The 60,699-nt window shown below is 43.6% G+C and overlaps 3 protein-coding genes across 9 annotated transcripts; 1 reads left to right on the top strand and 2 right to left on the bottom strand.

The window, feature by feature from the left end:
* The first annotated feature begins 3,035 nt into the window (after positions 1-3,035).
* Positions 3,036-31,848, top strand: KATNAL2 (katanin catalytic subunit A1 like 2). Of its 7 annotated transcripts, none has more exons than XM_064736854.1 (16): positions 3,036-3,164; positions 9,464-9,534; positions 9,927-10,093; positions 12,140-12,179; positions 12,603-12,726; positions 13,723-13,818; positions 14,345-14,443; positions 15,205-15,282; positions 18,353-18,451; positions 19,008-19,071; positions 20,280-20,398; positions 22,454-22,545; positions 24,094-24,204; positions 29,661-29,823; positions 31,029-31,131; positions 31,461-31,848. In XM_064736854.1, exons 1-16 carry the CDS (start codon positions 3,114-3,116, stop codon positions 31,598-31,600), a joined length of 1,617 nt encoding a protein of 538 aa, XP_064592924.1. In that variant the 5' UTR covers positions 3,036-3,113; the 3' UTR covers positions 31,601-31,848. The 7 variants fall into 7 exon arrangements, with proteins under 7 accessions (XP_064592924.1, XP_064592923.1, XP_064592919.1 ...); XM_064736853.1 differs by having other exon boundaries at positions 12,137-12,179; positions 31,461-31,724; XM_064736849.1 differs by lacking the exons at positions 31,029-31,131; positions 31,461-31,848 and having other exon boundaries at positions 29,661-30,551.
* Positions 31,849-33,675: 1,827 nt separating this feature from the next.
* HDHD2 (haloacid dehalogenase like hydrolase domain containing 2) lies at positions 33,676-46,449 on the bottom strand. The gene is made up of 8 exons (XM_064736856.1): positions 46,401-46,449; positions 46,008-46,076; positions 44,180-44,322; positions 41,962-42,170; positions 39,669-39,753; positions 36,308-36,524; positions 35,507-35,570; positions 33,676-34,794 (listed from the first exon to the last, which is right to left on the bottom strand). Exons 3-8 carry the CDS (start codon positions 44,278-44,280, stop codon positions 34,691-34,693), a joined length of 780 nt encoding a protein of 259 aa, XP_064592926.1. The 5' UTR covers positions 44,281-44,322; positions 46,008-46,076; positions 46,401-46,449; the 3' UTR covers positions 33,676-34,690.
* A 2,408-nt stretch (positions 46,450-48,857) lies between these two features.
* Positions 48,858-52,458, bottom strand: IER3IP1 (immediate early response 3 interacting protein 1). Its single transcript, XM_064736857.1, has 3 exons — positions 52,223-52,458; positions 50,599-50,700; positions 48,858-49,745 (listed from the first exon to the last, which is right to left on the bottom strand). Exons 1-3 carry the CDS (start codon positions 52,311-52,313, stop codon positions 49,690-49,692), a joined length of 249 nt encoding a protein of 82 aa, XP_064592927.1. The 5' UTR covers positions 52,314-52,458; the 3' UTR covers positions 48,858-49,689.
* Between the last annotated feature and the right edge of the window lie 8,241 nt (positions 52,459-60,699).

The raw sequence follows: 60,699 nt of genomic DNA, 5'->3' as shown, positions 1-60,699 counted from the left end.
ATGTGTCTGCATTGTATCTGCCTTTTCTATGCAGCTGTTTGACAAAACAGAGTTTGGATGGGACATAATCTTCTGTCAAGGTCATGCTGTTTGGGTTTTGCCTTTTTTTCTTTTATATGTTGTCTGCATTCTTCACACACCTATTTGTAACTCTGTCATTTATTGTACTAGTAGCTAGTTTCCCCAGTAGGTTTCCATGGCCCTTCCCTAAGCAGAAGGACAAAACAAATTCCAGAGCTCCAAGCCCCGGGAGGCACAAGGCTCGCTGCTATCTTGGCTTTTCCTGGGAGCCAAGGCTGAGAACAGCCTTCAAGACACATTTTCATGGGCAAAGTACAGCTAGTGCTGAAGGGGGGACTGCAGAGAAGGGGCTTGGCCTGGGGAGGAACTGCATCACCACTTGTCCTCCTAACTGGTGCTTTTCATCAATTATGCTAATTTCCTAAAACCTATAAAAATGCACTCACCCCTGCGGGGCAGTGGGCTTTTGTGGACATCTTTCCATAACTGCCCTTGAAGGCCTTCATTAAAGATCCTTTTTTATATTACCTACCTCCTTCCTAATATTACCCCAAGTTTCAATTCCAGTTTGGGACAAAGGCAACAAAGTGACATGATGAATATAGTTATATATAACTTCATTGACAATAGATATATTAAAGTTTAGAAAATTAGAAACTTAATATATTCATATATTCATATATATATTCATATATATATATATTCTAATCAGTTTTGATTAGAATATAATATATATAAATATATATATTATATATAATATATATAATATATATATAATTTATTATATATATATATAATTTATATATATAAATTAATTTTGCCTGCCCATCCTAACATACCACAGTAATACACCTATATTTTGGTAATAGGACTAACAGCAAAATGTTTTAATTTTGTTTTGAAGTTGCTTACTTGATCATTATTATTTTTATTAAATAATGTCTATTGACATAGGCCTGGATTTCAGTCTTAAACACAGCCTCCCTGACTGTGGGTGAGCACTTGCATCTATGGACAGTTTTTCTGAAAACTGCCTTCAACTTTTGTTCAAAGGATTTGAAGAGTTCTCTTTATCCATCAAAACTATAGGAAGCCACATATTAAGGTAGCATTACTCCTTTAGCAGTAATGGTGGAGAACTCTCCAGTCAAGCACAGCCCTGAACCCAGGCTATTCTCCCAACAGTGACGAACCTGGAATGGTTTGAGTTCTGACTTCAATTGCAGGAATTTCTCTTTCAGAGCCATAAAAAAGAAGTCCATGGCAATGGAAAAACAAATGCATTACCACTCTACTACCACATTAAGGCCACAAAACTAAGCACACATTCTAATAGGAGGGGACCTAAGTTAGCTAGTAAAACATTAATCTGATCCACTTTGAAAAAACTTATGGGACAAGTGTAATTAAAAAAGTGTATTAAATTGCATCCTTGACAGCATGAATGTATATACATTTACAGCACAGCTACTGAGCTGTAAACACACATTGCAGCCTGTGTTGGCATGTACCAGATTGGGAATGTTTTAGAAAAGGGCTGGGGAAACATTCCAGAGTGGGAACAGAGTGACACCAAAAGGACAAAGCCATAATGGAGTATTGACAGTTATACTGAGGAGTATTTCTGGAAGATCTGGATGTCTGGAAAAAACATATTTGTGAGGATTTGATGCTAAGCAAGTGTGGCAGCAGCTCTCTGACCACAGAAAGCAATACACAACTTTCCCAGGCCTTGTGCTGGGAAAGGCTGTGAGAAGATAGAGACAAGAATTATAAACAATTCTTATCTTCACTTGCTGCACACGCTGTTGTGAACATGTGGAATGTGTTAGGGAGATTTGTTTACCAAAGGGTGATTTCTTGATGGCCAATGGTGATGGTGTTTTGACTGAAGGATCAGTTGGGCCCACCTGTATCATGACTGTCTATAAGGGCAATGGGTTTCTTAATAAGTATAGTATAATAAAATGATTGCTCAGCCTTCTGAGAATCATGGAGTCAATGCTAATTATTACTCAGCTGGAGGCCTGCGATGACAAGCAAGTGTAATATAGAGTCCCAGAATGTTTTGGGTTGGAAGGGACTTTAAAACTCATCCAGTTTCACCTCCCTGTCGTGGTTAGGGGCACCTTCCATTAGACCAGGCTGTGTTCCATGGTGTGAGAACCTGGTCATTACCCTGTTCAAGAACTGAGCAGCTGTCGGATTTGGGAACAGGGATAACAAAAGCCCTTCCCACAAAGCTGTGCATATGTCCATCAATTCATCTTCCCACTGTGTGAGAAAAGCATAGGATTCCTCATGCAAGAGGAGTTTTGGTAGATTTCCTGAGACTGAGCTTTAGGTTTTATCTCGCCTGATCATAGGTTCTCCTCCAGCTGGACTGAAGTTGGACCACATCCAACAGGCACAATTCACCTCTCGAATAATTCACACCCTGAACCCCAGGAGGCTGCAGGAACCAAGGAGCCAAGCTGTGCTGTGAGGGGAGCATTTCTCACAGCTCTGTGCTCTCTCACAGTGGTGGTCTCCATTTTAATGTCCCTTGAAGTAAAAGGCAAACTGTACTCTGCTGCTTCTCAGGCACACCTCAACTGTGTGGGTGAACTGGGCATGTCCAACAATGGAATGAGCTGGGCTGTGGTCATTGTTTTGGCTTGACTTGGCTTATTTGGGGTGGGCTTTGGTTGGACTGGCATGGTTTGGGTTGGTTTGGCTTGTTTGGGGTTGGCTTGGCTTGGATTGGCATATTTTGAGTTGATTTCGCTTGACTTATGTTGGTTTGTCTTGTTCTGGGTAGTTTTGGATTGTTTTGGTCTCCGTCCCCTTAGCCGCAGCCCCCGCCTAACGCCCTGCACCACACAGGCGAGCCCACCGCCCATTGGCCAGCGCCGCCTTCCACCCACGCTCCTCTACTCGTGATTGGGCAGATCTTCAGTCAATCTTTCGCCTTCCGACGTTCCGATTGGCTGCGCTGGGGAGGCGGGGCGCGCCTGTCCCCCTCGGGGGTCGGCGGGGTGCGGGTCCGGGCGCTCAGTGCGCTATTCCCGGCGGCGTTCCTGGTAACATTCCCGGCGGCACCCCTTGCCGCTATGGAGCTCGCCTGCCAGGCGCTGAAAACCACCCACCAGGCGAGGGAAGCGGTGAGAACCGACGGGTTGCGCGGTTGCGCGTCGCGGTTGCCTTGTCAACGGGGAGCGGCCGCTCTGCGCATGCGCGGGTGGGGTGGTGTTGTCATGGCGGCGGGGATGGGGTTGGGCCCGAGGGGCCGGGGTTGGTGTGAATCCCTCACAGCCCCTCTCTACATGGTTCGGGAGCAATAGGCACGGCCAAAGGAGACAGTCCATACCCCTCCTCCATTCGTTGTTTTTTTTCAAAAAGAAACGAGGAAAAAAGAAGTCACGGCTGTATTGCCCCATCCCCAGATCGGGTTGGACGGGGCTCGGAGCAAGCTGGGATAACGGAATGTGCCCCTGGCCATGGCAGGGTTTGGAATTCGATGGTCTTCAGATCCCTTCCAATCCAAACCATCTTGTAATTCAATGATTCTGTGCTTCTTGCTTTAGAAAGCCAAGAAACAGCAAGATAGCAAGATTTTTGCTGAATTTCATAACCTGTTCTTTTGCTTCCATCTGCTGGTTAAATTACACCAGAGGGAGAGAGACTGCTAAAAGCCTTTCCCATACAGCTGTTGGATGCTGTGCATGCATACACCAGTCCCTCTTATTACTTAAGAATGAGAAGTACAGGATTTTTCACAAAAGAGGTGTTTTGGGAGGAGTCCTGAGACTGAGCTTTAGATGTTACATCAGCTTCTTGTAGAATCATAGAATGTTCTGGGCTGGAAGGTACCCACAAGGATCATCACGTTCTTCCTCTTGGCCTTGCGCAGCACAGCCATAAACTCACACCATGTTCTTGAGAGCATTGTCAAAACACTCCTGGAGCTCTGGCAGCCTTGCACTACTCCCTGGGGAGCCTGTTGAGTGCCTGACCACCCTCTTGGGGAAAAACCTTTTCCTGGTATCCAGCCTAAAACTCCCCTGACCCAGTTCTGTGAAATTCCCTTGGATCATGTCACTGGTCACCAGAGAGAAGAGATTGGTGCCTGCCCCTCAATATCCTCTCTTCAGGAAGTGTTAATAGGATAGATATGTTTACCTAGGGACGGGATCCTCTAGCATGGTCTCCTTCTGAGCCCTGAAGTGAATTCCGATCTGAACCACTGCAAATGGAGCCTGAAGATGTTGGTATTGAAACAGCATCAACACGCAGGAGGAGAGGAGAAAAGGGGACCTGATTTTTAACTTCACCAGTGGGGATTTGCATGGCCTTTGTCCCAAAGATGATGCTGGGTACTAAATGCAGAAACATCTGTGGGACTGAGAACTGGAGCTCAAGAGCTCTGTTAGCTGTGCCACAGGATTTGGTTTGATTTGCTCTTGCTGAACTGGCTTCTCCATTGCCTTTTGAGGGTAACAGTCTGTATTTTGGGTACAGAGATGAGGGAGTTGTTTGTGTTTCTCAGAAGAGCAGAAGTTTGGAACCTCTTTTTTTGTCTAGTGACATGAAGAGCCACCTGAAGCTGCCAAGTGGATTTTTTCCTTCTTGTTCCCAGTCATGAGTTCTATGGTGAGCTCGGTGTATGTCTTTAATTATGAAAGCTCATTGTAATCCTTGAAAAACTTTGGCAACTCTATTGTTTGCAGCAGCCTCGTATTATTTGGAGGAGAGAGGAGGGCAAAGCGCCCTTGCTTTGTCCTGGGAAATTGTATTCAATGGCAGCCAAGTTATACATTGTTTAAAACTCACCAGTTCCATTTTCTGCTTGTGTTTCTCAGAAAGTGCGGTCAGCAAGCCAGACAAGAACTGAACATTCAGCATTCTGAAAAGCCTGTCAAGGGTGCAGATATCCAAAGGGCTATGAGGAATGCAAAGCTGTGGGAATACAGGGTGGTGGAGGAAGGGACGGAGGAGGAAAACTAGGGGGGTCCATCAGGCCATGGTGCTTGATTTTGAGGAGCTCCGTACTTGTCAGTGTCCTGGGATCCCAAAGACAAAGAGGGAAGGGTGCGTTACAATTAGTGCTTTCCCTGTGTGATTGCACAGCCACCTGGCTGTCTCTTCCTAATCAGAGATCTTTCTGAACACATCCTGACTGCCCCAGTTGTTTGCCCTTAGAGTGCATGCACTAAAGCAGAGCAGTTCTTATTCCCAGGCTCCCCAGATGATAACTTACTCTTGTAGCTCTTTATTTTTCATCCCAACAAACATGCAAAATTCATGCAGAATATATAGGGTCAAATGATAATGAAATGTTAGAGTTAAATTAATCTTTTAGTAGGCCCATTAGTTTCAGGAAATTGCACAAGAGACTTGGTTCATTCATTTACTTGAATGTAAATGCATTTTAGTGAAAGGTGTGGAAATTACTAAACAAACAATTGCACCTAAGATGCACAACTCTATTAGAGTTTAATTCAAAATGACTCAAAAAAAGGAATGTGTGCCACTCTTTTGTTAAGCTAGAAATAAAGAAAATAACACTAAAAGTGTTGAAGCTAATTAGTTAAGTGCTCAACTATTTAGTTTTTAAAACAAGATCACATTTAAGTGCCTTAAGGTTTTATTAATTTCATGGACACCAAAACCCCCTATAGTAATTGAAAATTTAATTACATATGTTTTTCTTTTCTTTTAAGAATGGAAGCTTATTAAACTTTAAACATTTAAACATCTATTGAAATACCAGTGGCTATAAACAACATGCAATTCTAAATACTAATTAAACAGGAAGGCTAGATCACTATAAAGCTAAACTGAATTTTAAGTAACTTTGCACTTGTAAGTACTCCTGTTTTTCTATGCTGTGTGAGATCTGCCATTTCCTCCCTAAGCACAGCAGAAGCCTTGGGCAGTGTTGGTATCTGCCTGGATTGTGGCAGGGAGGGTTTTTTGGACATAAGTGCAGTGGGTCAGTCCTAGAGGACAAACTGGGGCTCAGGACAGCAGACCAGGGCAGGCACAGAGCTCTTTTAAGGGGGACAGATAAAGCTTCTGGTGGCACTGACACGGAGCCTTATCTGCCTTTTGGAAAGGGTGCATGCTAAAATAATAATGTGCTAAAATAATGGTGAAATGTGGGAAAGGGATTGGTGGGGCTGGTCAGGCAATAATCCATATGCCACTGGTTCACCAGATTAGTGACTTGGCAGCAGGTGCATGTTGAAAGGTCCTTGGTTTTTCTTTGGTTTATAGAGCTCTCACAGAACTGAGCTACCAGAGATACCTTGGTTCTTTTTTTCAGTCCAAGCTAATACAAGTCATTGTCAGTTGATTAACTGATTAACAGCTTAGTTAATTTTCTTTGGACACATTTGATTTTCAAAATCAGCCATTGCTGTTTGCATTCTTCTTAACACAGGTTAAAGATAGAATTAATCTCTCAGTCTAAACTCTCTTCTCATTTTTAGATGGGGCTCTTTTAGGATGTAAAGGTTCATTTTTCCTTCTGTTTGGTCGGCACAGCCAGAGGAACATTGCTGTGTCGAGGTTGAAGTAGGTGGCTCACACATAGACACAATGCTACCCTACCCCCAAAGCAAGCCTGTACTTAAATTATTTGAGATGCTGCCAATCACTATTTATACTAGAATTTAAAGTGCTTTTGGGATATCAGAAGTAAAAAAAGGGGATGAACAGCAGCAGATGACATGCCAGAACACAAATTCTTTTCAAGGGAAGTTCCAGCCATGGATCATGAGCCCTGTCAGTCCATCAGGCAGTGGTAATTCCTCTCTTGTCAGAATATCCACGTTTATTCCATTAAACACTTGATGTGTTTGTCTTCTGTGGTGGCCAGTCTGTTTGCATACTGTATTTTAAATATTCAGAGGTAGCTGTAACCGTGCCCTTTGATACATTAGGAAACACAACAGTTAATCTTTCTCAACATAAACCTTCAGGAGCAGTTGCATTTTAAAGGATGTACAGGTGGGATTCTCAGCAAGTGATGACTCCAGCTTCCTTCTTGCATCTCCAGATGTGTTTCAGAATTTTGGGTCATCCAGGAGAAATGGTAAAAAGGCAACAATTCAAAATGTTTTCCAAGCACCAATATCAAAAGATTAAGAAGGAAAAGACTCTGTCATCTGTGTGTGTGTGTTCTCTGTTTGCTCATGGCAGTTCTCAGAATTGCTTCATTTCTTGTTGCAGCACCTCCCAGGAACCATTCTACTTCATTCAAGAGTTGCCAATCTACAAAACATTTACACAGCACTCCTTTCTCCTCAGAATGATTCAGAAAAATTATCTCTGTACCACCACTGAAGTGGTATTGTAACTTCTTTTGGAAACACGTTCTCAAGAGGATATCAAATGTAGAAAGGGATTATGTTTTTTTCCCATTTCCCCAGCCAGTTTTAGCCTTCATTCTAGAAAACCAGAATGAACATTTTACAAATCTTATTTGCAATGTGTGAAATGCCAATTCACTCTGACTCTGCAGGAAACGTTAAGAGCAAACCCCAGCTCTTCCTTAGTCGTGACACTAGATGGCCCCACGACTGAAGCAAACGTCCCAGGAAATATCTGCTGGACTGGGATACTTTTTCCCAGTTCTATCCAGTACATTTTACAGGCTGTCAGATTTTATTTTAAAATCAAACAGTAGCTGATGATGCTATCTCAAGTGTTGAAATTAGCAGTGGAATACCATGTGATACCCAACACTGTGTGCAGAGCAGAGGGAGGTCTAACCTTGCAAAGGAATGGTGTGTAAAGAGGTAAATTAGTTTTGCACCACCCAAAAAACACCTTTGATTTTTGTAATTATTGATTCTCTACTATCAGAAGTCTGCTATGGTTGCTCTCTCTTCCAAGAGACCAGAAAGAATAGAGTAATGGTCGTTATATATTGTAAATATTTCTTTTGGGGGGGTTATCTTGAGGGGTTTGAAAACATCAGCCTTGGTCAGTAGTAGTTCCTTGGCATCTTTGTGTGCCAGGCACGGGCAGAGAGCAGCCCAAGTCCTTGATGCAGGTGGTGGGGCTCTGTCTGCAGTATGAAGAGGACAGAAATCTCATTTGTCACTGCAGGCAGTGGGTGACACTTGGGCTGGGCTTTTCCTTGTGAGTGGATGGGGATGCTGCTCAGTTGGGATAGAAGAGAGGGAAACTGGGGATGGAAGCTTTACTGTGCAGTGTGATCAGGGACATGTGTGTGCTGTGCAATCAACAGAAATCATTGCTCTTTCCCCATCCATTAAGTGCCTCTCCTTCCTGTTCACACTGGGTCCTCACAAGCAATCCAAATCAGAGGAAAGACGCAATACCTCAACTTGGAGGGGACACATGAGGATCATCGTGTCCAGCTCCCAATGCCTTCCTACCTTAAAGAGAAGGGAAGTCATTAACTTACCTAAATGTGTCTTTGGCCATAGCTGCTTCCTCTGTGGTCACAGTTTCAAGTCCCAATGAAGCAGACCAAAGGCATTGTCCTAATTTCTAGAGCTTTCATTGTAGCTCCTTCTGTTATGACCCAAGAATCTCAGAAGTTCTCTACAGACACTGAGCATATGTGGCATGTTTCATCAGACTAAGGCTTTATTCCATCATCTTGCATGATTCTGTTTCCACTGTGCCTTTTCCTCTACCTGATACTGCATCTGATACTCTCTCTGCTGAAGCTTCACTGGGTGAAGAAAAGGATGTTTCATGCTGTCATGTTTTTTTTGCTGAACCATTTGTGAATGACTTTGGGTTCTCCAGTCTGTGCCAGGACATCCATGGGACTGACTCTGTATCGAATTTTTTCATGTTCAGTCCTGATTTTGGTCAGCCCTGTGTGAAAATCGTGCAAGTTTCATGTTATGCCAATATACTAATTTTTCCAGTGTCTGTGTTTCATTTGTTGTGTTTATACATCAAGGGCTATGAAATGAGAGGCGTCAGCAAGTGTTACAGCTGGTCCTTGTAGTAGAGTCATGCAGGTCCCAGACCTGCTGACCTCTTCACCAGCCCCCTTTTCCAGGCACTCAGAGAACAGGTTTCAGGTTGCAAGGGAAGGACACAGCCAGGATGGAGCACGTTTCCTTGCACAGTCCCTGAAGCATTCAGGTCTACAAGAATCCTGCCCTGAAATTCACAGCAGTCTGAACATTTTGTGAGCCATAGCCATAGTAAGGGAAGTAAGTTACTTGTTCAACCCTAAAATAATTTTCTCTTCTCTAGGAAAAGGTTTCTACCCATCCAGTAGCCCTGATAATGTGTAAGAAAAATTAGATTGAAAACCACTTTCCTTGTGTTTGTTAACAGTGAGTTGTTTTACAGTTCTTACATGCTGTTGTGTTAATTTGTTTGTTTCCAGAGGCTACATTTAGATGTTGTTAACAGCAATAAAGAGAATATTACATTTGATCGAGAGTTCTCTCTTAATTCACAGGAAGAGATGCGAACAGAAGCTCGTCGGAAAAATCTCCTCATTCTAATTTTGCATTATTTAATGGAGAAAGGGTATGTTTTTTAAATAATAGTGCTCTACCCTTGTGGGATTGTGTGTGTCTGACCTGCTGTACTGCATCTCTCTGTCCTCTGTTGGCTGAATGGACAGTGGGCCTTGGGGTTCATGTGAGGAAGTGGCAAACTACTATGAGGTGTCCTCACAGTTTGCTTTGCTAAATTGTTTCAGTTTCTGAAACAAAAAATCTCTATATAATTTAAAATACTTTAGATCCACCAACAAAGCTTATTAAAATTAGAGTTTATACTTCTATAAAAATAGGACTGTGGACAGGTTAAAGATACGATATGCTTACTAGTGCTGTTTGCTGCTTCTTTCAGAAATCAGAGTAAGATGATGACTCTCAGCTTTTTGATCCTTGTTTGTTTTGTTTTTAAATTGCCAGATATGTTGATGCTGCAAATGCTTTGGAACAAGAGACAAAATTAGGTTTACGTGGCTTTGAAGTTTGTGACAACATTGATCTTGAGACAATTTTGATGGAATATGAAAGCTACTATTTTGTAAAATTTCAAAAGTATCCTAAAATTACCAAAAAGGTCCTCGACACTGGTATGTGGCTCTGTTCCAAAAAGAAAGCTTTTGTTTCCAAAGTTGAAAATGTTTATTTCCCTGCTATGCTCACAGCCCTGACATGTATGTCAGCATTTAATGTTCAGTTTAATGTAATGTTCAATTTAATGTACAGTTACACATCTGAAGTTCTAGCACACAAGACACCAGAATTAAAAGAGGTGGCTTTGAGCCCTTCTGGTTTTTCTTCTTTCTTTATATAAAGGAACTAGAAGATGGATTTTTCTGTCTTTTGAAAGCTGCTTTGGTATTGGAAAATGTCAGCTAAGCACAAAGCATAATGGCAGAGATATATTTATTCACTTTCTTCTCATGGTTAGAGAATAGTGGATGAATGATACAGAATGAGGCAAATAAGAATATGAGCATTCTGTTCTGACCCTGAATGGCTTTGCTCTTGAGCACAAAATGTAACTTGGAGAAGCCATAATAACAACTGTATGAGAGTAAGTGATGAAGAGCTTGAAGGATCTAAGTTTGGATTAGACATTAGGAAAAATTTCCTCATGAAAAGGGTTGTCAAGCCCTGGCACAGGCTGCTCAAGGAAGTGATGGAGCAATATCCCTGAAAGGGTTCAAAACACGTGTAGATGTGGCACTTGGGGACATGGATCAATGGTGGCCACTTTAGGGGTTGGGGAGTGATTGGACTGGATGGTCTTAAAGATGTTTTCCAAATTAAAGGGTTTAGTAATTGGAATTTTCCTGAAATTTGCTTGAAAAAGGCAAGTACATCTTGAACCCTGTTGATTGCTGTTAATACAAAGAGGAAGAACAGCCCTGCAGGACATAACAAAAAGGATTTGTTATGAGGCAAGAGTGAAAAAATATTATAAAGCATTTTTTCACATCGTAGTCAGAGCAGTAGGCAAGATTGAATCCACGATCTAAGTAAAAAAGAATTCCCAAAAAGCCACTCTCGGACACTTAAAAGCTCTCATTATGCATTTTTTGGTCAGTAAAGCTTCTCAGGCATGGAGTAGTCTGCTATTACCTAAGCTCAGATTTGTGACCATGCTGGCAGGGAGGCATCATCCTTTTTCCCTAAAGCACAAGCAGCCTCTTCTCCTGCACTACACGTAGTTTTCACCGTGCCTTAATTGTGCCTGTTGCCAGATTTGTATATCTAAATAAAATCCTTGGCATGGTGTTCCTTCCAACTGAATTCTTTGCACCACTCTTGGCAAGTCTTATAGTAACTGGTTGGTCATTTCCATGCTCATTTCCAATGAGTTGGAAATGTTGTAGATGCACCCATAAGATTACAGGTTGCTCCATGGGCTCTGCTGCCCCTAAACTCACCATGTTCCCAAGCTCCTTCGGGGAAATAACTGTTTGGGAAGGATTATTTTATTGTGTGAGAATGATGAGTGCAAGAGCATTGTACAGCAAGCAGAGGTGTTTTGGAGCTACCAGGGGCATGCTGGTAGCATCATACAAATCCTTGGCTTTATGAGTTCACATCTGGGCTTTGCGAGGTGGACATTTTGTGAAAAAAAAGCTCTCCTTTGACAGAAGTTGTTTAAAATTATAATAATGCAAAAGATAACGTAGCTTGATAACCACTATTGCAATGTGACATTTGTTCTGTTTTGTTATGTTGAACTTGATTCCTCTTCAGAGGAGTAAGGCAAATTCATATTTCCCAATTCAGCAACGAAAAAATTATTAGCATTAAATAAGCATTCTGTGTGCTATATTAAATTATTGTACTTAATCTAATTTCCGGTGATGTCCATTTCACTGTGAACATGATACTGGTTTTAAAATGTAAGCAGAGAAACCGAAGACTGAATGAGCTAAAATGTAAAAAGCTTGAAGCAAAAGCACTCTCACCAGCACCAGTTTGTTTTCAGTAAGTTTTTGCAAGCTTGCAGTGCTTATCTGCTGTTCTTGTTTATGCATTATTATTTCCAAGGTCATTATTGCGTGCTTAAAAATATTTTTAAAGAGGAAAAAAGGTTCAAATTGCCCTTTTTAGATCCTTAATTATTTTCCATTTTAATATTAATTTTGCCTCAGCAGAAAATAAACAACAGCTGAGAAGTGGAGGAAGAGCAAGAAGGTGAGATATATGTGTGTATATGTGTGGGGTGTTTTTCTGGGCAGAAAATTTTCATAGTAAAAGCAGATCTGCACTGTGGTTAAGATAATGCTGTGATACCAGAGGAGCACCAAAGCCTAGAGCCATGCTCCTGACTGTGTGGTGCATTTTTTCTGTATGTGCTGGAGGAAATTAGAGACTTGTTTCCCAAATGGAGAGGCAAACAATTTACAGAGCTTCTGCAGTGTGGGTAAAGTGAGGGGGGGAGGGTGTTTGAAAAAAGTAAGCATTGAACTCTGCTGTGATTGAGATTAACACCATAACTTCAGTGGAAGCAAAGTTAGCCTAAAGCTGCTTTATTTGGAAGCTTTGGGTATTTTGGTATTTTGAAGAAAAAAAATAGTCATGGAAGTCTTGTTTGTTTTTTTTTTTTCTTTATTCTAGGACAGCAGCTTCTTCTCAGAATGTACCAAGGGTCAAACAGCAGACAATGCAACGATCAATATCAAAAACTTCAGCTGGGAGTACAGGAGAACCTAAATCCTCCACCAAGGAGAGCCCCAGACAGGTTTAAACATGCTCTATCTTGGCAGCAGTACAGTTGAAATTAATGGGATTTTGTCTGGGAAGTCTGTAGGCAGCAAAAGGGTGGGAGTTGCGCAATTAATAATTGTGCAACTAATGGGTTTTACTGATTTTGTCATTTAAGGATTATAGGTGCAAGACCTTGAGAGAATTTCTGGCCATGAGTTTGGGGGCAGTCACAGGCAAAAATTGGAGGAAAAGGAGCAATCAGAAATATACTGAAATATACTGAATATACTGAAAGCAATCAGAGGGTTTTTTTCCATTAATACCAATATAGTAATTCTTGAGTGCCAGAAAACAGAACAAACAAATAAAGGATGAAGTGGTGTCAGTTGTAAGCATCTTCACAGTGCATAAATTGTTTGAGACTGGGGGAGTAATTTGGGTCTGTAATGTTTAGGTTTGAGAGTCTCATTTTGGTGAGATTACTGTGAAATCGACTTTATTATCATCCCTGTACAGAGGGTGGACAGGAACAGCAGCTTGGTGGGCAAGTACTGTGTCTATTGCAACCTTTTTTTAAGGGCCTGGCTATATTTCTGCATCCAGAGGAACTCTTCTCTGACCTATTGCTACCCCTAAAAATACCTCAAAATTTTGGCTTTTGGATTTTACAGCAGTAACTGCTGTGAAGTTACTAAAATGGCTCCTAAAATAGCTCCTCATTTCTGAGGTGACATGCTGTGCCTTTTACTTGGCCTGTCATTTCCACTGTGCATAAGAGCTGCTTCTTATGTAAAATGCAGTTTTCTGCTCAGTACATGGAATGACTTCACTGCTGAGCTCCAGAGCCTGGCTTTCACTGCTGTCACCAGTTAGGTGAAGTCCAATTAAATCTACAGTGGTGTTTAAATGATCAATATTTCTCTTGGAACTTCATCTGGGCCTGTGTGAAGAGAGGGAATGATACTATCATGTAATACCTTAAGTCCATTTACTTGGCAACACATCTGTTTTAAAAGTCGTTTTTCTTTAGAATAGTGATGGTGCAGATACTCTGGATCAATCTGATTTTGGCTTAAGCATCTCAGGAATTGGCAAAACTGGAGGAGACAGCTCTCACCCAAGAAAGGTTGGTGGAAACCTGGTATGTGGTTTCTCAGAGAAATATGTATGTGGGAAAAAAAAAGCACAGAGGTTTCAAAAAATATCAAATGGTAGGGCTTAGGGCTTTTTCTCCATTTTTATATAAAAATGTTTCTGTATAGTCAGCTGAATAGTCCATTTTATAATTTTGTATAAGAAAATTAATTCTTTGCATAGGAGGCACTTTTTGCTTTAAATACTATTTCAAACATACTCAGAGAGGAATATTTTTTTTTTTTAAGCCCAATGGTAAATAACTAAGACTGTAGATAAATTTTGAATTCCTGAATGAGGTAATGAAAGGCTCTGCAGTTAAATTATTGAATTGACTGAGTTGTGTGTTCTATCCCCATTGATACCACAGTTTTTGGGGTAAATTTTTGCCATAGCTAGGACTGTATATGCAGTAAGGAAACACACTGCTGCAATTGCAAGCAAAATTTGATCCAGTGTATTTTTAAGAGTAGTGCTACCACCATGGTAAAGCCTACAGCAACATTTTTCTCCTTTAGGGCCAAATAATTGACTACCGCAAGATGATTCAGGATGCTGTCAGAGTGCCACCAGATGGAATTCCCTTGAACAGCCTTAATTGTGATCCAGATCCATCAGTAAGTGTTTCTGTTCGTATTTCCATCCAATGAATATGAACTTGAGTTTTGCACAACCAGGAACAAAACAAAATATTGCAACAATGTTGGTTTTGTTCCCAAGTGCTAAAAAAGGCCTTGGATTTCTGAGAGGTGTATTTCCTCCTTGAAGGGACAGCCATACTTGATAGTGGTTGTTTATTCTGAATCTGAAAGGCAACAAATAAAAAGGAGGCCTTGATATGAAAAAAAAAATTGCAGACACTTTCAGAACTTCTGGGAGTGAAATCCTGGTTCCTTTCAGCTCAGTATGTCTCTAGCATTCGCTTCAGTTGAGACAACAATAGAATTTTGATGGTTGAGATAAATTTTCTGTAAACACTCCAGACATAAGCCAGAGTTTCTCAGATCGTGCATCCAGCTTTCATGGTGCTTGTATGCCTGGCAACTTGCTACACTGGAAGAAACTATCCAGAAAGAGAATGTGATAAAACCATGACCTACAGTTACATTTTTCACTCCTCTTCGTCTATGTAGGTCATATTTAGGACTGTAAATGCAATAAGAAAGCTGCTCATTTTAATGTTGATTAGGGGTTAGATTCTGTCAGAGGAAAATATGGCACTGCAAGTACGTTTTACTTTAAAATTTGTATTATTACACATATTTCTACAACTTTAAAAGTTGATATTACTACAACGTATCAGTTTTTTTAAAAAGATGTAATAGTTTGCCTAAAAATAACCTGCAATCTGACAAAAACTTTCGGTTTTCTTTTTTAGGAACGATTATTGAAGCCTCTTAGTGCTTTTACTGGCATGACTGGTGAGATGAGAGAACTTGCAGTGGTTGTAAGCAAAGTAAGAGCAGATCTCCGTGTTAGTTGTAGAGAGATGTTGGTTATCTTTGTCATGTGGGAATGCTGTTTGCTTCTTTTTACTGCCACTGATAGTGCAAGTTATTTTTCCCTCCACATAGCTCCCCAACAAGTCATCTCTTTACATGTAATGATGTTTCTTTCTGATGCACAGTGGGAGGAAATAATTAAGTCCATTCATTTCTAATGGGGAACAGGTAATTTAATCATGCTGTGCAGACTGTCATGGATTTCCTTTTTGCTACACAAAAAAGTGCAATACTTCCCTGGAAAGAGAGATTTAAATATATTAGCTAAAACTAGGTATTATCTAATGTTTTATCTAGCTGTGATCAGATGGTGGGAGAAACCTTGATTCCACCCTTTGGGTGCAGTTCCATTCCAGGCACAGGGCTGTAGTCACTGTGGGCAGTGTGCCAGTATCACAGCAATATCTCAGTTCTAAATGTATCTACTAGATAGCATCTACCAAAATTACTGTTAGACCCTGGTATCCCTGCATGGTTTAGAATCAGAGAATCATTTAGGTTGGAAAAGCCATCTAAGGTCATCAGGCCAGCACTGCCAAGGCCACCACCAACCCATGTCCCCAAGTGCCACATCAACATGTCTTTTAAACTGCAGGGATGAGGATTCCACCACTGCCCTAGGCAGCTGTGCCAAGGCTTGATAAACCTTTCCATGAAGGAATTGCTCCTGATGTTCACCCTGAGCCTGCCCTGGCCCAGCCTGAGGCCGTTCCCTCTGCTCCTGTCCCTGTTCCCTGGAGCACAGCCCGACCCCCCCGGCTGTCCCCTCCTGTCAGGAGCTGTGCAGAGCCACAAGGGCCCCCCTGAGCCTCCTTTGCTCCAGGCTCAGCCCCTTCCCAGCTTCCTCAGCCTCTCCTGGGGCTCCAGCCCCTTCCCAGCTCCGTTCCCTGCCCTGGACACGCTCCAGCCCCTCGGTGTCTCTCCTGTGCTGAGGGCCCAGAGCTGTCCCCAGCACTGGAGGTGCCTCAGCAGTGCTGGCACAGGGACAGGCCCTGCCCTGGGGCTGTGTCACAGCCTGGCTGGGACAGCCCAGGGCCCATTGGGTTAGTACTTGCCTGAGCCTTGCTTTGTGCAGCCTGCGCACAAAGGATCTGCACTCCGTGTGCATTCTTAGCACTGCCAGAGCAGCATCAATAATGCACCATGTCCCAGACTTGGGGATTCCTCCAGGATGGGCAGCTTGACCCCTGGAGGGAACCACAGCCTTGTCAGCAGCACCTGGGCTGAGGTGTAGCCTGACAAACAGGCCCTGGTCTGCTGGAGATGTGTGGCTACAGCATACACAAACACTTAGCATCCACCACTTTTGGATGAGTCACTCATCAGAAAGGATTCTCAGCACCACAGTGTTTGGTAGTGTTGTGAGTTTCTGGATATAAATATCATGAGTGATAACATCTTGGGCAAAACTGATTAAAATCATCTTTCTAAAAATCATTGAAGACTTTTGCTGACTGATTTTTATATCTGTGTATGGCCAAAATTCTTGGTCCACAAGTTTTGTATTTGATGTTTAGTAGAACTTAAGAAATGTCTTAGGAAATTTCCAACCTTAAAGTAAAGTAAGAAAATTTTCATTTGTTTCAATTCCTGTCTGGTCTTTTATTTATGGTAGACCTTTAAAATAATGTTGTTCTTGCTGCTACATTAACAGAAAAAGTAATAAAAAATTGCTTTCCATTTGTTATAGTGTGTTTTTTGAATTGTGCTCCTTTATGGTATGTTCCTAGTTGCTATGGTAATCAACACTGTATAAATCAATACAAATAAATAGCATGTTATATCTATTTCATAACACAATCTAATTTAATTTGGAAACAGTTATGTAAGTCTACTTAATGGCAGAAATCTGATTCATCTTAATTCACTGTTAATAGACAGGGAAAGTGTAATCTATTGTATAGAAATAATTTTTTCTAATTGTATTAACTTTTCCCCTTGGATGCAACCACATAATTTTTCTTCAGTCTGTGTGGACTATTTTTGTTGGAGAGCAGAATTTATCCTGCAAATTTGTACTGAGGATGTGATATTGTTTGCAATTAGCCCCTGAAACACAAAGCCACAAAATATTATAAAGGCAAATGGAAAGATTCATAGAAGATTTGGGAAGTTTGATGAATTAAATGGAATTAATTTAGTGAGTGTTTCAGGACCTAGATTAATTGCCATCTATCTTTTGATAGATCCTTAGGGGGAAAATTTCTTGCTGTTGCAGAGTTTTTCACAGCTTTTCTTGCAGCATATAAAATCTTGCATAGAGTGGAGTACATAGAAGTTTTTCACTGTTACTTACAACACAAGAAATAACACAAATAATAGGTATTAACATTATAATAGGTAATAACATGAATAATAGGTGCAACCATAAAGTTACTGAGCATCAAGTTTAAAAAAAAACCAAAAAGTAAATAGTAGGTCCAGCCATAAAGTTACTAAGCACCAGGTTAAAAAAATAAAATATTTTCACATTGCACATGAGTGAAATGTGGAACTTGTGACTATAAAATAAACATGTTTAAAATAGGGAAGAAAAATTCACTGAAGAATGAATCTCAGAAGGTGTTTCAGCTCAAAGATTCAGATGTAATTTGAGTTACTGAGCTTCATTGGTGGCATAAACTTGAACCAATGTGTCACTATGATTACTTTTGCTTCTTTTTTTAAACATCCAATACTTGCAGCAGTAGAGACAAAATATTAGGGCTGGTGAACCTTTTTATTCCAATTGCTCTTGATATGTTGGTTGGTTCCTAAATCAAACTAACAGAAAACATATCTGAGGAAGATCTGCTCAGCATCTACATTTGCTAGGAATACATTAGGGAAACTGGGGCCTGGAGGGGAAGTGATTGCTGTGTGTGCTTCCCTCCTGGGAGGTGCCTGGTACCTAGGGTTAAATAACACGGCCTGTATCACTTAACAGCACCACTATTTTATCCCTGAGTCGATCCTTTTACTTTGCCAGAGTCATTATCTGACTGCAGAAGGAGTTTTGCTAACAAGATGTGATGTGTGTTGCAGGACATTTATCTCCATAAGCCAAACGTGAAGTGGGATGATATTATAGGGCTGGATGCAGCTAAAAGGCTGGTCAAGGAAGCAGTTGTTTACCCCATAAAGGTAAGCTGCTAAAAAGCTTTGACAAAACCAGTGTTGGGCTTGTTTCCTTGCAGTTAGAGTGATGTTTCAGAGTTCTCAGTATTGCTGTGCCTTGGTAGGCCATTTGTGTTAGGGCTGTTGGTGTTCCTGTTTCATGCCAGAACTATTCCTGTTCCATCTGAAATGGCACCTGCATTCTTCTACAGGAAAATTACCTTTCAGTATTAATACTGTATGAGTTAGGTCCAATTCTGTGGCACCTTTGGCATTGTAAGAAGAGCTGGGTTTGACCTGTATTAATTCCATGAAAAAAAATTTACAGAAGAGAATGTCACATCAATTGCACTTGAAAAAAAAAAAAAACAAAACAACACTGAAAGCGGACTTCAAATAATAAATACAGCATTTTTCTCAGTACTCAGGTCATACATGTCACATTGTTTTGGCATGGTTTTATGCCTCCCTTCAAATTTCTTATGTTTCTTAAATGTGCTAGGAGCAGTGAAGGTGAGGACTACAATCCCTTGCAGTTTGTTTTAGATGATACATTTTTAATCCCTAAATTACTTTCCTTCAGTATCCAGAGCTGTTTACTGGCATTCTGTCTCCTTGGAAAGGATTGTTGCTGTATGGACCACCAGGTATGGAGAGCTTTTTACCACATCTCTGTGTTTGTCACTGCTTCTTATTTTGTCCTGTGGATAAATCATCAATGTTAATCAGATCAGATTGTTAAAAAATAGCATGTTCTGTACATAAATTAAAAGGAGAGAATGTTGGATGGTTATGTACATCTCTGACACTCAAACCTGCCCTTTCTTGTGAGCCTTGGCTGTTTTTATAGCGGAATCTTCCAGAGACAGTACTTACACTAACAATTCAGGGGAATGAAAACTTAGATCTTTGTTTTACTCAGCTTGGAGGATTTTAATCAAGATTGGCATGATCCTATGATATATCAATAAATCTGCCATGGGTTTACCTCCTTAGTAAAAAATGTCCTTCCTTTCTTCTGCTTTTAGGGGTTGTTTTGGGAATGGGGTGGAAGCTTTGCCTTCTTCTAGCTGGGTGTTTTACTTGTCAGTGCAGCTTCCCTGCTCCCATTGCTCCCCTTTGACACCAGGATGTGGCTGGAAGGGGGCAGAGGGCACAAGAACCACCTGAGTCAGGTTGCAAAGCCTCTCTCTGCGATGAAATCCATTTGTTCCTGTGAATGTTTAGGTGTTCCTGCCACAGAAGGCATCTGACCATTTCAGCATGCACTACCTCAGGTTTGGAGAATCTGCATTTGCAGTTCTGTATTGCCTGAGTTTCTCCAAACAATCCTGGAAGGGCCACAAAATATTCTGAGGGCCGGAGCCCCTCTGCTCTGGAGCCAGCCTGGCACAGCTGGGGCTGTTCAGCTGCACCAGAGAAGCTCCAGGGACACCTGAGAGCCCCTGCCAGGGCCTGCAGGGCCTCCAGGAGAGCTGCACAGCCCCTGGGGACAAGGCAGGCAGGGACAGCACCCAGGCAATGGCTCCCAGGGCCAGAGGGCAGGGACAGATTTTGGCACATTGGGAATGAGGAATTGCTGGCTGGGAGGGTGGGCAGGCCCTGGCCCAGGGTGCCCAGAGCAGCTGTGGCTGCCCCTGGATCCCTGGCAGTGTCCCAGGCCAGGCTGGATGGGGCTTGGAGCAGCCTGGGACAGTGGAAGGTGTCTCTGGTCATTGCAAGGTGTTTCAATCCAAACCATCCTATCAGTTTTTTACTGGTTTTACCTGACTGGTAGTAGGATGAGGGGAATTTATTCAAACATTCACATTTTATTCCTTTGCAGAGTGATTTTCTCAAACGCTGTTGTTTGTAGGTACTGGAAAAACTTTGCTTGCTAAGGCTGTTGCCACAGAATGCAATACAACCTTTTTCAACATATCAGCATCCACCATTGTCAGCAAATGGAGGGGCGATTCAGAAAAACTTGTCCGGGTAAGAATTCCTCTCTCATGCATTATACTTAGCAAACATCACATTCCCCCTTGAAGAACTTGGGTTCAGCACAGAACTGGAGACTCTGGTACTCATAATCTTTCCTGAATTTAGACAAAACATGACTTTGGTTATACCTAGTTCTGAAAGCAGGAATAACATCACTTCTGTAGACATCTCATAATGGATTCTTGCTGTGGGACTTCAGTTCTGTAATGTAAGATGGAGCAGATGTTCTGCAGGCAACAGAGTTCTTTGCCTGCCTGATCAGGAGTCAGACCATCAGAGTTCCAAACTAGTGTATGCTTAGTGACCTCTTCAGAGCACTTCACATCCATTTTGCAGGGCTTGGCTCCTAGGCACCCTGCAAAATGTAATTTAGATCCCCAAATTCCTAATTGTTCATTGTGGCATGAAAGGGGCAAAGAACTCCCTCATCACAAACATCTTCCAGTCAAGTGCAGATGTAATGTTGTTTCAAGGGAGGTAGTTTGCTGGCAAGTGGGTAAATGCATTTTTGTGTATAAACTAGCATGGCTCAGCTGTGGTACAAAAGGTTCAGGGGTTCTTGTGCAGCGTCTTTGCCCATCTGAATCTCTCCATAACATCCACTAGCTCAGTGGAAATCCACAAGCCCTTAACCTGCCTTACCCTCATCTCTTGAGCTGCACTTCAGGTAAATGCAGAGCTCTTGGAAAAAAATAACCACAGCAAACTATTCTCTGGGAACTGTATTGTTTGTCTCTCTTGAAATGTAGGCAATGGCTGCAGCACACTTACTCGTCCTGCCTCCTTTGTCCTTTAAAATTGCATATTTTTCTCCTGACATTCCCTTTCTCTCTTACTGATTCTCTTGACATCTGTCTCAGTGGCTTCCTGGAATTTTCTTTTCTGGCAGTAGTGTGTGGGGACAATCTGGTTTCTTCCACCATGATACAGAAGGCTTTTGTGAACATGCTGCAGCACATGCATTTATATTGAATTTGTGGCTTTTTACCCTTAATTAAAGTTACAGCGGAATCAAAAATGAAGTAAGGTTGTCGATCAGGAGAGCTCTAAGAAAAGTATTGTGTGAATTTATATCCTAAATTCACATGTGCCTGATGAAGGGGAAGTATATATGGGGTTTGTGGTCATTTGGAGGCACATCCTCTCATTCTGTTTTGCTTAGTTCTACATGGTAGTTCTATATTTTATATATTATTTATTTTATGTATTTTATATATTATATTTCTAGTAAAATTGTATACTGGTCATGGTCTACTTCTTACTCTGGGCAAGTGGCTTAAACCCTGCGTTTCGTGCTCAAAGTGATGAAAATAAAAGTATCTTTTAAAATTTGATTTTTTCAAGTGTTCAGATTTAAAAGTGCCAGACTAATATACTGTTACTGATACTTATCTAAAAACTCAAAAACCACTTTACTCAAGAAGAACTGACTGTGTTTTCTTACTCCTAACACAGGCCTCTCCATGTTTACGGAAAATTAGATGAAGCTTCATTCTCCAAAGAGCAGATCCACATTTTTTGTTTCAGCTTTCAGTCCATTTTTTAAATTGTGATTGTTCAAGGAATTTATGTTTGTTTTGATCATGAAAAAAAATGAGTGCTTGATTTTTATCAAAAGAATCAGTGCATTTTCTTTCATTATTCTTCAGCTGACCTGCATTTTTTTTCCTCAAATCCTTATTTTAAAAAAAAAGGTACAAATGGAGCAACAACAAAAGGCATATGTTTAATCTCAGTAACAATTTAGGAGTTCCCAGAATCCTCTGATGGATCATTTTCTTCTATCCCATTATTCTCAGGGTACTCTGATAGGATTTAGACAGAAAGATTTACACATAAAGACAGGATTACAAGGCTGTGTTCTTTATATCTCCTTTACAAACCTCTCAGATTTTGAGAGGATTCAGGGACCCTCAGCCTGGCCAGAGCTTTTTTCCAGCAGATATCCCCTGGGATGTGGGTGCTGTTAATTTGTCTTCCATGCCAGTTCACTTTAGTGCCTTCTTGTGTCAATTTCTCTTTCACATTTACTCTTCTCTCTGGCAGGTGTTGTTTGAGCTCGCCCGGTACCACGCTCCTTCCACAATTTTCCTGGATGAGCTGGAGTCAGTTATGAGTCAGAGAGGCACTGTTCCAGGGTAACTGGTGGGACCACTTTGGGATTAAAGAGAGAGGTGCAGTGCTTGTGTCAGTCACAGCAGAGAGGCAAGAGAGCTTCTGTGAGAATTAGCAAGGGGCTACAGGGACAGCAAGAAGGAGAGAGGTGCAGGGCTTTATAACCAGGTGTGCTGTACTTAAAGGGATTTGAAATGGAAATAAAGGGCAGTGGTGAGGGAAACAACAGGTGAATTGTTAGAGGTAAGTAAGAAGCAGCTTATTTTGTGGCACTTAGAACATAGGCAGAGCAGAGTAATAGGGAGTGTACACAGTGGAATGGCCATTTCCATTAGGACAGATTTTGGTGGCATTGTCAGGACTCCCAGTTGCAGGACTGGAAGTATGTTGTTACTTGAATCCAAGGTTCAAAACAATTTTTAGTTAAAAACACATTAAAAAAAGGTTAGGGATGGGAAAGAAGCCAGAGAAATATAAAAATATTGTTACAACCATTAGGAACCTATTACAGGGGATTTTATGATCATTTATGTGCAGTGAATTACATAAACACTTTATATGTATTATATTGTCTGTCTATATTGTATGCTTACTATTTGTAAATAGAGTATGTCCTATTGTGATGGGACAAAGATGCTACTTCTAGTCATTCTCACTTAGATGCAAATGTTTAGCCAAATTTGTCCCTTCATATGTACATTTAAAAGCTCTCATTAACATCACTGGGTTATATATTCTAATAAGGACTTTTATCCTCGATGCTGTACTTATTTTTACATGTACTTATTAAATACTGAATTGGCATTGATGTTTGAATGCCTTTGCAGAAATAAGTCATTAAACCTGAACTGCAGCCCTTACCATCTAAGGTCCTGATGTTTTCCCTGGGCTTGATCCAGGAGTTTCCAAGAGCTTCACATTTGGAACCGAGAGTTCCAGCTGGTTTTCTGCAAAACAGATTACCTGTATTGGGGCCAGAGTTCTTAGCACTTTGCTTAAGTTCTCCCTTTTGGAAGAAGGATCCTTTCTGTGTGGTCTCTGCCTCTTTCTAAATTCTTATCAGTAGGGTGTATTTTTCTGTTTTCTTTTGATAGAACATTTTGCAAAATGTTGAATTCAGTAGTAGTTTTATTTTCTTGTGGCCACTTCAGATTCAGTCACAGCAAAATGCTACCCTGAAGAGATAGGTGTACCAGTTATTTAATGGCAACTATCACATTGTAAGAATTCCCTGCTATAGATCAATCAATCAGTCAATCACTCAATTGGAGCCCTAGCTATTTTGCAGTAAATGTTGGTCTTGCATGGAGATTAACATGAAGAAAAAAACAAATAAATATTTTCTTTGGATTCAGTAATAGTGAATTCTCCTCACTTTAATGCACTGAAAAGAGTCCATTTAAGTAATCATTAGAAAGCTTGATTTTAATGCTTAGATGTTAGCTAATGGAGCTTAATCATGCTTTGAACTGGGGCAAAACTGTGACAAGGGCTCAGTTGCTGTGAATGACACTGTATAAATAAAGATGATTAATGCACTGAGCAAATACCATTTCTCTGAATCTTGGTAGTGGTGAACACGAAGGAAGTCGGCGGATGAAAACGGAATTACTGGTGCAGATGGATGGCTTGGCCCGATCTGATGATCTTGTATTTGTTTTAGCAGCTTCCAATCTGCCATGGTAAGAGATCCAGAGAGTACATTTTGAATACATTTTCATGAGCTTCTAAGCACAGATAAAGATTTTATTTAGACTTCTGCAGAAAAAGCCTTGATATTTGGTTAAAGCATTTAAAGATTAATTTTGAGCTTTTACTTTTAAACTCTTCAATTCTTGCTATTTGTGTCACATGAGAATAATCCATAATAAAGTCAACATATGCTGGTCGTACCAGCTGCTAATATTTAAAATGGAGTATTTGACTTTATAGGCAAGTTATTTACTATGTTTAAGCTAAGAAGGGTTTTCAGCCTGGAACTGTAAGGTGCTTAAAACATCTGGCGCTTAGAAGGATACTCCATAAATAGGAATGTTGGATTTTATTAGTATCAAATGTGACTTTGAAAAGTTGAGGGACAAAATTCTCCAGTTTCTTCAACACAATTTAATATAGAAGAAAAAACAGTTTAAGACTGGAACTGTGGAATTTCATCAAGCTGAGCAGCATGTGTGTTGGGAACAAGACAAGTTGGAGAGGATAAGGATTGGAGGTAGCATTTGTAGTGCAAGAACTGTGGGTGCTCAGGAGAGGAGCTGCTGATCCTCACAGCACTGAGATCTTTGTGGATACCCTTGTCCCTAGGGGCACATGGAACTAAGTGGGTCTGTTCCCCTCTCACATGGAGAGCAGTGGGTCTGTGCCCCTCTCACATGGAGAGCAGTGGAGCAGTGGGTCTGTTTCCTTCTCACATGGGTCAGAACAGGAGAAGATACCAGTCCTGTTTCCAAAGAATTTCAAGCCATGGTCTGGGAGTCGTTTGTTGGAGCCCAATGGGGGGTGTTCATGGAATGACCTCATGTGAGCAGCAGTTCAGCAGCATTTCAAGTGGCAAATCTAGAAATTTGGCTTAGAAGTGCTTTGTTTAGTGAGATGATACCTGCCTAGCTCTGCAGTGTGACAGACACAGAGCAGAGCACCTAAAACCAGCTGGGAGCCAGAGAGGGCTCTGCACCCACAAAGCCACAGGCTTCATTTATGGATTGTTTTTCAACATCAGTGATTTCTGGCTGAATCTTACAAAGTTGCCATGGGGACAAATGTTGGAAGAGCCTCTCCAGTCCTCCTGGGACTGGAGGGCGCAGGGTTGTGATCAGCAGACTTTGGGAGTGTCTTGAATGTCACTGGGTGTGTAACCACAGCTGCTTCCTTTTAAGTACTTATAAAAAAGTCTAAGTCCTAGAGCATGTATTATTTGAACGTACAAATGCACATTTTGGTTGTGCATATCACCACATGTTCTCTCACAAAGTCTGTGGTAATATTCTGTTCCTCTTGTCAGCTGATCCCCTTTTTGTCAGGCCTGGCTGAAAAGGTCCAGGGAACAGGCAGGTAGAATTAAACAACAGAAGTGGAGTTTTTGCCTGAGAATTGAGGCTCAAAGGTAATATTTTCAATCAGTCCCATGTGGCAGGTAAGCCTAGCTTGTCTTGTCCAGGGTTTCCAGGCTCTTTAAATAAAAGAATGGCTGTGTGAGCACCTAAAATTTGCATAGAAGTTAGCTGTACTAAGTTAGGCTGGTCCCTACTCTGGCCCAGAAGTGTGAGTACAGAGCCACAATGGGCTTTTTTTTATAGCCATAATAGCAAAGTCTGTATGTTGGTTTCAGGGATTTATGTCTTGGACAAACTCATGAATTTAAATCAGTGCAAAATTCTCCCCATTTTGTTGCAATATCTGTATAAAAGGAACTGAGCTGAATGAGATTTAATTGTGTTCCAGTTGTGTAAGAGAATGCTGAAAAAAAATAACTGCTCTCTGTGTGGACAGTTAAGTTTGAAAGAGAATTAATACAGTATTGATACATTTTTCTCTCTGTCAATAATACATATAAATGTTTACATTATTGCAGAATGGTTGCCCTTTCAGAAGAAGCTCTGAGCAGTGCATTGCACCTGTGGTCTCTTAAATTATCCTGTGAGATAATTATACATGCAGAGTGATTTTAGAATGTATATCTGCCTTACACAATCAATAAGCTTTCTGGGAACTTGTGTAAAATACACAGAATTCAGTTTTAACTATTTTATGTATTTGATTTTTGATTATTTTATAATACTCAAGTTCTAATTTCTGCAAAATTGCTTCCTTGAAACATCCAAAATGACAGCCTTTTTTAAAGGTTGAGACAAAACAAAAAGGTTTCTGTTTTGAGGGACCTGCCCTGAGAGAAAGCAGTCAAGTCTTGAACAAGAGTGGCAGCTGGGGTTTCACTTTTGAAAGTTTTATACCTGAGACTTTAGAAATTCCTTTTGGACTTTCTCTCTTGTTTGGTGGAAATGTTCCTACCACAGAGAAAATGCTTAAAGAAGGGCCTGGGTGAATGCTTAGAAAGGTGTTTGAGGAGGATGGAAAGCCTGGTGAAAGCCTGAGCTGTCGCCTCACTGGGGTTCTCCAGCCTTGAGGAATTTGGGATTATCTGCCTCCAGAGAGGTCAGCAGGTTTTAAACCTCTTTTAGGATCCCAACTATATATTTACAGATTATTTTTATGACCATTAGGTCACATTTAGCTCCTACTGTCAGACCTAGACTTCATCTCCAAAGGAATATTTCACAACAAAATATCAAAAGGCCTACTGCTACCTAAGCTGTGGCTTCACAGCACTGCCCTGTGCTCTTGCAAACATTTGTTGTTAAGCTGGATTTCAAGAGATTTGTTTAACATAGATATTTATTGATCAGGGAAAAAAAAATTAGTACCAAGCTGCTTTTAGAAGAATGAAAAGAAGCCTAAACAAAGCTCTTTACACTGTCCTAAGCTGCACTGCAGCTATTGATCTTCCTCTTCAGCCTGTGCTTGCTGCCCAGCCCTGCTTTCTGCTGCTCATCTGCAAGGTGTTTCTATTAACAAATTACTTGTTGAAATGGTTGAATGTAATTAAATAAAATAAAAGCCTTGTTAGTGAAGGAATAAAGAGATCCTTAATCATGTAGTGAATGTTTCCTACTGTATCAGCACATTTAATTCAGTTTTCATTGCAGTGCTGTTTTCTTCTCACCCTTACCCTCAGGATGGGTGAAGTTGTGGTGCACACTGATAGATTCTTACCTTCCAACCCAAACTATTTTGTGAATCTGTGATGCCTCCTAATGTTAATTGCAAAAAGTCATCCATCTTATGGATCTGTAGAGCTTTGTTTATCTTTTCACGAGCATCTCTCAGTACTCCCATTGGCTGTTGTTTCAGAGAATATTTAGGTTGGCTCAGTGCTTTGTATTCTGCTCTGGTTAATGTCACTTAACCTTGCATCTGATCACTGACAAAACAATTCAGCAACAACCTAAACACTCCAGATAACAAAAACATTGTTTCTTTATTTCCCTCTTCAGCCAACAGGTCAGCGTAACCTTCTGGATAAACAGAATCACAGAATCACAGAATGAGTGGTTTGGGTTGGCAGACACTTTAGAGCACATCTAGTTCTGCTCTCCTGCCACGGCAGGGACATCTTCCACTGACCAGGTTGTTCAAGCACCCTGGTTTTGAACACTCTGGGGATGGCACAGCCACAGAGCAGTGCGGCAGAGCTCCTCTGGGCACAGCAGAGACTTCTGTTGGAGACTTACTTACAGAACATGGCTAAGGGCGCTCATGAGTCTGTGTTCTTGGGGGGCCTGAAGCAGAAGGAGTGATGGAAAATGTCATTTGGAGGATTTGCAGGCTATTTGCAGAGGCTGGCTGTGGTTGTCCTTCACCTGCAAAGGCTTTTTAGAGTACCTGTGTGGGCACCTCTAAAACCCTGAGAACTTCTGCCCTCTTTACACAGATGATGTTAATGTGAGTATTAATATGCATAAAAAACAGCAAAGGGTTTTCAGCCAGAGTAATTATTTCCAGCCAAGCAAGGCAATTTTAAGAAGTTGAGCTGAAAAATACATTTGGAATTTGAAAGGAGACCAACATGGTTTTTTGTCTGTGCTGGGTGGGACCCTCTGCAAGAGGCATTGCACTGAACGGCACCTGAAGCAGCATAAAAAATAATAATATCAATATAGCAATAATAATATTGTCAATATAGCAACAGCTCTTGATTAACAAATTCTGGTATTTACTTCTGAGGCCTTGATTACAAGCATAAGGGTGGATCTGAGTGAATTCCTGTTGTCCTCTGGGCTCCTGGTTTTCTGATTTTTGTGTTCATTGTTTGGATCAGTGTATGAGGAACAAGGTCTCCCACATCATGACACTGTGGGGAGAGGGACACTTCTGTTCCTGCAGAGCTGACAGCCAAGCATGCTAAGATTGGGCAGCCCCCTGTGTGGGGATTTGTGAGCCCATTTTTGGGTTTTTTAATTGTGTGTTATGCCATAGAAACACTTGATATTAAAAAAAATGACAAGTCACCAAAGGTGACAGAAATCAGCTCTGGTGTTGGGCTACAAATCCATCTTGAGCTGGCTTTGAACACCCTGTGAACTAAAAGGGAGTTTCTTTTAGAAGGAAAGAAGAAACTCCATTTGTTGCTTTAAAGTTGACTTTGCTGGGAAAAATATTTCATCTACGGAATTGGACATAGGGACAGATTTATTTAAGTGTATCTGCAGTCCCAGGTTGCAGGTAGAACCCTCCAGCAGCTGGTTCCTTGTGCCAGCACAGGTGGAAATGATCCTTAGAGCTTCTGTTCTTCTGTCTGTACAAGAAACTTTGAAGTGGGTTTCCCCTGGATGAGATTTTCTTGCCAGGTATGAGGACTAAATAATATTTTAAACTGGAATAACAAGTCTGTGACTGAATGGGGCCAGTAGAGAAAGATTGGTACAGGACGTTTTTCTTATCTTTTTTTTTTTTTTTAGACAAAACATCATAACCAGTGTTGACACTGACAGAATCTGAGTTTTTGGCTCACTGACACATTTATCCAGCGTGTTCACCCTGCACATGATATTTTTCATAAGGATAATGTCCTTTGTGGCTCTTTATTTATAATTATGAAAATATAAATAAAAACAAAACAAAACTTAAACAAAATATAAATAATATAAACAATTATTTATAATTTGTATTGCAGGAGGAGTCTCAGTTTGGTGTCCTGTTCTGCCATAATACACGGCCTCACATCCAAGACCTTCAGTCTGGATTTTATACCTACTGAGCATCCCTTACTAAGTAGCAATTAATTAGTCCTGAGAGTGCCCCAGACAGACAATTTGTAGTGACTCCTTAATAGCAGAGGGGGAAAGGGAGATATTGTTGCTGATGAGACATGCTGCAGATGAGTACCAGGGCAAAGGATGGAAACTGCAACTTCTCATTGTTATTGTTAGCATTGCTATCACAAGTAGCATGTCACTGAACAGGAATACTCTGGATAATTAACCCTTTTTTTTCTTTTGGCACAGCTAGGCGAGGGTGTTGCTGTCAAAGCCACGTCTCCACGCTGAGTGCTGAGACGCTGCCTGTTGTCCTGTGCTTGCAGGGAACTGGACTCTGCCATGCTGCGGCGGCTGGAGAAGAGGATCCTGGTGGACCTGCCGAGCGAGGAGGCGCGGCGGGTGATGATCCAGCACTGGCTGCCCCCTCTGAGCAACAGCGGCGGCGTCAAGCTCCGGACAGAGCTGGACTACAGCCTGCTGAGCCGGGTGGGCAGGGCTGCAGCTGCTCCAGGGCTGGGACAGCACCTCAGCGTGCAGACACTGCCACACAGCGAGCTGGGCACCTCCTCAGCTCACCTGGGAACCAGCGAGAGCGGCACTGGTGGGACCTGGGGCTGGGCACGGCACACACACACACACAGACACACACAGACACACACATACACACAGAGACACAGAGACACACACAAGCAGAGAGACACAGACACACACAGCTGCACACACTCACACACAGAGGCATGCACAGAGACACACACAGAGACACACACACATACAGACACACAGAGACACACACAAGCAGAGAGAGACAGACACACAGCTGCACACCCACACACACAGACACACACACAGACACACAGACACACGTGGAAATCGCCATCATCACACAGCTCTGCCTGCAACACGGTGTGTGCTGGCCATCTCTGCTGGGCCAGCTTTTCAGCCTTAAATACAGGGAGACATCCAGCAACAGCAGATTTTATCACTGTTCTCACCAAGCTGGGAACACTTCCAATTCATCAGGGTAATGAACAGTTAATTGTGAAGGGAGGGTTTGTCACAGCTCCACTGCTGTGGCACAGAAAGAGCATTTGGTAGCGAAGAGATTCACTAGGTACCCCAGCTTCCTTCGTGTAGCCCTTTGTCACATCCTGGATTCTTTGGAAACAGAATCCTAGAATGGTTTGGGCTGTAAGGGACTTCAGAGATAATCTTGTTCCAACTTCCAGCAGTAAGCAGGAGCACCTTCAATTAGCTCAGGTTGCTCAAGGTCCCAGCCCTTAAATATTTTACTTTACCCAGCTGAGATTCTTACATCTGTTTACAGAGACAATACTGCTCAGTTCTGGGCTCATAAGGGAATACATTTATTTTATTAACTGCAAAGCTGAGGATGGACTCAGAAAGATGGGGTTTATTTCCCTTACAGAAAACTGGCATTTAGTAAGAAAATACCCAGTATTTTTCTTGGTCCTATGAGATGTTGCAGGCATGCAAATGAAACAAGCTACTGAATTTGAGGGGACAGTACAAAAAAAAAATATTTGTGTGTGTGTCTCTGTGTATATAGATGTGTATTTCAGACAGCAAGAGACTTCACAAATATTTGTATAAATACATACACAATATGTATGCCTGCAAATTCCATTTGTCTGATTCATGAACTGTAATGTATCATTCTCATCCCCTCACAGGAAACAAATGGATACTCTGGCTCAGACATAAAACTCGTGTGCAAGGAAGCAGCCATGAGACCAGTGAGGAAAATTTTCGATGCTCTGGAAAATCATCAGCCAGGTACCTCAGCTCTGAGCAGAGAATCTGGCCTGGGAAATGCTGATTTCCTGCTGTAACTCTTGGAACAAACATTCTAACTCCAGCAGGTGGAGCTCTGATATCTGCCTGGGAAAGTTAAAATCTACTGTTCCAAACCCTGTTAAATTTCTAAAAATCAGGGCTTCTTTTAAAGCTGTCACTATCTGTGCTCTCAGCAAAAATGCAATTTTTAATTTATCTCACTACATTTAGTCTGTTGTTTTCCTACATTAAGTGTTGGACTAGGCATGGATATTTAAAAGTGTCTTTTGGTAATAGTAACAGGATTTATTCAATTCTCTTGTCTTTAGGTAACAGTATCTTGCCCACGATCCAGCTGGACACAATCACAACCACGGATTTCCTGGATGTGATCACCCACACCAAGCCATCAGCAAAGAATCTGAGCCAGAAGTACACAGACTGGCAGAGGGAATTTGAGTCTGTCTGACAGGAAAAATCAAAAACCTCCAAGCCATTTGCCATCCAAAGTGGCCTCCAAAGGAAGTGCTCTTGTTTCAAGGAACAAAATGCAGTGACAAGTGTCAGAGGGAAATCTTTACTTTCAAAATGCAGGGGTGGGTGAAGGGGTGGTGGTTAGTCTTTATTCAAAAAAGTTCTTGGAGTTAGTGTGATGGCATAATCCTATGCAACAAAGCCTGCAGCCTTAATTTTATGTATAAAGACTTAAAAGATTGATTGATTGATTGATTAATTGATTGATTGATTCTCAGTCTTTATTCATGACAGATTTTGGGTAGAACTGGAGCAAAGTTTAAAAGCAGATAATTAGTGTAATTCTCAATTTCTGACACTCTGTAGAACATCACAGTCAGTGTAGCTTTCCCAGCAGAGACTTGCACCCTTCTTAATGAAACACAAAATAGGAGTTTTCAGTGAAATTAGCAGGACATGTAAATTTGGCTAGTTTGTCACTATTTTCCGCTGAGTTCAAAGCCTTGAAGCATGTTATTGTACCGTTGGTTTGGGGTATTGCCAAAGTGAAAAAGGCAAGGAATTAGAGAAAAACTGCAGAAAATCAGCAAATTTAGGATAATTAACTAAATTGGTGGCTAGCTAATGCTGGTTTGCAGCCAGCCATAAAGCAGAATCGCAGAACCCCAGCATGGGTCAGGTTGGAAGGGACCAGAGGGGATCACAGCTGGCACCACATCCCTGCTGCAGCAGGGCCATCCCAGAGCACAGGGCACAGCATTGTGTCCAGAGGGCTCTGGAATATCCTTGGTGAGGGAGACTCCACTCCTCTCTGGTCTCTGTTTTTGTGCCTCCTGTGCAGGGGAATTGCTGGGCTCAGTCCCTGCCCGTGGCTCTGGTGCCATTGCTGGGCCTGGAGCAGATCCTGGGCCCTGCTCTGTCCCTCCCTGCACACAGGGACAGCCAGGGACAGCCAGGAGGACTGAGGGCCCTCCCACAGCCCTGCACAGCCCCAGCTCCCTCAGCCTGTTCTCCTTGGAGGGATGCTGCAGTCCCTTCCCAGGTGTGCCAGCCTGCCCTGCCCGTGGGTGCTGCAGGGAGCAGTGCAGGCTGTGTGTGCCAAATGTTCCCCAGCTGGACTGTCCTGCTCACACTCATGGCCAGGTGCAGCCAGCACTGACACACGTCCTGCACTCTTCCCATTAGAAATTCCAACATTTTTTCATTTTTTGTCATTTTTTCAGGGTCCAGGTCCCATCACTGCCCTCTCTCACCCTCCTCCTTGCTCACCAATACACTTCCCCTCCATGCAGTTCTCAGGTTTCCTTGGGCTGGTGTGTGTCTGCATTCCAAGCACCAGGGTTGTGCAAACTTTCCAGCACATTCCAGGACCTCTGAGGCACTGACAGTCCCTTTTATTCCTGCATCAGTCACACATTATTGGAAGTCTCCAAGGGAAATACCTTCACAGGATTTTGCTGGTACATCTCCCACCTCCTGCACCTGAGTGTGACCCCAGGCCACAGACCTCCCTCACATCCATCCTTCCAAGCAGAAACCAACAGGTTCAGAATGGCTGGCACAAAACCCAGATGTGTGAATTTATGCAAAACTGAAGCTGGCAGTACGAAGGCCCACAGACACTATCTAAAGATGGCTTCTGTTCCTCAGAGGTCTCTTGTCCCAGGCAGAAAGTATCATGATGAGAGGAAACAACCTCAAGTGGCACCAGGGAAGGTTCAGGTTAGATATTTGGAATTATTTTTTCCTGGGAAAGATTGTCCAGGCCTGAGACAGCTGCCCAGGGCAGTGGTGCAGTCCCCATCCCTGGAGGGATTTAAAAGCCATATGGATGTGGCACCTGAGGATGTGGGTCACTGCTGGCCTTGGCTGTGCTGGGGAATGGTTGGACTCGATGATCTTAGGTAACTTTTCCAGCCTAAATGATTCTGAGATTCTGTGATTTATTCTTGAGTTTCTACTGCAAAATCTCCTCCATACACCCATTCTGTTCCTGGCATAGTCTAAATCTGAACGTAGTAACCACCCACCAAGGGAGGCTGCAGAGAGACACTGTCACACGTGAGGAATTCATTCATCACCATGGTTTTGTTTAACAAGAACAAGCATGGCTCATTAACACAAAACTGTATTTTCAATAAGGTTAATACTCCAGTAATGCATAATTACAATCTAATAATTTAACACACAGGAGCACTGTAAAACAACTGTAAAGGACTTTGATTATTACAGTTTGCAAATGGACCAGAAAAGCCATTTACCATCATTACAAAGTTGGTTCATATTGGGGGATGTAGTACATAGGAAAAGCATTGCACGCTACAGAATTAAATTCCATTTTACAGCTCTGCTAACCAACTGTAAAAAGTGGAATCTGTCCCCATGGCTTGTGAAGGATTTTTTCCATAACATTAAAAAGAAACAAAAAAATCCCCAACAAAAGTGAAATTTTGCAACTGTAGCATTAATAGGACCCTGCTGAAGACTAATTTTAAAAAGTCACAGTCTCTAAGGCATTTAATACCAGAGTTTTGTTTCTGTATCATTCTTTTTAATAACAGGATCTAATTAAAACATCTGTAAAATGCTGACAGTTTTTAATTTTATGTAAAATTTGAAAAGCAAATAACAGGATCTCTAATGAAAGACAGGCAGAGTAGTTATTATTAAGCAATGGTGATATTTTCATTTAAGAGTCTCTTCTAAATGAGCATAATCTCTACCTTTAAGTCAGAGCAGAGCAGAGCCATCAGTGAAATCACTACAAGCCACTGAGCTCTAAGGCTCTGTCTGGGCTTTATTTACTCGAGTGTTTTCAGTGCATGTTTTCAGTTTAGCTTATTCTGCAGAAGGTGACACTTTCCTGATGGCACTTTTCATCAGGTATTCTTTGAAAAGTGGAAATAAGGAAACACTGCCCTGTGTGTGTGCCTGTGATGGGCCCACATGGATCCCCTGCCCCTCACAGCCCAGGGTGGTTTCTGGTGGATGCCACGCATGCACTGATCTTGGGACTTAATTTTTGAAGCAAGTATGAAGGAAATTGTGTGAAACAGATGTTTCTTCAAGCTACCTGTTCCCTTTCTCACAACATCTGCTTCAGGATATGTTCCACTGCCTCTGGGAAATTCTCACAGGTCAAGTAGGGAGCCGGGTTAATTTTGTTTTCATCTGCTGGACGGTATTTACCTGTAACAGATTAACACAAAGTTAGTTTACCAAACTCCTTTTTTTCCCCCCTTCCTAAAATCTCTAACCTAAATTTCATGTCTTTCATTTTGAACCCAATACTCCCTGTTCTATCACTGCAGTTCCTGATGAAGAGCACCTCCCTGAAGACTCTTCTCAAGAAAAGGAGGATAACTTCCCTTCATTTTCAACATATCACACTGTGTGGCATGAGCAGCTGCCACCTCAAAGAGACCTTTCCCAGTCCATAGGTCCATCAACAACACAAACAATACCTGTCAATCCCTCCAGGTTCCACTTCCATACAAAGCAAAATTACATTTGTAATTGTTAAGGAATGTCACCAGAGCTCCTGCACAATCAGAGGTTACATCGCTGTGACTGATTTTGGCAATCCAAGGTGTGACAGTAACAGCTCCCTCTGTTCTGTGATTACTGCTCTGGATTTTTGAGTCAGAGCAAAAATTCACACCTACAAGAGCAGCTGTCCCCATCCATGACTTTGGTCAGCCTGCCATCAGCTGGGGTCTGTGCTGTGCTCTAGCCCTGCTGTCACAATGCTCTGCTTGACAAGCTGCCTCTGCCCCACCCCAGCAGGGATGTGGAAGGTGGGGGCTGGCCCCACAGCTCAGAGCCCCTTCACTTCTGGGCACACGGTGACACCACTGAAGGCACACTGTCTCCTGAAATGATCAATCCATTGAGTACTTACCTGTCCTTACCAAAATCCCACGCATGCCTGCCTGCTGGGCACCACCAACATCATCCCTGCAGTCCTGGGACACAGCAGGAGAGCAGAGGTTAGGGGGCACAGACACTTCCATAACCTTCTCTGCTTTGCACATCACTTAAAAGCAGTGACACAGAGTCAGATCTTTCAGCTACCCCATCGGTCACACTGTCACAGGAGTGGTTTTGTGTGTGCTCTCTGCCTGATCAAACAGCGACTGAAGTAAGAGAGAAAACCCCATGGATTATACACTAAATCCTGTGAACTTTCATGGAATTGTTTAGGTTGGAAAGCCCCTCTAAGACCATTGAGGCCAACCATTTCCCCAGCACTGTGCAGGCCACCAGTGACCCATGTCCCACACATCCACACAGCTTTTAAACCCCTCCAGGGATGGGGACTCCACCAATGCTCTAGGCAGCCTGTGCCAGTGCTCAAAGTCTTATTTCATGAAGATTTTTCTCTAATATCTCATCTAAACTTCCTCTGGCCCAGCCTGAGGCCGTTCCCTCTGCTCCTGTCCCTGTTCCCTGGAGCACAGCCCCGTTCCCCCCGGCTGTCCCCTCCTGTCAGGAGCTGTGCAGAGCCACAAGGGCCCCCTGAGCCTCCTTTGCTCCAGGCTCAGCCCCTTCCCAGCTCCCTCAGCCGTTCATGGGTCCTTCCCCAGCTCTGTTTTCTCTCTAGAAATGACAGTTCCATGTTCTGGATCCCCCTTTGAGGCCCTGCCTGCCCCAGAGGGCAGCACTGCAGGCCAGGCAGTGGGGAGGGTTTGTGCCCACGTACGTCTCCGATCATGACGGCCTCCTCGGGGGCACAGCCCGTGCCCCGCAGAGCCTCCAGGAAGAAAGTCTTCTCTGGCTTCCCCACCACGGTGGCTTTGGTGTCTGTTGCATACTCCAGCCCTGTCACAAAAGGTCCAGGTCCCAGACACAGGCCATCCTTCTTCTTGAAATACCTGGCTTTGTGGATCGCTATGAGAGGTGCCCCATCCAAAATCAACCTAAAGAATGAATGAATGAAGAAGAGAGCACAAAAATTCTATTAAAGGAAGTATATTTACAACTGAAGGCCTCAAGAGGCTTTCACACAGTCCCAGAATGGTTTGGGTTGGAAGGGACTTTAAAGTTGATCTCATTCCACCCCCTTCCACCATCCCAGGCTGCTCCAAGCCCCATCCAGCCTGGCCTTGGACACTGCCAGGGATCCAGGGGCAGCCACAGCTGCTCTGGGCACCCTGGGCCACGGCCTGCCCACCCTCACAGGGAACAATTTCTTACAAGTACAGGATGAATAATTTGACCTTTATATTTTAGCAATGAAGGAATTACAGTAAGAAATTACATTAAAAAAACCTCAAAGCCATTTGAGGCATTCATGTCCCTCTGAATTTCCCTGTTAACCCTGGGAGTCTGAGCAGGCTCAATTCCACAGAACCTGCAACTCATCTCTGGCTCTCCCATTTCTGTTATGTGCCCAGCAGATTTTCCTTACAGCAGACACTACATCCCCCTGTCCTGCAGCAAAGGGAAGCTGTGTAGGTGCTGCACTACAGGAATGCTCCTGGTGCACCAAGCACAGCAATTATTGCAGTCCTCCCCTCCCAAGTTTCAGTGCAACAAGCACTGAACTGCCTTCTGCACTGCCAAACATCTTCCCTTTGATTTTACACTTTCTCCAGGTAATGCAGGTCATTCCAATCTTTATCTCACCAGTGTAAAACATTAGCTGTTACTCTCAGGGCAGAAAGGAGGTTTCATTTTCCCCTCAACCCCTGATTTACAAAACAAAACAAAACAAAAACAAAAGCCTTTAAGAAAACGAAGTCTTGCTTTGCCCCTGTTGTAGGAGGCTGGCTGAGGTGAGCTGGATTCTCCTTGGAGGATGTCTGCAGAGCAGTCTGGAAGCTCTGAGTAGGGCATAAATGATATTTCATTTCACTTAATTATCGCAAAACACACCTATTGAATCAATGCATTCCAAAGCAAGCTGAACAAGAAGAGAGCTGGGTTGTGTTTCTGTGAGCAGCCAGACATGGTTCATGATGGGAGGATGCCTCTAGGACACAGAAAAATTTAATTTGACAGCATCACTACAACCACTACGTTCAGCAGTTTGCAGGAGAGATCTCACCTGAGAGAATTCTTTCAAACATGGCATCAAAATCCCACTTATAAAGGAAGAGAAATTTAGTCTCAGTCATTTCAAGTGGTGCCTGGAGAACGGCCAGACTCTGTGTATCTCGTTTTGGGACTCGTGTTGGGTTAGATTTACCTAAGTTAATGTTGGGTGTCAATGGAATAGTTGCCTACCACATAATTAGTCAGCCTGGGCTCCTCACAGTTGGTGCAGAGGAAAAGGCACTCCTAGGGCACAGTTCAACTGCCCTATTTTAAGCACTATTAGGTAAAAAAATGCCCTGAAGTGCCTCTCTTATCCCTCCAGAGCCCAGATCATCAGCACAGACACAGGAACCTGCGCTTAGATATCTGCATTTAATCAGATTCACCTCAGAGTTCTGCAATCCCGATGCAATTCCATTTTCAATGCAAATCCCAAGTGACTTAATTATTGAGCAGTAAAGGGGAAGGAATAGGGCAAGGCTCGACAAGAAGAGAATGTGCCTGTGCCCAGTGTTTCCATCAGATCTAATAGAACTGACACCAGCAAAAGTTTATCCCCCACAGAGAATGGGGGGAAACACCAGAACAAATCAGTGAGGTGTTACAGGCCAGACAGAACCCATCCTGGCTTTTTTAAAGTGTCTTGTTCTTCAGCCTGAAGCAAATGATGGATATTATTCAACAATTAATATATTTAGGACAGAAATACAAATCAATTGATGTAAGCACTGGGACAGTGAGCAAGTTAAGCTCATGCAGTTGTGAAATTAAGAGTCCACTCATGACCCCAAGTAAAATTCCAAAATCAATGCCTTTGGCAAGGCTCACTAACCAGGCAGACAGGGTCAGTTTGGGTCAACATCTGTTGATGTAACACAGAACTGGCAGCAGATGAGGACAGCATTGGCCTCTCACTCCAAGAAACCTCCCTAAGACACTGGTGGGCAGTAACTGATACTCCCTCTTCTAATTTTATGATTTAAAGACAGGTTAAGGTGTTTGGTATGAGGGTTTTCACTGGATTTCAAGGTGCAGAACTATGGTAGCCCCTATCCAGTGAGCAAAGATGGGGAAGGGCTCATTCCACACATCACCAGGGCTATGCTCACGTACAGGCTCACACCCAGAGTCTGAAAGCTGAACAGGCTTTTCAAGTTAAAATATAGTGTGGGGTCAAGTCAGAACCAGTGAGAAGAACACATGGTTCTGCACTCATGAATGGTCACAGATGGAGTGTGGCTCTGACTTACCCCTCAGCCTAGAGGCAAAAAGAGCATTAAAAATAAAATACTCAAGATCAGCTCCACAGTCCACCTGGACCAACAGGTTGTGCTGGTCATTCCTGAACAGAAGATCCTTCAGAAGATACTGTTGGATATCCTGCATTAGGCAGGTAAGGAATAATCTGCCCTGAACACTGGATTCCTTCCCTAACAGCACACAGGCTCTGCAGGCTGGGCTTTCAACACAGAATCTGCCTCTCCACTTGGAGAAAAGGAAACAGCCTCAGGCTGTGTCAGGGCAGGTACAGGTTGGACATCAGGAGGAATTTGTCCATGGAAAGCCTGGCCAGGTATTGGAAGGAGATGCCCAGGGAGGTGTTGGAGTCCCCATCCCTGGAGGTGTCCAAGGAAGGCCTGGACGCGGCACTCAGTGCTCTGGGCTGGTGACACAGTGGGTATTGGTCACAGGTTGAACTCCATGGGATGGGGGTCTTTTCCAACCCAAGTAATTCTGTGACTGCTTCCCCACATCCCTAGTTTTGTGTATTTCCCCTTGATGAATTGCTAACTTTTCCCCTCAGTGACAGCTGTGACTGCACTTCTGCATTATTTAGCCTGAAAGCTGTAAAAATGAGGTCTGGACTGCCTCAAGTTCCTGGTGGAGAACCCAAATCCCACAAGATTAGTGGCTCCCTCACAAGCTGCATAGTGTGTGATATTCCTACCACTCTTTTATTCCCAGAAAGAGGGCCCAGCAGAAGACAGCCCCCCCCCTCCAGCCCCTGCCAGGGGCTGCCTTACCGAAAGGCTTTGTTCATCATCTCGTAGTGGAAGTGCTCAGGAGCCAGTCCCACCACCACAGCATTGGGGTTATCTGTGCCAATCCCTAGGAAAGACAAGATTTCATTCACACTTAGCAGCCCACAGTCAGCAAAGTGCATTTAATCACTTTAAGGCAAAACCAAGCATTTTCAGACACAGTCATAGCACAGAGACTGCTTTTATGTCTTTTACAGATGAAGAAAGCATCTGTGGAAGAGGTACTGGTCTGTCCAGACTGTTCCATCCTCTAGGATCTGGACAGTCTTAACAGCAGCTGTGGGATAATTCTGCTACTGCTCCCACTGAAATGCAGCAGGACACAAAAATCCCTTTTTTAACTGAATGACTGCTTGCCATCTGAGAACCCCTCTCTACATACATTTATGTGCTTTGTAAGACAGTAAAGCAGGAATTCAAGTGAATCCCATTCAGTTTTTCTATTCCCTCTAGCCACAGGAAATATCTACTGACTGTTGTTCCATGCACCAGTCTGATTCTGGCAATAAAGACAGTACTGCAACAGGGCCCAAAAGCTGTTAGCCTAGATAAATTTGGGCTTTTCTGGAAGGTTTTTTTCAAGGTGGTTTAGTGCCCTTGGGAACAGCTCCACTGCAGTCCCACCCCTGGACAGAACCAGCAGTGGAAGCAGAGCAGCACCAGCAGGAGGTTTTCCCTAGTGGCATGTTATCAGCTGAGGATTTTGTTCCACCTTCAGACACACACTCTGCACCTTTAGCAGCACCACCAGAGCTCCTGGCTGGCTCAGGTCTCCTGCTGCATGTTCCTCAGGTGGCTCTGCCAGCAGAACATCCACTCAGAGGTGCCATGGTGGGTTTGTGACATCGTCCAGAAACATCTGAGCCCTTAAACCAGGAAAGGATTCCTTCATCTGCCTGTGCCCAACTTTAAGGGAGAGATTAGCCAAGAACGGCTCAATAGCAGCCATTAACTGGAATTTAAAGCACTCTCCACTGTACTTACATGTTCCAAAAGCAGCACTGGGGATATGTGAGCCAAAGCCCTTGTAGAAAAAACAAATCTAACAACCCACTCCAGACTCCAGCAATACAGATGATGAACCAATGTGACCCCAAGTTACCTGTGACTGTGCCATCTTTTACGAAATTAGCATCAGCTCCCGAAAAACTGATGGAAAGATCCCAAAACCATGGAGACTGAGCTGATTTAAATGCTGTCAGTGAAAGAGCTGCTGCCTCTGCTGTTTCTCATCCAGGAAAGCCTTCCTGGAGCACAAATATTGCTGAATATTGCTGGGGGCACATTTCTCTGGATATGCTGTTAGGTAGAACAGATTACCAGGTTTCACTGCTCTCACAGAGGTTTTTCTCCTGAACATTGACCCCTCTGAAAATTTCTGACCAGACAATGGCACCAAAATTTAACAGGAAACTCTAGATCCTGGCAAGATTACAACCTACTTAAATTACACAGCCAAAATATTTCAGTTTGTAAGGCAAGGGCAAGGCAACCCATCCAAACTTCTGCTTGCCTTGCTTTAAATAAGAAATTTTGAGTGTACAGTATACAGTTTTCAACTCTAAGTATGTTAAAAATGTGGGTATCTTTGCTACTCTTGATATCCAAGTGAGAATACATCATTTTCTGCTCCCCTGATTACTGAGGGAGGGAAATGGGAGCATCTGTCAGCAAAGCAGATTTTAACCAAGTCTTTAGGCAGGACAATTTAGAGGACTCAGGCTGATGAACCTTCTGTCACCAGTGAAGGTATCCAAGTACATGGGGTGAAACCTAAATGTTCAATATAAGATCAGCAATAATTGTCTGGAGATTTTGCATTTAATAATAATCTATTAACAAAGAAACAGCCTGCTGCGTGTGCCTACACACAGTTTTTTCTGCTCTTTATGAGTAAAACCTCTGCTGGAAGTCAGGTATTGCACAAATTGACACATCTTTGCTACAGAAAAAATCAGCACTGGTAGGTCCAATAAAGCACCAAAAACCTGGTGGATAACTATTACTTCATATTTTACACTGGAAATTAATGGAAAGCACTGAGTTTTACCTGAATTCCTGACTATCTGAAGGCCTTGGCTGCCATTCCCACTGCTCCTCAAGTAGATACAACTTCAGGCTGTTTGATGTTTGATTTAAAATGAAGAAAGGACCTTTATGACCCTGCAGCATTCCACATTTCAGGCTCCACCATGGCTGGTGGTCTGTAGACGATCGAGAGCACAACGTCTCGTTAATTGCTGTTCATTAATTAGCTGCTTCCTGAGCACCTCACCTGTGAAATCAGGCAGGGCCTTGTCATCCACCAGGAGCAGGGGCCGCACCTGCTGCTGCTCCAGGAGGTTCCTGGCTGCTGTCAGGGAGGTGAAGATCTCGTGCTCGGCGATGTCAAAGCCCAGGCGCGTCAGCCGCTCCAGCAGGTCCCTCTTGCTCTCCTTGGTGGTGTTGGTCACAAACCGCACGGTCAGCGGGGCACCACGCAGCCTGGGGGGGACACAGGGGCAAACTGGACACAGGCTCCTCCTGTTCCCACACCTCTGCTTCTCTCTGGGGCTAAAAACAGCCCCAAGGGCTGCAGATGTGTCAGAACCCAGGAAATTCTTCTTCTCGAACCCCTGCCCAGGGGGCTCCGAGACCCTGGCACAGAGCCCAAGACACCTGTGACTTTGATCTTAACCCATGATAAAAAATACCAACCTTTATATGAGGATTTACAAGCCTTATGAAACTTTAAGTAGAATGATAGTGAATTCATCACTGGGTGAAAAATAGACTTTTGGGGTTTTTAGAATGGGGGCTCAGGGTCCCAGAATGGAGGAATTTGGGCGTGCCTTGTCCTTTTCCTTCTTCTTGGCCTCCATCTTCTGGGGGATGTTGGCACTTTTGGATTGGTTTAGAGTAGAAGCTCACTGTCTAACATAGGTGATAGGTATTGGGAAGTTATTGTAAATAGTGTACACATAGTTTATAGTATAAAAAGATAACACTACCCCAAGGATGGGGCAGTGTGCCACAACCTGACCTACAAGACAGACCTCAGCAGGTCGGAGAAAGAATTTTATAGATAAGAAGCAATAAACAACCTTGAGAATGAGAAGAGCTCTGACTCCTTCTTCAACTGCCGGGCTGGGAAAAGAGACTTTGTAACACATCTTGGGGTCACTGTGACCAGCAGAGATTCCAAGACAGATGCAAAGAGCACACGTGTGACTGGTGCCACACAAAAATTTGTGTGATGTGGAACAGAGAGCAAGAATTACACCCCCCCGACCAAGTGAAGTCATCCTCCCCTCCTCTCCCTCATCTACCACAAAGATTCTTGAGGAAAAATGTGATTGCAGCTCCCTCTTCACAGCAGCAGCCAGCACATCCATGATAACTAATCTGAAAAGTCTTTTTATTCAAACTACACAATAAATAAGACAGTCCTGCTTCTTGATCAAAATTAGCAAACAAAATAAACTTGATGATGAATTCATATATGAACTCCACTGCAGGGTGAATTTCCCAGCAGCTGTGGCTCGTTCAGGAGGCTCCAGGAGCCTGTGTTACCTTGGTGGTTGTTTTATGCCAGCTTCTGCAGCCATTTCCCCCTTTCCTGAGAAACACCAGTATCACATAAAACCACATTATTGCCCTGTGCTGACAGTAAATGCTACCAAACAATCAAATAATTTTAAGTGACAGTTTCAACAGCATTCCCTTTAATTATTCCCCCACCATCACTTTCTCTGTTGCTATAGGAACAAACACAGGCATCAGGACTGTGTGGAGAACATCAGAATAAAGTTGGAGACTTGCTTTCTCCTGCCACTTCCTTCTTCACTTGTTTTACATTGACCATTCACAGGTATGAGCTGATAAAAGAGTCTCCTGGTTGATCATAAAATAAAAAATATTATGATTTTTTCCTCTCGACCTCAAAAGAGAGAGAAGGAGTTAATTTGACTGCCCTGTTTATTAATGTGTTGAAATTCCTACAAAAGTAAAAAAAAATGAGGTTGCCTACCGAGCAGAAAGAAACTTTAAAAACAGTAATAACTGAGAAAAGCATTGTCTGAATGAAATGAAAACACTGCCGAAGTTGCCTTGCTCCCTTGACCAAGCTTTTCTGTTATCCCACTTTATCTCAGCACAGATCTAAAAGATTTGATGATCAGAGCCCCAAGGAACAGCTCAGCTGAACTGATTTTGGGGTAATTCACTAGAACTCAGCTTCAGCTGTGGCTGTCTCACCTGTGAATCAGTGGAGACACCCTGAATATTGGGGGTTTTATGTCTAGAAAAGGCCCAGAAAACACAGGAAGAGCCACTGAGGAAAGCAGCAGGGGCTCAGGTGACACCAGTATCTCTGTCCAGCCTTTACCGAGCTCTCCTGGCATGAACACAGCGCAAAGGATTCAGCCGTGTGCTCACCCCACTCACCCACCCCTTTGTGCAAACAGCACTGACATAACCTCCCAGAGCAAACCCAGAAGAGAAGGGAAACTTGCCTTTTGAGGGCCTCCTGGGCGCCGGGCACAGCAGAGTCCTCGATGTGGAGGGTGCCATTGAGATCCACCAGCACGGCCTTCAGAGCGCGCCATGCCGCCATCACGCCCAGGGACAGGCCGAGGCACCTGAGACTGCTGAGGAGCTAAAAAAACCCACATAACTGATTTGGAGTGGGGTGTTTTTCCTCACAAAGACTCTGTGGAAATCAGGTGCTGTTTGTTCTTTAAGTGCATCAAAATAAAATAAAGTTGTCTGAAGGACTCAAGGGTTCTGAGGAGAGAGGAGGCCATTAGGCCTGGGATTGCTGGCGCAAGGCCTCAGCAAGTCCCGCCGACACCAACAGTAAAAATAAAGACACAGTGCTCTAAAGTGCGTCTCTAAAGCTGCATTTTGGCTGTAAAGCTCAAAATGCCCAACCAAAGTGGAAATTGTTGATTTTGTTTTTGTAAGAGTGATGCAGCCCATACCACAGCCACTCTGAGGCAGCTCAGTCAGGACTTTTTCCGATTTTTAGCCAGGAAGCTCTCAGGGCTCAGGCAAATCCAGCACCACAAAGGGTCACTCCACACTTGCAAAAGGGGCAGTTTTTCTGGTTCCACATATTCAGCCCAAACTAAAAGCCAGGATTTGAAGGGCAAAGGCACCAGGTGAACAGAGAGGTGATGTTTGAGTCCCTTGGTTAAAGATCTGTCTCCAGAAACAAACACTTCCCACTCATTTGGGCTGCGAGCACTGCATTTTACTCTATGAACAAGTCTGAGGAGCTGTTTCTCAAAAACGTCCAAGGCAGCATGATTTTCTCCTTTTCATTAGACAAGAACAATCTGAAAAGGCCGAGAGAGTTGGGATTACAGAAGAAAAGCTTTGGGGTGATCTGAATTTGGCTTTTCAGTACCTAAGGGACAATTTCCAAGTGATGGAAGGACAGCACCCAGGCAATGGCTCCCACTGCCAGAGGGCAGGGACAGATTTTGGCACATTGGGAATGAGGAATTGCTGGCTGGGAGGGTGGGCAGGCCCTGGCCCAGGGTGCCCAGAGCAGCTGTGGCTGCCCCTGGATCTCTGGCAGTGCCCAAGGCCAGGCTGGATGGGGCTGGGAGCAATCTGGGACAGTGGAACGTGTCCCTGCACATGGCAGGGGATGGCACTGGATGAGTTTTAAGGTCCCTTTATACCCAAACCACTCTGGGATCTCACAACCCTAAGAGTGACCACAATTTTGCGTCCAGCTGGTTTAGTTACATACAGCATGTAGCATGTCTGTACTTTCTAAAAAGCACACAAAGTAGTCAACACCATGACTGGAACCTGCTCTAATAGATTTCTGTCAGTTTTATCTTTGCAGACATTTTTATAAATGGTCATGCGGGCCTGGGGTCGCAGGTACGTGGCACGCACACACACACACACACACCAGGAAACTTTGATGTTCCACTACTGTTATTCCTGCTGGTTCTCTGCAATAAGAAAATAAATAAAAAGGCTTCTCTTACTGTTAAAGCCAAAGTTAAATGCTAAAGACACACAGCTGAAAACAGAACTCCATAAGAAGCTTCATCAATTTCAATGGAAATTGCTGCTATCATTATTATTATCACTATTATTATTACTGTTACTGTTTTTATTTTACTGTTACTATTTTATTTTTACCCTACATTTCCATCGGTTCTGCTGTTCACAGTCCATTTATTTGGGAAATACGGAAGTTATCAGCAGAGCCATTTTCAGCACACCCTAATGTTAAGGGAAAAGCTCATGGACCGCCAAGAAGTCCTAAAAAGCCTCCAGAACCTCAGTTTTCCTAATAACATCCCAAGGAAAACTCACCTTGTCAGGACAAAGGGACACCCCAGCCCCGGTCTCTGGGACAAGAACACGATGAACACAAGACACAACCTAAGGGAAAGAGGGATATATTCTTCATATATCTAAGAGAGATATATGTGGTAATTTATGTCCCTCGGTGGAAGGATGGGGATGGCAGAGGTGTGCCTTTCTGTCCCCCAAAACCCCCGTCTCTCGGGGATGGTACCACCCCTTCCCGCCAGCCCACAACAGACACATGGGCTGGCCCATTCCCTACTGGGGGAGTCCTAACAGCGGCGAGCTCCCCTTTCCCTGACGCCGATGGTTTCGCCCGCCCGTTCGCGGCCCAACGCGGCGGACGCGCCCACGCGGAGGAAAGGGGGGAGCAGCCATCGCGGCTCCCCCGACGCTGACCTGTTCCCGCCGCCGCCGCGCTCTGCTCGCCGCCCGCGGGGTCCTGACGGAGCCGCGCCCGCCCGTTCCCGCGCCGGACCCGCCCGCCGCAAGCGCTGCAAATAATAAACAGAGTGTAACGATTATTGCCATAAATAAATACCGACCTCAGCCCGCAGCGAGCCTGCCGCCGGTCGGCGTCCGGCAGCCGCGACAGGCAGCGCGGGGGACAGCCCGCAGGGCCCTGAGGGCGCACCGTGACATGGATATGGTTAAAAATTATATAAATTACACGCGTTCTATGCATTATATCCCTATTGTTATACCTGTTACAGCCTCTTTATCCTATGTATGTAACATGTAATCATACCCTATGTGGCTATGATCATAAATCATGTAAATGATATCCCTTATATCCTATATGGACATGTTTGTATCCGTAGCCATGCACTAAGGATATCCATAAACTTTTTTTTTTAATCTCTATATGTTTTTAATCTCTATATTATGGATATATTATGCCCTGTGTGGATATCATACATAATAATGTATTTATATATCAATATTATGATATTTATACATATCTATACACGTTATAGAAATGTTATCCATATATGGATATATTCTACCCATAATATCTCCACGGTAACTAGTATATATTTATATATAAATACATACATATGTATATGTATATGTGTATATATATGTGTATATATATATATATATATATATATATATATATATATACAGGATACTTGGAAGAAATTATTCCCATTATAGATCTACAATGTAATGTTTTAAATTAAATCCATATTATGCCCATAGTGTCCATTAAATCCATATGTCCATATATAATATAATATATATTATTATATCATAATCCACTTACTATGTCTATATGTGAATATGTTTTTATACCTATATTTATAATCCCACATTTATATCAGTTTATATATTTTGCAACATGAATTTTAACCTACAAACGCATTAATTTCATATATAGTTTTACAAGCTATTACTAGGATGCATAGACACGTAATAACTTTATGTTGCATGTTCCTTGTTTTTTGCAGTTTCAGCTGCGGCGCTGTTCTAGAGCTGATGGAAGCCATGCGAGGGGACAGCAGCAGTGTGGTTATTCCCTGGCTGTCCCTGCACTCCCTGCTCATTCCCTGCACACCTGATCCTCAGATGCTGCCCCACTTTGAATCCCAACTTTTCACCCGTCAGGTGAAGCTCATCCCAGTTTTGCCTCCAGTGCGGGATTTCCGCTGCTCCTTCTCTCCTGCCTGTGTGCCTGCAGCGCCTCTGGAAGCACAGCAAGGAGAACATCACTTTTCACCCCTGTTATTTTAAAGCTGCTGCTTGCAGTCTTTAGTACTGGCCTGTATTTCAGTGAGAACGAATTAAGTCTGGATGCAGAAATGGGGTTACACTGCTTTTCTTTCCAAAAAAATTTCATAGGAATACATAACGTTCCACACACCAAAGAGAGATCTGTGAGAACAGCTGAGCCTCAAGGCTGTACCCTTGTCACCTCTGACTGACACAAAGATCATCACAGAGAAATTACTTCTAACAGATCCACAGGTTTTAAAATACAGGGATCCTGAAGATCCTGTTCTGCCTCGGGACAGCATTGCCACGTCTCATTGGGTTTGCTACATAAACCAAAATACAGCTCCACAGCAGAGATGGTATTGCCACATGCCACAGGGATGAGGAAAAAGTTACACATTTCTTAAAAGAGCAGTAACCCTGGTATCTGGAACAGGATAGAACAGAGTTTCGAGACATCCCCACTGTACACAGAGAGAGAGAGAGAGACAGTTGGGAAAGAGAGTGCTTAACTTGGAAATTCAGGATTTATTTACAAAAATCACAAGAAAAAAGGAAACAACATAAACCTCTCCTCCTGGATGTACTTTACTCTGCAAAAACCTGTGACTGAAGATCACATTAAATGCATTTACATGTTTTACAGATTCTTCTTCATATACAACAGCATATGCTTTAGTCATCAAGACATTGGGAGAAAAGATGATTGGCTAAGCTGCTTTAAAATAATGAAACTGCCAGGTTTCCCTTGGCCTCCCCTCTTTAATTTAAAGTCAAGCACTTTAGCAGAAGCACAGATGAAGGATTCTAACTTTTCTATAAAGATACAGGAGAATCACCTCTTCAGACCTATCTCAGCAGTCTTAATTGAGACAAGACCGGTAGGAAAGCAATTAGGAGCATTCACTTCCACAGAACTGCAAAGTCACACACACAGTTGCACTTTCAAAGCTGTTAATTCAACAAATCATGATGATGACGATGATGGAGGGCAGGGGAAGGAGCAGTAACAGAAGAGGCTGCAGATTCGGGGTTTTCCCAAAGAAATACGTTTGCAAAGCACAGGGTATTCACCTCCCATGGTATTCCCCTCCCACATTTCCCAGGAAGCTCAGAATACAAACGGTTCCCCACTTTGACCACAGTGATCACCACGCAGAGTTTAATACATATTTTAAAAAGTATAATAACAATTCTTGACAGAAAAGTAACAAATACTAATCACTAATATCCCCAAAGTTAACACAGAGTTACTCAGCTTTAGGTACAGCTTTTTTTTTTTTCTTAATTTTTAAATTTTTTTTTCCTTGAATTTTGCACTGCAATTGCACCCATTTGCTACTGACTTTACCATCAGTATGAAATACTGATTTGAAGACAAAAATCCCCAATCAAAGCAGAAAAATCCAGCTTTCAATGCTAACCTGAATCAGGACTTTACCCAGCTGATTTTATCTCCCTCTATATCACAGCTGGACTTCAAACCTTTACAACAAGTATTCTTTATGACATGCTGTCAGAGCCTAATTCGTGTTCTCTTAAACAGTTCCATGGTAGTAATTGAAATGGAAACAAACACATTGTTGTTTTTCTCAATTCAAAAACAAATTGGAGAGCGTACTGAAGGAAATTCATCCCTGAGTAACAAAGCATTTAAAAGCTGCATCCCATTGCCAGTCACTGCAACATCCTATGACATTTACTCTAATAATTAATCAACACTATGAACAGGCAGCAACAGAACTGGTCACAGTCCAATGTGTTTGCAGCGTTGTTGCATTGATCCCGTGATCCTGCTTAATGAAACTGCAAGGGAACATTAGGAAATGGGATAAATAGAAATAGTGTCTTTTATTATTTTAAGTTGAATGTCAGATTGACAGCTAAACTGTGCTGGATCCCAGGGAACTCAGAGCAGTGGTGGTCAGCAACTGGCTTCTTTGGATGTCCAAAGGATTTCCACGAGGTGTCTTCAGCCAAACAGCAGGAGGAGAACGATTGTGATGGAGTTCAGGGCTATTAGTGGCACTAAAGAGGGAGAAAAACGTGAAATTAATAGTGAAAATTTTGCTTTCCACATCACAAAATGACAGAGCTTCATATTACGTTGAGAGAAGGAGCAGAACCAGTCAAAATTTTAGAAATACATTTCATTTTCCTATGTAAAGTAGGAGCCAGTGGAAGGAGACAGGCCCAAGGACATTAGTAGAAAGCAACAGCAGAAGTATTTTTTCCACAGCATGTTTTAACTTTAACCCAGAGCCTTTAGTTCTGTTTTAACTTCAACACAAGTAACTCTTTCTCCAAATGTAAGTAAACAATCTAAAATTCAGCTTACGTCCTTGGCTTTGCTGTGCTTTAGAATAAACGTTTTGGGTTTTACTCAGTGATAGGTAAGACAGGTTAAGATTTGTTACTCCCTCTCTACCATCATCTACAAAATGAATTTTTGGTGTCCTTCGTAATGAAGAACTATCAGTAACTTGCAAATTGAGTCTATTTTTCTCCCCATCTTCTGAGGCATGTAAGCCTCGCTTGCCTTTCAGAAACCCCAGAATTACATTTCCCTCACAGGTACTTGCCATAAAGTTGGATTTAGACAAAGTGACTGACACTAATTGCACACTTTGGTTGATCAGCAAACTTCCTCCCAGCTGCCAAACCCCAAGGGGAGGCAAAAGCTCAGCAGGAGAAACATAAGCCAGAGCCAGGGAGTGTTTTTGCATTTTTACCAGAATTAGGGCACTTTAGGTGAGGCCTGCACCCTCTCACAGAGAGTCCAGGCCTGGATGAAGTATAGATTAGTGCAGAAACAAGACATTACAGATTGTAATAATAATCATCATTATCATAATGGTAATAGTAAATATTGTGCCCTTACCTCTCATAACAGTTCGTATTGATCGAATGAGGTTTGTCAGCTGTGCTTTAATTCCTGGTTCCTCTCCAAATCCTCCAATCCCTTGATCGCTTCCCCAGCCAACTGGGTCACATAAAAACAGACACACACTTTAGGAAAAAAACCCCAAAACCACACAACAAACGCTGCAATTTTAGCGAGCAATCTATCCTCAATGCAGTTTATGCTAACACAGATAGATAGCCCAATTAGCCTCATTTCACAAGCATATTTTTATACAGTAAGCTGAAACTGTTAAACCTCACTTTAAGCGATGGCAAATCCATGTTTCTGTAAAGAAAACCCTCACCTTTTTAATACACCACTGTTCTCTGTGTCCCCAGACTAACAGGTGAGTTCATCTGGGCTTAAAAAATAAAACAGCTGTCAAAATAAACCCTAAACCAACTGCACCCTGTTCACAGTACTGAGAACAAAATAGCAAATAACTGCTAGGTGTGAAGTGGTGATGCTTCAGCACTGAAAAAGGGGCCACACGAGAGAAGAACGGCCAGCACAAATTCAAAAATCGAGGTGATGATTTTTCCAACTGCTGTAAAAAAAAAAAGCTAGAACTTTTGAGGAAAAAAAATTGGGGAATTTTTCTGAGTGTAGCAGAAGTCCTGAAGTTTTACGATGCCCAGACACAGCATGATGGGACCAGGGATGTGTCCAGGGATTTTTAAAACCTGCTGGCTGCAGCCCTTACCATTTTGGGAAGGAGCAGAACAAGGAGCACCTCTCAATACACCAAGCTCCACTGCCCAAGGTGTGCATTTCTTTCTCCAAAGGCCACTTTTAAGTGATTTTTGTTCTCCCTTTCTCATCTCCCCGGCACCAAACCGAGGGTGGTGGGTGAGTCCTCTTCCTGACCAGCCTTGCCAGCTGCTGCTTCCCACTGGAATGAGCCTGGAACTATATTCCCAAATCCCACGAGGCTGACAAGTGGCTTCACCCATCCCACTAGTCCCCACATCTCCCGTTTTTAACTCCAGCTGCTCGTCAGGAGAGCCAAAGAAAAGCCCAAACCCAAACCGAGCAGATTGAAACAAATCCAGCAGGGGAAAGGGATGCCCTTCTGCACTCCTGCCAACAATCCTGGCTCAGCCTGACGTGGAGAAGTCAGGATTCTCCCCACGAATGAACTCGGAAACCGTGGATCATTGGCCTTTTTTTTTCCCCCACGGCTTTGCAGATCTTTGTCGGTGGATTTTCTCTCTTTTGCAGGGCTTTGGCTTCTTTTGAAGGGCAAGGATGCCCAGCCCTGGGAATCCCACGGACAAAGAGTCGCCATCTCATCAAGAACCGGGCACGGCAAGAAAAAGGAAACCTTTGTACGACACCAACCACTCCGAGGCGCGGCACGAAGGGCCGCGAAACAGTTAAAAATGAGCAGGAAAAAAGGACACTTATAGGGAAAAAAAAAAAAAAAAAAAAAAGGAGAGACAAAGGTACGAGGAAAGCGGCTGGGAATTCATCCCCGAAGCCCAAACCCACCCCGATTCCCAAAGCCCTCCCCCGTGCGCTGCTGCTCCCGGCAGGGAGCGGCGGCGGGGCCGCGGCCACCGCGGCCACCCCCCCAGGCCGGGCGGCCCTCCCGGCTCACCGTGGCGGAGGAAGCGCTCCTCGTGCAGCACGGCCACGGCATTGACGATGAGGAGCGAGGCCTGCAGAAGCGAGTAGAGCGTGAACGCCATGGCCCGGCGGGGCGCAGCGGGGCGGCCCCGGGAGCGGCACCGGCAGCGGCAGCGGGAGCGGCGCCCGAGAGAGACGTGGCGGGACTGGGGGCGGGGCCTCGCTCACGGACGGGAGGGGCGGGGCCTGAGGGCGGAACCTCACTCAAGGGCTGTGACGGGGCGTGGCCTCTCCGCGGCTGCCGCGCGTTTGGGGCGCAGGGAGGGGGCGTGGCTTTATGAGGCGGGACAAATATGGGGCGTGGCTTGATGAGCCCGGCCCAATAGGGCGTGGTGTGGTTTGTGGAGGCGTGGCCTTCTGGCAGAGCCGTGCCCGCCCTACGGGGCGTGGTCTGGAGGGGGCGTGGCCGTCGGCTTCAGCCGCCGCGCTCGAGTCCGGGCTCGCCCGCGGATCCCTCGGGACCCCGAACCCCTCGGAGCCCCTCGGGTCCGGCCGAACCCGCGGACCTCGCAGAGCCCCGTGGATCCCTCGGCGCCCCGGAGATTCCTTGCAGCCTCTTGAGTCCGCTGGATCTATGGATCCCTCTGGTCAATGGATCACTTGGGTGCCTGTGGATCCCTCGAGTCCGTGGATCTCTCGGAACCCCGTGGGTCCCATGGAGCCCCTTGGGCCCATTGGATCCGTGGATCCCTCGCGCCCATGGATCCTTTGGAGCCCCGTGGAGCCCTCGAGTCCGTGGACCCCTCAGAACCCCGCGGGTCCCTCGGAGCTCCTTGGGTCTGTCGGGACCGTGGATCCCTCGGGTTCATGGATGCCTCGGAGCCCTGTGGTTCCATCAGAACCCCTTGGGTCCGTTGGATCCGTGAATGCCTTCAGTCCATGGATCCCTTGGAACCCCGTGGATCCCTTGGGTCCATTGGTCGTTCAGAGACCTCTGGATCCCTTGGGTCCATTGATCTGTCAGAGCCTCTTGGGTTCATTGGGTCCATGGATCCCTCGTGTCCATGGAGCCCGTGGAGCCCTGTGGATCCCTCGGGGCCATGCATCCCTCGCCTCCGCATGGGTTCCTCGGAGCCCCTTGGGTCCATCGGATCCGTGGATCCCTCGGGTCCATGGATCCCTCGGAGCCCCGTGGTTTTCTCAGGTCCGTGGGTCCTTCGGAGCGCCGTGGATTTCCCAGGTCCGTGGATCTCTCGGAGCCCCATGGTCCTCACAGCGCAGGCTGTGACGTGGGAAGCTCCGTTCGCCGTGCAGCAAGTGGCCTTTGGATTGGAGCGGGAGTAAGGCTCATCCTCCTCCTCCTCCTCCTCCTCCTCCGTCGGTGACGTGGTAACGTGGTGTCTGCTGGCAGCAGGGAGACACTGCCCGGCGTGGGGCAGCCCCGTGGCCATCCCTCATCAGCAACCCAACACAAGTAGAAATTAATAAAAAAACATAAACACTGCACATGCAAAAATACATGAGTTTATAATTATATTTATCCTTATGGACAGCGGGGTTTTTCCGTGTGTTTTCTCAGCACATTGGTTTTCCTCCTGTCCTGACTGAGGTTTCTTGCAGGAAGTCAGCCCAGATCCCAGATGCTGTTTATCCAGCACATAATCCAAAGCACACTCCGAAAGAAAACAATTACCTTTTATAGCGGATTGATCAATGCTTCTCCAGTCAAATTACAAAATAACCACAACCGGAGCTCAGGGATACTGTATCCCTGTTATAACTGCTGTAGTTACACACTTATCCCCGTACTGTAGTTACACAGTTATCCCAGCGTAGTTATTGATGCACAAATAGACATTTTTTCCCCTTTGCCTCTTTCAGTCCCATTGGCTGAAGGGGGTGATTTGCATAACCCTCCCTGATTTTATTTCCCCATAATCTCACAGTACACAAGCCCCTTAACTCGGATGGTTGGTGCTTTTATGACTCAATCAGGGCACAGTGATTTGCACTATCCCTTTGTGGCGTTGGTTATTGGAGCCCTCTGCTGCAATGGAGGCGACAGCTTTGTGCTCAGTGTGGTGGGCTGCAGAGACCCCATCTCGATTCCCTGCCCTGCCACAGACTTCTGACACAGTCTGGAGAAATTATTCACCATCTGTCAATACTGTGTCCCCATGCTCTGTGTGAAGATCAGCAGCAAGTGATGACCTGATACTTCAATTAATCAATTGTCATGAGTATGTAATCAATAGATGCTCAGACACCACGTGAATCAGCTGAGAAGAAACCCACACCTCAGCTTCTTCTTGTGTTCATCTTTCCTTCCCAAAACACCCACTCTGGTACAGTCAGTGTCACAATATTGTACATCTTAATAGTCACTACTATTAAATAACATCACATTTTAATATTGGAATAAAACACCCCGCCACCAGAACCACAATTTACAATTTACTCCCAAAATTACTGCTATTGTACAATTGAGATAGAGAATCAAGGATGTTCATCAGAGTTCTGTCATCTGGTCAAAAGTATCATTTCAGCCTCAAAATGGAATATAGTCTCAATTCAGGGTAATGACTAGAACATCTCTTGCAGTTGCAGTGAGCTCAATATTTTTGAAGCCTGTACTGAAGTGTTTACTTACATGAAAACTCATTGTTTTTCCCAGATGCTTTGGTTCTGAAAACTCTCTTGTGTGTGATTAACTTCATAAGCCAGCGGTTAGAGGGAACACTTGAGTGTAGTGGCACATGTGAGCACACACTTGCAGGCTCAGGAGCTCCAGCAAGGCTTCTCTATTTCTCATCTAGGTTTTTAAATTTGCTATAACTGCAAAACTCCTAAACCCCACCATTTTAACATTTTGAAATGGAGCCATTTCTAATTGCCTGGTTCCCACTCCCCCTTTCTGCCCCAAATTTGCAGGGCTTTATAATTCAAATAACCTTTTTTCATCTGTAAATAACAAAACAAAAAATTAAAAAACTTTTCTTGAATGATTATATCAAACTCCATAAAGCAGGGAAAGTCAATATTGGCCTGAAAAATTTAATCCCAAAGGTCACTACAAATTTTTAAGAAGTTCTGAGTGGTGACATGTGATAATCTCACAAACAGAGCTGTCTTTTGTCCTCAGACATAACTTAGAGCATTCTGGCAGTGATTCTATAATTAAATACAGATGAATATGGGGCTCACTAACACAGATATCTTATAATCACCATGATCAAGAGCATTTCCTGGGCTACCTCCTTACAGTACACAAGCTATAAATAAATAAATAAATAAATAAATGCTAACCTCAGTGAAGAGCTAATGTTTAGAGTTATGGCCCTGAAAAAAAAAAACCCCGAGGTTTTTGCAATAAGTACACAAGTTATGGCTTAGTATTTTTACCCATAATTAAGATGTATTTCGAATGCGCAGCTGCCATCAAGCTGACATAAACTTGACATGATTTTCCCCTTAATGAAATCCATCATGGCAACTTAGCAACCACAGGAGCCTTATCTCTGAATCATGTTACGTGGTTGAAGGGAAAACCAGATAAAGTTGCTTGCATTAGAAGGAAAGGGGCTTTTTTTTTTTTTGTTTCATTAAGGTGTCGTGTTTCAGTACAGTAAATTCCCCTGGTGTCATCTGCAGGGTCCATTCAATCACCATAAAGGAGAGTTTTAAACCACCTTACAGATGTCAAAGGATTAAACTTCAGGCTGGTGAAGTATTGTGAAGGCACTGGTGTTTTTCACTTTCCGTTTCTTGTTCAATATTTTCAGGCAGAGCACATCTGCCCAGGTCTCACTGTCCCCTACACTTAATGAGAACCCAGCTTGTTGCATGGGAGATTTTGGGGTTAACTGAGTTTAATCCTGATGAGAAAATACCAGGACAAAGGAAAACCTGTTATCACTTCAGGTCATATACCCTTCACCTCACTTGCCACCACCATCTTCTGACTATATTTTCTGAACTGGCTTTAACCATTTCCTCCTTTGGAAACTGTACATACCCAGATACACATCAGTGAGAAAATTTTGGGGGCCCAGAAAAGTCTGGAAATTGGGCCCAGTGATACCAAGAACTGAAAAAATGCATTTTGTTGGTGGCTGTTTTTTTACCGACTCCTACCATGAGTAACTTCATTAACTGAAATACTTTGCGTAGGTGAAAAAAATTAGGTTCTGTGTCTTGGCCAGGTGCTATAAATAAATCAATAGCTAAATTTCACAGTTAGACTAAAGCCTTTGTCATCCCTCACTCATCACACTTATAGCACTGTCTAAGGGCTATAAAGTTAATGGTGCATCCGACTGATGCAACACGTCCCTGGTAAGCACAAATTGAGTGACTGGTTTAATATCCAGATGGGTTTTTTTTAAAAAAAGCACCAAAGCTGGGAATGCAGTAAGATTTTGTACATGTGGGAGAATGTGTGTCTGGTCCTCACCTGTCAGCAGCTGTGCACAGAAAAGATCCTTTCTTTATCCGTGACTCATGGGTTACCTCTGCCCTTGCTTGTTTGAGAACAGCCATCCCTCCAAAAACACAGCCTGACAGCCTTCCTGGGATTTGAGAGGACATTAATAGGGCTTCATGCACAAAAGGGCTGCCTGGGGATTGAGGAACAAGATGGAAAACCATACACAACTCTGGATTTACACCTAAATTTATCGATGCTGTTTCCCTAAGTTACCTGACTCGGTAACCATAACAGCCTTTAAGTGTCATTTGTTGCCTGGTTCTCTCTCTCTCACAGACACAGAAACAGACACACACACACACATGCTGTTCCTTATCTTGCCACCACCAAGAGTACAGAATGGCCATAGAATCAGGGAACGGTTTAGCTGGAGGGGAGCTTAAAGATCATCTCTGTGGCACGACATCATTTCATTATTATTGGCACTGTTTGTCCTGCTTTTGCACTGGAATACACCAGTCCAGACCCAAATCCTGTCATGCTCGGTGCCATGCAGATATTTTTCAGAGGCAGGCATAGGGATTTTCCAATCCATGTCTGAGATGGAAGACAGTGGATATCTAAAGCAGGCCAAGTGAGAGAGGGGCAGCAAGGAAACAAATGGATTTTTTTCAGGGAATTACAAGTCTGTGCTTAGCCCTGCCTCACTGCTGACAGACGGGCAGGATTTTCAGGCATGGAGGCAGCAGAGAGTCTTAGGGAGGGATTTAGAGGATGGGGAAACAGCTCCATGAATTTTGAAAGGTGGGGGATTTAGTCTCTGTGCAGTGAGCAGCATGAAGAAAAGGCAGGGGGATTAAAGAGAGCGAAGAGCAGGGTGTCTGAAGCTGCTGCTGCAGCAGAGGACAAGCAGGAACAGCTCACTACATGGAAAGAGGGAGGGAGACCCAGGGGGCACAAACTTCTGCAGGCACAGAGTTGGTGTTTGCCACCAGGGACCTACACGGGTTTGTTTTCGTGTTGGACCAGGGAAAATGGTGCCAGTGGAAACATTCTGAATGGGACTACAGCCAACATCAAAGGACCAGGGATGGCTGGCATGTGCCCACAGCTTTGGAGTCTGGCCTGGCTTCCACCTCTGCTAACAGAAAAGTCACTCAAAGAGCCCTTTTGGGGACAAGCACGAGGAGCTGCAGTGGTGGCTGAAGTCTGATCCCGTTTGTGGCACAGATTTTCCCTCAGGGTTATGAAATGTGGATTTGGTGAGGCAGCCCCACCTGCCTGTGCTTGCCCCAAGTCTCTCTTTTGAGAGGTGACATGTAGAGGAGGTGACACAAGGATTTTGGTGTCCTGGTGTGTCCCGGTGGGGCCAGGCCTTCCACCAGCAGCTTCCCCAGGGGACGGTGGCCCCATCCAAGCCTGGAGAAGGAGGAATCTCACAGGCTGCAGCCCAGGGGCTCCCAAAGGCAGCTAGCAAAGGGCATGAAGCTGGAACAGGCTGGCCAGACCCAGGGATCACACTGATCCCCCTTGGAGCCAGATCCCAGCCCAGCCCGATCCCTGGAGCCACCCCCTGAAGGAGGAGGACCCCCGGGCGAGCTGGTGTCACACCAGACGTCATCAGTGCCCCAAAAGCACTTAGCTTAGAGATGAATAGATAGTCTCTCTCTCCAGGCTGTAAGAGTGGGTGGGTGAAAACCAAATCACAGCCCTGAGGCTCTGGAGGCTGCATCCTGTCCAATAACGCCAGCGTTAGCAGGCTGGAGTCATGCAGATAATAGGGAGCCATGTGTGCACAAGGTTAGGTCTCAGCATAAGGCCTGGGATTCTAAATGAGTCAGAGGCATTGGGAAATCTTTGTAAAAATAACCAGAATTCCCCCTCCTGTGTTATTTCCCCATGACTCACCCTGCAGAAAAAAGGCAATATGAAAAAGACGTAAATCTCTGCAGTAAATTTTTAACACAACAGCGTCACAGAGAAAAGGTACATGTATCTGTGCTTTTTCTCCACTTCCATTAAAAACTCAATTTTCCTGCATTTTCTAATACTTTTGTGGTATGAGTTCACAGTCCAGCACTTTGGTGGAGAAAATGGAGTGCAGCATGTCAGTCTGTCCTCTCAGCTAGCACACATCCCCTGAGTCCTTTATCCCCTTTTCTCTCCAGAAGGAAGCTGCAAATGGAAGAAGCTGCGGGCTGTCATTGTTCTGGTGCTGAATTGGGGGATGCTGTCAAAGGAGGAGCATCAGAAATGGAAATTGTCTCTTCAGAGATGGCAGACTGTGGCTGGGCACGCATTTTGCTTGTAAGAAGTGTAATTTATGCACATTGGGCCAGTCAAATCCACTGTTGAAATCCTGTCAGAGCTGCAGTTTGCCACTGTAACTTTTTCAACCACCACAGGTGTTCTGAGGTCTTTGGAGGAATAATTTGATGTGCAACGCCTGGCACAACAGAAATGGAGGAAATATAAATAACTGGGTGTCTGATCAGCAAGAGGAGCTGTTGGTATCTTGAAGCCAAGTCAGTTAGTAACAGAATGTAATTGATGGCAGCACAGAACTGATAGCTGGGGCAGAGCTGATTTAATTAATCATGGAGGTGACATATTCCTTTTTTCCTTAATCTCCTGCCCTTTACAAAACCACATCCTGTGACCTCGTCACCCTGCTTCATTTGGCTAGATGTATTCAAACTAAAACGGAACAAATTTTTTTGCCTCAAAGAGACTCCTCAAAACATATGATTTACCCTCTCTTTATAGAAATAGATGCCACTAGGAAATTGCCTCTTTTAGTGAGTTCAGATGATTGAAAACAATGAGAATTTTGGCATTAGTGAGGAATCAGGGGTTTGGGTGTCTTGATTCTCCTCTATAAAATTTAAATGCATGTCTATAAAATTACACCTATATATGTATAAATCTATATATCTATACATGGAGGTATGCAGATACAGATATAGGTATGGATATAGATGAAGGCATAGATATAGATACAAATATAGATATAGACATATATCTATATATAGATATATATATACACACACAGGTATAGATATAGATACATAGACATATATATATATACACACACACATAGGTATAGATATAGATACAGATATATAGACATATTTATATATACACATATAGGTATAGATACAGATATAGATATAGACATATATCTATATATAGATATATATACACACACACATAGGTATAGAAATAGATAGATATATAGATAGATATAGATATAGACATAGACATAGACATATATATATACACACACATAGGTGTAGATATAGATACAGATATATATATATATATAGATAGATAGATAGATAGATAGATAGATAGACCGAGATAGATAGATAGATAGATAGATAGATAGATAGATAGACAGACAGACAGACACATAGGTATAGATATAGGTACAGATTATCTATAGATAAAGACATATATATATATCTGGAGGTGGGGAGAATTTGGACCAGATATAAAGCAAACCCAATGTCATTGCCCCAAATTGCTATTACCAAGCACCCACCCTGGTGATTCTCCAGCCACTGCTCTCCCATCCAGCTCTAGGCTGAGGAAGGAGCCTGGGAAGACCCCAGGAAGCCCCACTAGGGCTTGGCAGGCTGATGATGACTCTTGGCTGGAGCAGGGATTCATCCCTGCACACATTCCCATGGCAAGCCTGGTTTCCCTCTCCTGCCCTGACACTCACCTCCGGAGAACACTTACTGCCATGCTGATGGCAACCAGCAGCAGGAGGCCTCCACTGAGAGACACCATGACAATGGCATAGGTGGAGGGTGGTGAGCCTTGAAGAGAAACCACAGGTGAGTTTTGCCAACAAACAGCTTCAGGGAACGCAGCCTTCCATGAAATTACAGGTTGCTACAGGCTGAAAATACTGACAGTCCTGCTCAAACCATGAGGGGAAGGGGACGACCAGCTCTGTGTTAAAGGGGTGTTTCTGGAACCAGTTTTTCTTCAAAAATCTCACAGCTCCGTTAAATGACTTGTGTGTCATAACTTGTGTGTCTTCGTCTATCAAAGAGCAAAGCAAAACTGCTTTT

Source organism: Zonotrichia leucophrys, chromosome Z (assembly GCF_028769735.1).
Source record: "Zonotrichia leucophrys gambelii isolate GWCS_2022_RI chromosome Z, RI_Zleu_2.0, whole genome shotgun sequence".
Lineage (NCBI taxonomy): Eukaryota > Metazoa > Chordata > Aves > Passeriformes > Passerellidae > Zonotrichia > Zonotrichia leucophrys.
Note: the sequence above shows the minus strand (reverse complement) of the source record. Positions and strands in the feature narration are given on the sequence as shown.

Excerpts from the sequence above, each read along its gene's own strand:
- KATNAL2 (XM_064736848.1), top strand. The coding sequence starts at position 3,114 with ATGGAGCTCGCCTGCCAGGCGCTGAAAACCACCCACCAGGCGAGGGAA. Across the intron at positions 10,094-12,136 it reads CAAAAAGGTCCTCGACACTG|CAGAAAATAAACAACAGCTG; the intron begins GTATGTGGCTCT and ends ATTTTGCCTCAG. Across the intron at positions 18,452-19,007 it reads CAGTTGTTTACCCCATAAAG|TATCCAGAGCTGTTTACTGG; the intron begins GTAAGCTGCTAA and ends ACTTTCCTTCAG.
- HDHD2 (XM_064736856.1), bottom strand. The coding sequence starts at position 44,280 with ATGGCGGCATGGCGCGCTCTGAAGGCCGTGCTGGTGGATCTCAATGGC. Across the intron at positions 39,754-41,961 it reads GGCCCTGCCTGATTTCACAG|GGATTGGCACAGATAACCCC; the intron begins GTGAGGTGCTCA and ends TGTCTTTCCTAG. Across the intron at positions 35,571-36,307 it reads AGGCCGTCATGATCGGAGAC|GACTGCAGGGATGATGTTGG; the intron begins GTACGTGGGCAC and ends GCTGTGTCCCAG.
- IER3IP1 (XM_064736857.1), bottom strand. The coding sequence starts at position 52,313 with ATGGCGTTCACGCTCTACTCGCTTCTGCAGGCCTCGCTCCTCATCGTC. Across the intron at positions 50,701-52,222 it reads GGAGCGCTTCCTCCGCCACG|TTGGCTGGGGAAGCGATCAA; the intron begins GTGAGCCGGGAG and ends TATGTGACCCAG. Across the intron at positions 49,746-50,598 it reads AATACGAACTGTTATGAGAG|TGCCACTAATAGCCCTGAAC; the intron begins GTAAGGGCACAA and ends CTCCCTCTTTAG.